The 72,089-nt window shown below is 37.8% G+C and overlaps 2 protein-coding genes, 1 long non-coding RNA gene and 1 other non-coding gene across 4 annotated transcripts in view; 3 read left to right on the forward strand and 1 right to left on the reverse strand.

Annotated features, from left to right (window-relative positions):
- Nucleotides 1-35,855: 35,855 nt before the first annotated feature.
- Nucleotides 35,856-41,815, reverse strand: LOC145042929 (tRNase Z TRZ3, mitochondrial-like). Its single transcript, XM_078991448.1, has 11 exons — nt 41,290-41,815; nt 41,126-41,215; nt 40,930-40,974; nt 40,784-40,838; nt 40,252-40,685; nt 39,900-40,156; nt 39,680-39,821; nt 38,801-38,842; nt 38,327-38,697; nt 36,948-37,527; nt 35,856-36,420 (listed from the first exon to the last, which is right to left on the reverse strand). The coding sequence occupies exons 1-11, from the start codon at nt 41,752-41,754 to the stop codon at nt 36,103-36,105; spliced, it is 2,799 nt and encodes a 932-aa protein (XP_078847574.1). The 5' UTR covers nt 41,755-41,815; the 3' UTR covers nt 35,856-36,102.
- Nucleotides 41,816-41,901: 86 nt separating this feature from the next.
- TRNAN-GUU (transfer RNA asparagine (anticodon GUU)) lies at nt 41,902-41,975 on the forward strand. Its single transcript has one exon. It is a non-coding gene; the product is annotated as a tRNA-Asn (tRNA).
- A 24,325-nt stretch (nt 41,976-66,300) lies between these two features.
- On the forward strand, nt 66,301-67,549 carry PNSB3 (NDH-dependent cyclic electron flow 1). The gene is made up of 6 exons (XM_078991449.1): nt 66,301-66,670; nt 66,753-66,863; nt 66,956-67,012; nt 67,085-67,147; nt 67,227-67,289; nt 67,363-67,549. The coding sequence occupies exons 1-6, from the start codon at nt 66,458-66,460 to the stop codon at nt 67,435-67,437; spliced, it is 582 nt and encodes a 193-aa protein (XP_078847575.1). The 5' UTR covers nt 66,301-66,457; the 3' UTR covers nt 67,438-67,549.
- A 3,863-nt stretch (nt 67,550-71,412) lies between these two features.
- The window catches only part of LOC145038870 (uncharacterized), a 2,936-nt gene continuing 2,259 nt past the window's right edge, over nt 71,413-72,089 (forward strand). The window contains exon 1 of the long non-coding RNA XR_013679607.1: nt 71,413-71,532. This is a non-coding gene — a long non-coding RNA (uncharacterized LOC145038870). The remainder of the gene's footprint in view (nt 71,533-72,089) is intronic.

Raw genomic sequence — 72,089 nt, forward strand, 5'->3', positions numbered from 1 at the left:
ACGTAGCCTTCTCTGGATGGAGCCACGATGATCATGCATGACGTGCATAGATATTTGTGACGCCCGCACCCAAATTCTATGCCTATAAATAGAATGTTAGGCAGAACCCATTCTGTATACTATCTGTTCTCTCACTCTCCCTCTCCTCAAAGTAGCTGCCCTTGGAGCGGTCGTCGGAGTCTTGAGCTAGTTTCAAACCTACATCAAAGGTCTCATGCGACTAGGGTGAGCTCACAGACCCTTTTTCACTATTTGAATTTATCCGGCGGGGGGGGGGGGGGGGGGGGGTAGTACATTCTTATAGAACTATTTTATCAAAGTATTTATACATATAAATATCAAACATTTTATAAAGCTAGAAACCTTAGTATAATGTAGCTATAGATATTATGCCTAGTTGTAAGTTATGATATTATTCCTCAGAATTATGATATCTGATAGTCTAAAAAGAGATATTATCTAGATTTTATAAAGGTCAGTTTTCTATGGTAACATAGTACCTAGAAGTAATGCTGGTCAAATATAGGGATATGCACTGATGCACTGTATCTGATCATTAATCTTCCAAAATATCCTATCACTCAAAATAATCATAACTAGGCTATATATGACAAAATAATATATATATATATATATATATATATATATATATATATATATATATATATATACTAGAAAAGTTTGAGTCTCGTGCTAAGCACGGCCCACGGAAGGCTATTTAGGTAATTTTTTTAGTGTAATCTAATGTCACACAATGAAGCTATGGTGATATAGGTAAAAAGCCTTGTTATGTTTAAGACAAATATGAAATAAGCGTAAACAAATTCATTAACATAACATACACTTCAAGTAGTACACTGTAAAGGTATAGAGAAACATATCATTAACATATTCAGTAACTTAATATACATACATTAAGCTACATTGGCAGGTGTTTATTGCTTGACCATCAGGTAATACAAAGAAGGAATGAAATTTATAACATGTGAACATCCCTTAGAAATAACTTGGACCCTGCAAATGAATTACAAATTAGAATTAAAATTAATATGAAAACAAAATATAGTTGCAATTAATGTAGATTGTATGCCAAATTCGATTTCAAGTACAAATAGACTTTGTGCCTGAAGTTGAATATTCACCAAAAGAAGTTACTAACTTACTTTAATATATTCTAAATTAAAACACATGATGAGGGTATTGCGTAATATTTGACTAAGTTTCCTATGCGTCTGACATGGTTTTCAACACCGGACTGTACTGGACTAGTCGGTGAAACGACCCATTGTACGACCTAAAAATATTTTTGTTTTAATATTTCTAAAAATCAAATCATCGAGTATCATACATAATAAAAATCATGGAATGAGTAACTCAAATGTCATAGTAACTGTGTCAAAACAAAGTTGTATCAATCATCAAAATATCCAAAATAAACTCCTAGGATGAACTCAAGTTGTAATGTGTGCGATGTCATCATCCTGAGCTCTTCCCTTTGCTAGCGGAAGTACCTGAAACCAAAACTGAAACTGTAAGCATGAAGCTTAGTGAGCTCCCCTAAACTACCACATACCATATAATAACACATAAACAACTACTAGGCCTTGCCCACTGCATCGAATTGAAGTCCGGAAACTGCATCGGACCGAAGTCCGGAACTAACCAGGGCATTGCCCTCTGCATTGGACCGTAGTCCGGAAACTGCATCGGACCGAATTTCAGAACCGACTGGGACCTTGTCCCCTGCATCGGACCGAAGTCTGGAAACTGACTGAGCATAACATAGCATAGCATAAACATATCAACTAGCATAAGCATATATACTACATACTGCATCGGACCGAAGTCCAGAACACATAACACAAAACATGCTTGAATCACAAAGACATCAAGCAATCTAACTATTGCATCAGACCGAGGCCCGGAACTACTACTAACTAAATGGGTCGGCATTGTGGCTGTTGAGATGCTAACTCTAACACTGGCTGACTGCTGCTCCGGAACTGTCCTACAAATTCCAAAAACACTAGGCCAGGTACTCATAAATGCCCTCAGGATAAAATGATTATTTTACCCCTGGTCAAAGTCAACTTTCAGTTTACCGGACTCACCGAGTTGGGTCGTCAACTTGTCGAGTCCCTATTATCCATTCTAGTCCTCTACCCGCTTCTAATCGTCGAGTTTGGCAAAGACTAGACGAGTTCTTCTTCGATGCTAACATCGAGTCTAACTTCATCCGACTCACCGAGTTGTATGAACAACTCGTCGAGTTCTCCTTCAACATATGAACACATCCAGTCTGTGACTCGCCGAGTCGGATGAACAACTCGTCGAGTTTGAAGAACAACTCGCCAAGTTGAAGAATAACTCACCGAGTCCTAAGCATGCTATTACTACACAATCGATTCTGATCGATTTCAGTGCTTCCAAATAATAGATCTGAGCTTCTAGGACTGGTTTTACACGTAAAGTTTCCAACTTTACGTGCATGCACAAGAGTATGAAGCTAAATACCCAAAATCAACAAATACTAAGCACTTAGGGTTTGAAACAAGGCCAAGATTGCATAAAGGTGGCTATAATGAGCTTCTGGGGTTCAATAACGTCTAGATCTAAGGTTTCCATCCAAGGAGAGTCCATAACTCAAGTTTTGAATCATAAAAGGATCCAAAGAAGACATAACAAGCATAAAAGAGGTCTTAATGGAGGAATACACAAGGTCACAACTTCATTACCTGAATGAGAAACAGATGGAAGCTAACTCCTGGATCTCCTTCCTCTTCTAAGGACCTTCTTTCCTTCCTTCTCTTCCAAAGCTTCCAAGCTAGCACAAACACACTCAAACTCAACAATGGGGCTAGGGTTTTACAGGGGAAATGCTCTAAAGGTGCTGGAGGCTGAGGTGGGAGGCTATAATGATGTTTAAATAGGGTACAAACCCTTGAAATTAGGGTTTCATCCAGTAGAATACCCTTCTGGTTGACGAGGTGACCAAGGAACTACACCTCGCGCAACCAGAACTCGCACTTGGAGAACTTTGCAAAAAGTCTCTCCCTCCTCAGCGTCTCTAGCACCTCTCTCAAGTGCTCCTCATGTTGCTCCTGAGTCTTGGAGTAAACCAAGATGACATCGATGAATACTATCACAGACCGATCCAACATCAGCCTGCATACGCGGTTCATGAGATCCATGAACGCGGCTGGAGCGTTGGTGAGCCCAAACGGCATCATCACAAACTCAGCGAGTTGATGGCCCAACATCGGCCTGCATACGCGGTTCATGAGATCCATGAACTCACCGAGTTGGGCCATCAACTCGCTGAGTCCCTATTATCCATTCTAGTCCTCTACCCGCTTCTACTCGTCAATTTTGGCAAAGACTCGATGAGTTCTTCTTCGATGCTAACATCGAGTCTAACTTTATCCGACTCGCCGAGTTGTATGAACAACTCGTCGAGTTCTCCTTCAACATATGAACACATCCAGTCTGTGACTCGCCGAGTTGGATGAACAACTCGTCAAGTCTGAATAACAACTCGCCCAGTCTGAAGAACAACTCGTCGAGTTCTAAGCACGCTATTACTACACAGTCGATTCCAATCTATTTCAGTGCTTCCAAATCATAGATCTGAGCTTCTAGGACTAGTTTTACACGTAAAGTTTCCAACTTTACGTGCATGCAGAAGAGTATAAAGCTAAAATACCCAAAATCAACAAATACTAAGCACTTAGGGTTTGGAACAAGGCCATGATTGCATAAAGGTGGCTATAATGAGCTTATGGGGTTCAATAATGTCCAGATCTAAGGTTTCCATCCAAGGAGAGTCCATAACTCAAGTTTTGAATAATAAAAGGCTCCAAAGAAGACATAACAAGCATTAAAGAGGTCTTAATGGAGGAATACACAAAGTCATAACTTCATTACCTGAATGAGAAACAGATGGAAGCTAACTCCTGGATCTCCTTCCTCTTCTAAGAACCTTCTTTCCTTCCTTCTATTCTAAAGCTTCCAAGCTAGCACAAACACACTCAAACTCAACAATGGGGGCTAGGGTTTACAGGAGAAATGCTCTAAAGGTGCTGGAGGCTGGGGTGGGAGGCTATAATGACGTTTAAATAGGGTACATACCCTTGAAATTACGGTTTCATCCAGACAACCGGAGTCACCGAGTCCCATCATATGAACTCGTCGAGTAGCCAGCTCTATTTGCTTGATCATCCCGTCTCTACTTGACGAGTCGGGCTACAGACTCGTCGAGTACCCCTTAAGAAATGGAAATACTTTATTTAAATTACATAACAGAAATGGGGCGTTACAGTCGGTTCGACCAATTCACCCAGCAACCTATCAGATTACTTGTTTTAACACATAAAAACTATTTGCAGGCCAACCACCGAACACCGTCGATCGGTTCATTAAAAAACCGAACCTTAACCAGTATGATAAACCCATAAAAAAGTATAAAAATTTTATTTATTTTAATTTGAAAAGTTAGAAAGTTTATATATGTATCCCAAAATAGAGGGGACACTTTTTTTTAGGAATATGTTGTAAGGAACGGATGTTGGGACACTTTGTTTTAGGTATATGTTGTAAAGAAAGGAGTTAGAAGATTCGAAAGCGGGGTAAACTGAATCCGAGGTACATAGCACCATTCGAAATTTGCATAAAGATTTATTTAACCCCAAGAGCTAAATAACATGTATGATGTCTTCGATGTGTCTAATCTTAAAAAAAATGTCTTTTCGATGATACACTATCATTCCGCTTAGTGAAATTCAGATTAATCCTGAACTGCACTTCTCCGTAGAGCCATTCGAAATCATGGATAGAGAGGTCAAGCGACTCAAGCAGAGTCGGATTCATATAGTCAAAGTACGATTTAACTCTAAGCGAGGACCAGAGTACACATGGAAACGAGAGGAGGAAATGAAGTACAAGTACCCTCACTTGTTCAAAGGAATCCGGACAATAAGGTAAAATTTTGGGATACAAATTTCCTAAACAGGGGGAGACTGTGATCACTAAGAGGATTTTGTCACTAATTAATCACCATCTGGAACGTGTAGGAAAATAGATGCAATAGCTTAATATTGTAATATTTGATTTTTGAGATAATAAAGATCAAATGTGTCGTTATATTTGTTGTCAAATGATGGTTAAGGCTAAAAATTAAGTGTCCGAAAAGTTGTATCGTCTTCTAAGTTGGTTAACATACTTGGAAAGTACTCGTTAACTTGATCTCAAGGATATAAGATTTATAAAAATCCGACTCGAAAGGAAGGAGTTATGGATTTTATAAAAATAAAAATCAACCGCGTAATTACAATTAATTACGTCAAAACCATACTGAAACATCCCAAAAGTATAACCCAAAATTTTCGTGTGATAAATATTATAAAAACTATAATCATCCATAATCCATAAGAAAACCAAGTGTCATGTGTCCCAACATATCATATAAAACATTGTATCAAAACAAATGATAAAATATCAGAGTCTCAAATAAATCCCAGGCTGAATACTATGGTGTGTGTCATGCGATCACCCCGAGCTCTTCCCCTTGCTACCAGAAGTATCTGAAACCAAAACTGAAAATTGTAAGAACTAAGATTAGTGAGCTACCCTAAACTACCACATTCCATATACATATAACATGCAACTAGGAGATACGGGTCCCACCTACACTCATGGAGATACGGGCCCCGCCCACACTCCGCTAACAAGGAGATATGGGCCCACCTACACTCCTGCTAACTCTGAGATATGAGCCCCACCCACACATAGCTACTTCAAGATACAGGCCCCGCCCACACTCGGCTGCTATGGAGATACGGAGCCCGCCCACACTTAGTTTTGACGAGATACATGCCCCGCCCACTCTCAGCTACTAGACAGACAACAAGTATAACTAAATCTATCATTCAGGCATATATCCTAATCAAACTCGGCTATGAGATACGGGCCCCGCCCACACTCGACTAACTAGGAGATACGGGCCCCACCCACACTCAACTACTAACATAACATGCTACGGACCGGCCTTAGTGCCTTAGGTCCTACTGAAGGGAAACTCACCTCGTATGACTTTCGGCTGAAAACTATAGTGAGGAATCCCTATCTGCTGCTCCGGTAACTCTCCGGCTATAACTTCCATAATGACACTTTGTCAAAAACTGATAACTATTCTTAGGGTAAAATGATCATTTTACCCCTGGTCAAAGTCAACATCCTGGTCAAAGTCAACCTTCCAGGTTGACCAAATTCGCCGAGTCAGCCTTGTGACTAGCCGAGTCCTAAAATTCATAACCCTGAAATCGCGACTCGACTCGCCGAGACACCCCATGACTCATCGAGTTCCCAAGCTAATTTTCATCACAATTTGTCGAACTAATTCGTCGAGTCATCATCAGACTCGGCGAGTCCTGGCATAAATAGAAAAGGGTGAAGATCCTCCTACTTGTTGAGTTTCTTAATCAACTCGCCAAGTCCTATAAGCATCATCGGGGTTTCTTCATCGGACTCACCGAGTTCCCTTATGAACTCATTCAGTCCCTTGCAGATCTAACCTCGTTAACTGGTTTCACACTTTTACAGCTCCCTAATACAGATCTAGGTTGTTTCCATGGTTCATTTCCATAAAGTTGGAGACTTAATGGCTTTGCACACCTCAAATGGACCCAAACTCAAGTTATAGCAACCTATTTCTATGAATATGACTATGGCTTGGATAATAATGGGTTCAAGACACTATTTATGGCTTTAGAGGCTCAAAATCACAGGAAAGGGGGATTGTTTGCATACAATCGATGAGAACAACTTTTCCTAATAAAAAGGGTCAAAAATACCCATGAATCATCATACAAAGAGATCTAAGCTATAGTTCATCAAGCTAAGAGCTTTTTACCTCAGAAAGTTGCCTAAGATGAGTGTGCCCCTGGATATTGTTCTCCTTCGCCATGCTTGTTAGCTCCAAGCTCTTGTAACTATCTTCAATGGCACAAAAACGCACTCAAAAACTCAAGGGTGAAGCTCTCAAACGAATTAGGGTTTCTGGAGGACATGGAGGCTGATAAGGGAGGCCCAAAGGGGGTTTAAGAAGTATAAATAGGGTGCAAAACCCTAAAAATAGGGTTTCCTTGGTAGGCCTACTCGTCGAGTCCAGTTCTAACTTTGATGGGGTGAATGTTAAGGTGCAAAGTCACTCTTGGATGTAGTTTTTTAGGCTTACCCTCTTGTATGTGTAAATGGGTTGATTCTTTCCTATAAATAGGAAGTGAGTGACTCCCATTATGTAAGGAACCATTTGGAGTGTTACACTAGAGAGAGAAATTGTGTACAAACCCATTTGTATATCCTTTCTAGATCTAATATGAGCTTACACAGATTTATTTACTCCTTGTATTCTTGATTTTACATGATGATTCACTAGATCTTTCTAATTTCGCACATGTCATCATAATCAACACCACTACAATTTGTATTAGAGCGGGTGTTCTTGATTTGATCAAGAATTGATCCTTGATGGCTTTCATGATTTGGTGATTCATTGTTTGATCTTTGATCTGTTTTAGAGAGCTTTTGGATTCTAGAAATCGAATTCATCTTTGATTCTATTCAAAATTCAATTTTCTTCACTAGCATTCAAGTGATTTTTACATTCTCTCTCTACAAAACCCATTCAAAATCACTTTCTCTCTCTAGAAATCTTCAATTTTTTGTGATCATGGTGTGTTTCGAGTATGATTCTTGGGTTGTGATCGTTAAAGATGTGAAATACAAATTCAACGAATATCAATTCTATGGATTGGTGTTAAGTTGGTTGATTTCACATGAAACTTTGATTTCTTATGGAGGTTTGAAGGGCGATCATGGAAGATTGATATTTCAACCACTTTTAAAGATTGAATGTTTGTATGGTCTTTTCATCCTCAAGTTAGTTGCAAGTGATAATCGAAAAGAAGGAGAAGAAAGAGATTTGTATAACAAAAGATACATTTCTCTTGTTGAAAATCCAAGTGATCTTCAAGCTCCTATGGTTGTTGAAGATGTTCTTGAAGTTCAAGAAAAAGGAGTTCAAGTTGAATCTCAAGATGAAAAAGTTTTTTGCTCGATTAGAGTTCAAACCGATGATATTTTGTGTTCTTGTGATTCGTTTGAAGGAATGATTCCTTATCGAAAGCCGGTGATCCAAGAAATCCACAAGTTTCAAACTCCAAAAGATTTGATTCAAACTCACAAAGTTCAAGTTGTGGAAAGTGGGTTTGTTCATGGAGTCAAGTCTTCAAAATACAAAAAGATGAGAAAGAAAAAGAAGAAAAAGATTAAAATGAAGAATAAGCGGGTTTATTGACAAAAATCATCAAATTTTGTTGTGAAATTGAAATCCGTGAAGAAAATTTGGGTTCCAAAGAAACAATCTCCAAAGGTTCCATTGAATTTGAAGTTAAAACCCAAAAGTGTTGGTAGTTCATTTGAAGATGTTCTTAGATCGTTGAAGAACACGAAGAACGAGTTGTACATCAAGCATAATGGGTGGTACAATGTTCAAATTGGAGATTTTCTTGTTCCAACAAAAGAACCAAGATCTTCTAAGTTTGATTCGTTCGTTGCAAACGGGTCTCGATTCGTTGAAAGGTATCTCAAATTTTCAAATGGATTCCAAAACGTCCATGATTTTGATTTGTATTTTTCATTTTTTTTAGCCCAAATTATTGGTTACTATTCGAATTCAGAGACATGAGAACGAATAAAAGTCAAAATCTGACTTTGATGGTTAACTTGGGAAAGGTCGACTTCAATAACTTGATGTCGATGAGGATTGATCAAAGAACAAAGTATTGCAAATTGAAAGTGAAGACTGACAAGATGTAATTTCGAAGGGATGTTGTCAGTATCGACTTATAGAAGTTGATTTCTGTAAATCGAAATCAGATGGGATAGAACGATTTGGAGTCGATCGCTTTGGAATCAAAATCGACTTTGATGATAGTTGATTAGAATCGAATTGAAAGGATCGAACGATGTTCCTCAGAGTGAAACGATTTTTAGAATGCTTTTGATCATTAGCAATATTTGATTTTGGAGTCATAGAGGATTGATATCGATATAAAGAAGGCTTCGTTATTGATCGATTTTGTCAGAAAACGAAGGATGAAAGAAGAATAATTTTTCAAATCAAAGATATTTGTAAAAAACGATAGTTTGGAATCGTGGTTCAATTGATGAACAGATTTGAGGGTTGAACTAGAATCGAATGACTTGATGTGTGTATCAAGTCATTTGATTTCTTGAGAACAGATTATTAATGCAATGTCAAGTTTCAATTGGAATCGATAATTGGATGATTGACTTTCGAAAGTCAAAGAACGTTTGAGAACGAACTCAGATTGTTTTGATCTCGTTTTTTATCGAGGATAGAGAATAGAAGACGTTGAGTTGTTGCTTGGTATCAACTACAAAAAAACATGATGTTAATATTTAATGGTTGTTTTGTAAATGGGAAGACTTGGATTTGATGTCGAATTCGATTGAAGAACAAGTTAAATTGAAGGTCTGTTAACGAAGGCTTGGATGCCTAATTGAATGAAAATTGACTGGGGAATGAATTGGTCGACTGATTTTGTTGAAAATTGTCGAAGAGTATGTGATCAACAGTATTGGGAACGATTGGTAATGAAGCGATGGTAATTGATTTGGTTTGAAATCTAAAAATAAAACCTTGTTGGGTTGATGTGCAAATGGTTTCTGAATTTTCGAGGAGTTTGGTTTTTGGTGTGTGATGAAGGGTTAAACTAACGAAGGTTATGGTGCTGCTAAATTTCGAAAGTCTGGTATGAGAATCGGGAATCAATTAACCAAGACTTATTGTTAAGTAACGAAGGGTTGCTTTGAATCTAACGAAGGGGAGAGAAAAAGAATTCGTACGAAGGGTGCTCTGATTGAACGAATAGGAGAGAGAAAATGGGTTGTGGATTTGGGATTAAAACTAACGAAGGGGAAGGAAAAATCTTTCGTTAATATGGTTTCTGGTCCACGCAGTTTTTGCGAATTAACATTTTCTACCCAGTTTCGCAAATGGGGGAAAATTTCGCATATTAGGTTGGTTTTCGCGCAATGGGTCCCTGCAAGTTTCAAAAATTGATGATTTTTACCCGGATTTTGGAAAATCTTGCAACTTTCATGTAACATCCCAAAAAACGAGGCCAAAATTTTCATTTTAAAGTAAGTAATTCATAACATAATTTACCAAACATTGCCAATGTCAAATCAATTTATAAAAACCATAACAGTGTGTCTGAAAACCATATCATCGAAAGTAATAAAGTCAAAGTACAATCCCAGAAAAATCCATGCGGAAATCATGTGTGTGATGCGCTGCTAGGGATGAGCATAGGCGGGTACCCGCCTCATTTAGCGAGAACTGGAACCGGAACCAGAACCGACGGTTCCTAGAAAGTTAGAACCGGAACCGGAACCGCTCTAGGCGGTTCATAAATTTTTGGAACAAGTCCCGGAACCAGAAGTTATGGTTCTGGGAGCGGGTAACCCAGTTACATTAACTTTGTTAATTTCGTTGATAAAACCACAACTTAGTTCGATCCAAATCGAATCAATTCGGACCAAAGAGGGATAGAATCGGACCAATATATTCTTAATCGGCATAACTAACACACACATATTTATGTGATATATATATATATATATATATATATATATATATATATATATATATATATATATATATATATATATATAAACCGGTTTCGGTGGATATCCAGCGGGTAGCAGTTCCGAAAAAATGAGAATTGGAACTGGAACCGCTTAAGGCGGTTCCATAGCTTTAAGAACCAGAACTGGAACCAGAACCGCTTAAGGTAGTTCTAGTTCCAGAACCGGAAGTTCCGAGGCGATTTCGGTTCCAAAAGTGGATACCCGGTTCTGATGCTCATCCTTATGCGCTGCTACACCGCCGGCTCCTTCCCCTTTGACGAAGAGGTACTTGAAACCACAACCAAAATTTGTAAGAACAACGCTTAGTGAGTTCCCCCATCATATCGCATACCATATAATATCGTCAGTATCTTACAACCGGTAACTACCATCGGTATCTTTCAACCGGTAACTATCATCGGTATCTTTCAACCAGTATCCGCCATCGGTATCTTTCAACCGGTAATTGTCATCGGTATCTTTCAACCGGTAACTGGGGACTATTTCACCCCTACCACTAGCATACAATAGCCAGATATAAACATACAGGCAGGCATATCGGGTACTGCCTACCCATTGGTCCTAACAACCTATGCCAGGGAAAAACTATTCCCTGCCACTACCACTATCATAGCATTCATATTACGCAATCATATCTTATGACCAAGTCATGTAACCAAACCAAGATAATTATCATAAAGACAATTACCTACTAAATATCCCTGTTGCTGGGTCGGCATTGTGGCCGTAGACCCACCCCTACTGGAAGGTAACTCACCTCGATGTTGTATAGTGTCTGAACTGCCCCCAGCGTGAAGGTCGACTTCCCTTGACTCCTCAATCCCTACACGACAATCCTCAATTCATCAAACAGAACATATGACCCTATTAGGGTCAATACCATAACCATACAAGGTCAACCTTGGTCAAAGTCAACATCCAGTTGACTTGACTCGCTGAGTTGGCCCACCAAGTCCACACTCCACTAATCCGATACAATCTCAACTCCGCTCGTCGAGTCTAGCAAGAACTCGACGGGCTCTTCTTCCTAAAAACTATCATGAATATCTTCTTCCGACTCGCCGAGTTCTTCCTTCAACTCGGCAAGTTCATCTCCTTCATAAGAACATGTCCAGACTATGACTCGTCGAGCTGTAGAACAACTCGTCGACTCCATCTTCAAAGGTTGGGATATTGCCTTGGACTCGCCGAGTCTGTTCATACACTCGTTGAGTCCCATGATTCTCAGGTCCTTTTCACGTCTAAACATCTACAGGACTTTCCTCCCTAACAACTGGTCCATTCGCAGAAAGGATTAGGTGGTCATTACGCATCGGCTCGCCGAGTCCAAAGAACAACTCGTCGATTCCATCCTTGACCATTACTATGCAGTCAATTTAAATGGGTCTTAACACACCAAAACCATGGATCTGGCCCCCTAATGTCCATTTTATACATAAAGTTCCAAACTTGGTGCACACGCATGGGGTTTTTAGCTCAAAAATCCATAAAAGGTGCTCTACAATGTGCATGGGGCTGTCATGGCCATGGAGTTGGCACCTTTATGCCATGATACCCCTCCAATAACTCAGATCTAAAAGTAGAACTCCATGAATCACTACACAAATCCATAAATGGCTTAGAAAGCCCTAAATGCACCCAAAAGCTAAGCCCTAAAGATGAACAACCAAAAGAAAGACCAAAACAGGGGCATTTACCTTGATTGAGCTGAAGATGGAATAAGATCTTTCGATCTACAAGCCCCAACTCAAATTCCCAAGCTTCCCCCTTCCTTCCAACCTTCACAACCACCCAAAAGCACCAAAAATGGCCTTAGATCACTCAAAGCGGCTAGGGTTTCGATAAGAGGTGTTCTAGGAGCATAAGGGACAATAGAGGCTACAATAAGTCGTTTAAATAGGGTGCAAACCCTAGGATTTAGGGTTTCTCTCAAACAGCACCTACTCGCCGAGTCGGTCTCCCGACTCATCGAGTAGGTCACTTAAAATGCCCGTGGATCACGACCTTACTAGGTGGAAGGCGATGCTAAAATGCAGTCGACTACCCAACTCATCATGAAACTTCTTCCAAAACCTGGAAGTGAACTGTATGTCCCTATTTGAAATCACCGAAACTGGCACCCCGTGTCGCGCCACTACCTCCCGGGTGTAGATGTCGGCCAACCTTTCGGCCGAAATACTTTCCTGAATCAGAATAAAATGGGCGCTCTTGGTCAATCGATCAACGATGACCCAAATAGAATCCACCCCTCGCGTGGTCCTAGGAAGCTTCGTAATGAAATCCATAGTAATATCCTCCCACTTCCATAGCGGGATATCCAACGACTGGACCTTGTCGTGAGGTCTCTGGTGCTCAGCCTTGACCTTCCTGCAGGTCAAGCACCTCTCCACAAACGAAGTTATGTCCCTCTTCATGCAGGGCCACCAATAATCGAGTTGAAGATCCCTATACATCTTCGCGCCCCATGATGGATGGAGAACCTGGATTTGCGTGCCTTTGCCATCAGTACCTGGCGCACACCTCCATGATAAGGGACCCACACTCTATAGTGAAGAGTCAACAATCCCCGTCTATCATAGTCGAAGGAGAAAACCTGGCCCACAATTCACTCGCTCTTCCGATGTTCCTCCTTTATGGCCTCCTGATGGGCCTCCCGGATCTCCTCCAACAACAGAGTCACATCTGTCATCCTCAAGCAGATATCCCTGATCGGTGCCACCTTGCGGCCAAACGCATCGGCCACGACATTGGCCTTCCCCAGGTGGTAGAGGATCTCGCAATTATAATCCTTTACCACGTCAAGCCACCAACGTTGCCTCATATTCAGATTTGGCTGGTCCATGAGATACCTCAGGCTTTTGTGGTCCGTGTAAATGGTAGAACGAACCCCATAGAGGTAATGATGCCAAATCTTTAGGGCAAAAAAAACAGACCCCAACTCTAAATCATGTGTCGGGTAATTCGCCTCGTGAGGCTTCAACTGCCTGGAAGCGTAAGCTATAACATGCCCTCTCTACATCAATACCGTGCCCAAACCATAGATGGACGCATCGTAGTATACCAAGTTGTGCTCCATGCCCTCTAGCAGGGCTAAGATTAGCGCCTCGCACAATCTCTGTCTCAATGTCTCAAATGCAGCTTGCTGCTCAAGCACCCAGCAAAAAACCATGGCTTTCCTCGTCAACCGGGTCAGGGGCACGGCTATCTTGGAGAAGTACTGAATGAACCTCCGATAGTAGCCTACAAGTCCCAGAAAGCTCCGAATCTCAGATGGAGACCTCGGAACCTCCCACCTCATCACGGCCTCCACCTTGGTCGGGTCAATCGAAATCCCGTTCTGGTTGACAAGGTGCCCAAGAAACTGCACCTCGCGCAACCAGAACTCACACTTGGAGAACTTAGCATATAAGCTCTCCCTCCTCAATGTATCCAGAACCTCCTGCAAGTGCTCCTCATGCTGCTCTCGCATCTTGGAATAAACTAAGATGTCATCAATGAAAACTATCATAGACCGAACCAACATCGGTCTGCACACACGGTTCATGAGATCTATGAACGCGGCAGGAGCATTGGTGAGCCCGAAAGGCATCACCACGAACTCATAGTGGCCATAGCACGTCCGGAACGTAGTCTTCTGACATCCTCCTCTCTGACCCTCATCTGATCATATCCTGAATGCAGATCAATCTGGGAGAACCAAGATGCTCCTTGTAGCTGGTTAAAGAGGTCATCAATCCTCAGGAGCGGGTAACAGTTCTTCACTGTTACCTTATTCAGCTCCCGATAGTCTATATACATCCGATGCGACCCTTCCTTCTTCTACATAAACAGAATCGAGGCTCCCCAGGGTGAACTGCTCGGTCTAATAAATCCCTTGTCTAACAACTCATGCAGCTGTGTAGACAACTCCTGCGTCTCAGGAGGAACCAACTGATATGGTCCCTTCGTTAGCGGAGCCACACCAGGGACTAGGTCGATCCTAAACTCTACCTGCCTCTTCGTAGGTATCCCAGGCAACTCCTCAGGGAATACATCTGCAAACTCTCGCACCACGGGCATATCTGTCACACACCGCTAAAGTAGAAACACGAAGCATGACAGCGATAACGGTTTCATAGCAAAAGTTAAAGATACATCACCATCATAAAAACATTTATAGTTTACAATACATATTTAAAGAAAACACATCCAAGACAAGTCTCAAAATAAACATCATTGTTCAAAAACGAAAAACACAAAAGCATTTTCCCACTTGATGCAGCATACTAATGATAATGAATCTTTCGACCACTTACTAATTATTTCCTGAAAAAGCATGTAAAACGAGCGTCAACTATAGAAATAGTTGGTGATTTCACAGGTTTACAAAAATAATGGTTTCATAAATCATAATCAAAGTTTTTATGGAAGTTTCCATAAATAAAAGTACATTGCTAAAATTAGTAAATAAGTTCGTTGCCATCATAAGAAATAAAGTTTGTTGCTAAAACAAGATACAAGATTTGTATGTGCACAATGATTATACCATGAGTTCACAACCCAAGCCTAATGACCGAGGGTTCCCTCTTCTATGTCTATCGCTAACATAGGGAAATATGGCAAAATGCACTCAAGCGAATCGTGCGAGTGAGGAGTTGTCTACCTCCTAATAGCGCTATCCACAATAACCATAGGCTCAAATGAGTTAATGAGTTGTGTGAAATGATTCTAGGGAATTAAACGCGATAAGGCCTCATGAATTAACAATAACATACACATACATAGCAACATATAACAACCAAGTTTGATACAAGTCAAATTTAATACAACGAACATAAATATTTTACGACATGCTTTTCCACCCCAAAACATAAAAAATGAAAATAAGGGAGTGCGTGAATACTCACAATGTTTCAAGTAGTTACAAGTGGTGCCTCGGAATACACCAACGCCTTACTACCGGGATCCTACAACATCAAACACACACTAGTGAGTTTCTATGTTGAAATCTAATGCTAATATACTAAACTCTACATATAGAGAAATGCCAAAAAAAAATTGTTCTAATATTGGTTTTATATTAATTGGTTACTATTTTTCTAAAATTATAAAATTTTATAACTCATGTGGTTAAGACAATTTTGGATATTAATTTTCAATATTTTTTTGTAATATTAATTGAGGGTATTTCAACAGATTTTAAGGTGTTTTAAACTCCTAAAAATGTAAAATATTATCAAATAGTTTCCAAAAATTGTCAAATCTTGTATTTTCGTTCTAAATACAGTAGATGTTTTCCAAAAATTTCCCTTGAATTTTTGATGTGATTAACTATTTTTCCAAGTTTTTAAGCCTTCATAACAATATAAATTCATGAAAAATATCATCAAAGGGATAAAAAATCCCCAAATTTTTATAACACTTACACTAGATATACTTAAGTTGGGAAAAATATAAAAATGGATTTCTAAACTGTTTAACTCGATTTTATGATTTTTGTGCATTTATTTTAATAAAATTTGAAATACAGAGCAAACAGATTCCAAAATTACCCAAACTTTTTATATTACTTTTATTAAATATTATTAAGCTGAGAAAAATATAAAAATGGATTTCTAAACTGTTTAACCAGATTTTATTATTTTTGTGCATCTATTATAATAAAAAAATAAAATAAATAGCAAACAGTTTTCAAAATTACCCAAACTTTTTATGTTACTGTTACTAAACATTATTAAGCTAGGAAAAATATAAAAATGGATTTCTAAACTGTTTAACCCGATTTTATGATTTTTGTGCATTTATTATAATAAGAAATGGGTTTAAGTGTATTTGATGTTGGGAAAATAGGAAAAAAATAGCATACAGTATCGAAAAATCATAAAACTTTTTATGTAGCATCCTAATGTATTATAAGGTGTTTTGGTAAATGTTCGTGAATTTTAGATAAGTAGAATGTTTTAATTTGTTTTTGGTTCATTATCAATACAAAAATCGGGGAAAATAGGAATGCTTGATGAAAACTTCTTAAAATATTTTTCTGGGTCTTTTAGTTTTAGTAGGAGCTGCAAAAATTATCATATATCATTTTCACATTCCCTAAAGTGGCTTTATGATTTATTGGGGATATACAAAAAGAAAATCAAAAGTCATACTAAACAGCAACAAAAATCGATGAAACTTCATGAGGTGCCATCATTTAGTTCAGGGGTCATCCATGAATTTATCTAGGATTTATAGACCTCATAAAGTATTTTATATGATTTAAGCCCTTGTTTTCTTGTAACAATTTTAATAAATCAAGGAAATGATAAAAACCCTTGGAATTTTCCAGATATTCACATCATCTTACTGGGAATCTGGAAAAATTTTATTTCGAACTAAAAAGGAGTTTTAGATTTTTATATAAATAAAATCATTTACATGCACTATTAACAATGTACTTTGATCATCAAACTCTTTAGCTTGGTGTTCATCACATGCATCACATTTTGAAGACCATGCATGGACATATGTTGGTCATAGTGATGTTTTCAAAGGAAATACATGAATGCATAAGGTATATGAGCCTTTAAAACTTGTAAAAATCCGTATTTTAGGGTTTGACATAGGTTTTGGTCCTTGGATTTTACCATTAAACAACATGCATGTTGTTCTTGGGTGAAACCCTACCACCATCATCATCAAACTCGTGGATATGGTATGTGGTTCAAATTCTTTTCATAGAATGGAGTAGAAGCAGAAAGAAATGCATAAAATAGTGAAATTTTAAGTAGAAATAAAGGAATGATGCTTGGGTTTTGTGATTACCTTAAGAAGAACACTTAAAGAAGATGATTTTTGGTGTTAGAAGAACTTCTAGGCTGCTAAATTTTGTGGTTTAGAGAGGGAGAATGAGAGTGTTGAGTGGTTGAAGTGATAGAAAATAAGAGAGAGTGAGAAAGAAGTTAGAGTGTAAATGTGGTGAAAATGGTTAGGTGTTGGGAAGGGGAAGAGTGTATTGGGAGAGGGGAGGCCGAATTTTTTGAGTGTATTAGAGATTCTCCCTCTCACTTATTTCTTATAATTATAATCTCTTCTATTTTTATAAATTTTTCCATATTTTTATAACTATGCATTAACCTATTTTTCTTTTCATAAAATCTTGACATTTAACATGTAGATTAGGGTTAAATGTTAATAATTAAATTTTCTTTCCATAATTATATTTACTAATTTTTTTTAACTTAAATTGATCTTATGAGTTTAGGTGTTAAATTTCATAAAATTTAGGTTTTTAGGGCTTTTTAAGGCTTTGTGATTTTGTTAGATATTTAACAATATAATGAAGTGAAATTAGAATATTTTAATTTATTTTAGGGTTTTATACCCTTCAATTATATCAATGTTTGTATTTTGTTCTAATTTGAGTATTGGCATTCTCTACAGTAGTTTAACAATTCACTTGAATTGTAAGAGTCAAGTATTTTAGTCCTAAATTTTAGTTGGATCCAAGTTTCTACAAGATTATGACCTAATATCTATTACTAGGCCATGGCATGTTGTATATATATGGTTAATGAAAAGATGCATAAGTCCGAGAATGACTTGAATTTGATAGTTGTCATAGTATCCCCCACTCAAAAAGAATTCCGTCCCAAAATTCATTCTATGTCATCATTTGTCATCGTACGGAAAAAGTTGTGGATACTTTTCCTTCATGAAGTCCTCACGCTCCCAGGTGTACTCCAGCCCGCGTTTTGAGTTCCATCGAAATTTTACAATTGGAATCTTACTCCGCTTAAGTTGTTTCACCTCTCTGTCAAGGATTTCTATCGGCTCCTCAATAAAATTCAGCTTATCATTGATCTTGATTTCCTCCAGAGGTATTACCAATCCTTCATCGGCTAAACATTTCTTAAGATTAGAGACGTGGAATGTGTCGTGAATGGCGCTTAACTCTTGGGGTAATTAAAGTTTATATGCCACCGGATCGATCCTTTCAATGATCTCAAAGGGTCCAACATATCTTGGGATTAGTTTTCCTTTCTTACCAAATCGTACAAGCCCTTTCCAAGGCGGCACCTTTAGAAGTACCTTGTCTCCGACTTGGAATTCTAAAGGTTTCCGACGAATTTCTGCATAACTTTTCTAACGATCTCTGGCAGCTTTAAGCCTATTCTTAATGATGGAAATCTTGTCCGTTGTTTCCTGAATAAGGTCGAGTCTAGACAATTGTCTATCTCTAATTTCTGTCCAACACAAAGGAGAACGACACTTGCATCCATACAATGCTTCATACGGAGCACATTGGATACTTGTGTGGTAACTGTTATTGTAGGAAAACTCGATTAGAGGCAAATGAGTATCCTAATTTCCTTTGAATTCAATCACAGACGCCTGTAGCATGTCTTCCAATGTTTGTATTGTTCTCTCCGTCTGCCCATCTGTCTGAGGGTGGTAAGTTGTGCTCAAATATATCTGGGTTCCTAGTGCCTTCTGTAACATGCACCAAAATCGTGATGTAAAACGACTATCTCTATCAGAAATGATAGAAAGGGATACAACATGCATAGAAACAATTTTATCGATGTAGATTTAGGCCAATTTTTCCATCTTGAAGTCTTCCCGAATAAGGAGAAAGTGAGCAGATTTCGTCAGTCGATCCACTATGACCCAAATTGAATCGTGGCCTTTAGAAGTTCTAGGAAGTTTAGTAATGAAATCCATGGATATCTTCTCCCATTTCCATTGTGGAATTTCAGGTTGTTGCAACAAGCCGGATGGTTTCTGATGTTCTGCTTTGACTATTGATCATGTCAAACACTTCCCAACATACAAGGCAATATCCTTTTTTATTCTAGGCCACCAATAGTACTCTTTAAGATCCTTGTACATCTTATCCGCTCCAGGGTGGATTGAGTATTTAGATCGATGAGACTCCTCTAGTACTATGTCTCTCAGATTGTTAACCCTTGGAATCCAAACTCTGTCCTTGAAGTAACGTACTCCGTCGGGTTTGGTTTCAAATATCTCTTCTAAACCATGTAAAGTTTCACCTGGAAGATTTTCCTTGATCAAGGCTTTCTCCTGGGCATCAATGATTTGAGATTTCAAGCTTTTCTGAATTACCATCCCCAAAGCTCTCACGCGGGAAGGTTTTACTCTTTCTTTTCTGCTAAGAGCGTCGGCTACTACGTTAGCCTTGCCTGGGTGATATCGTATCTCATAGTCATAATCACTAAGCAACTCTACCCATCTCCTTTGCCACATGTTTAGCATTTTTTGATCTAGGATATGCTGAAGGCTTTTGTGATCGGTTTACATGACGCACTTGGTTCCGTCAAATAATGCATCCATATCTTAAGAGCGAAAACTATTGCTCCTAGTTCTAGATCTTGGGTTGTATAATTTTTCTCATGCGGTTTGAGTTGTCTGGAAGCGTAATCAATAACCTTTTATTTTGCATTAACACACATCCTAAACCTTGATGAGATGCATCACAGTACACTACAAAGTTCTCTGATCCATCCGGTAAGGCCAAAATTGGTGCATTGCACAGTTTATTTTTCTAGATTTCGAAAGCTTCTTCGTGTTTCTCTTCCCAGAGAATTTTTCTATCCTTTTGGGTCAGATATGTTAGTGGTTTAGCAATCCATGAGAAATTCTCAATGGAGCGTCTGTAGTACCCAGCTAATCCTAGAAACTATCGTATTTATGTTGGGGTTTTGGGGGCTTCCCACTTCTTGATTGCCTCAATCTTAGCAGGATCTACATGAATTCCTCTTTCACCGATCACATGACCAAGGAAATATACTTCTTGAATCCAAAATTCACACATAATGAACTTGGCATACAATTTTTGCTCCTACAATAGCTCCAACATTAGCTTCAGATGTCTCTCATGATCTTCCTTTTTTCGCGAGTAAACAAGTATGTCATCGATGAATACGATTACAAACTTGTCTAGGTATGGTCTATAGACCCTGTTCATCAAATCCATGAAAGCAACTGGCGCGTTCGTTAGTCCAAAAGGCATGACTAAGAACTCATAATGTCCATAACGGGTTCTAAATGTTGTTTTATGAATATCTCCTTCATGAACTCTTAGTTGATGATATCCTGATCGGAGGTCGATCTTCGAGAAGTATGAAGCACCTTGCAACTGATCAAACAAGTCATCAATTCGAGGAAGAGGATATTGATTCTTGATTGTCAACTTGTTCGGTTCTCTGTAATCAATGCACATTCGGAATGACCTGTCTTTCTTTTTGACGAATAACACGGGGGCTCCCCAAGGTGAAGAACTTGGTCGTATAAACCCCTTGTTTAGAAGTTCTTGAAGTTGTTTGGACAATTCTTGCATCTCGGATGGCGCAAGGCGATATGGTGCTTTTGCTACAGGTGTCGCTCTGGGGATTAGGTCAATCCGAAACTCGACTTGTCTGTGTGGGGGTAGTCCATGTAATTCCTCCGGAAACACTTCAGGATAGTCTTGCACCACTGGGATTTCTTTGATTTTCTTTGCTTCATGTTCTCTTTCTACCACATGCGCCATGAATGCAACACAATCTACCTTTAGGTACTTGTGAATCTTCATGCTTGACACAATGTTTAAACTTCTTCCCGACTTCTCACCATATATGATAAGGGTTTCATTATTGGGGACAGGTATTCTAATGACTTTCTCATAACAACCAATATCCGCCCTATTCATGGATAACCAATCCATTACTACTATTACATCAAAAATACCTAGCTCTATAGGAATTAGGTCAATGCTAAAGAGTTTATTAGTTAAGTTCAAAGTACAACCTGGAATTATTTCATTAGCCCTAATTTCATACCCATCAGCAAGTTCAATAGCATAAGTATTCCTCATCTTTCTCGATTTTAAGTCAATTAATGGTCTAAATTCTAAAGACACGAAACTCCTATATGCTCCCGCATCGAATATTACTGATGCAAAGTGATTATTCAGGAGAAACATACATGTAATCACTTCAGGGTTTTGACGAGCTTCTTCTGCACCAATCACAAAGGCTACACCCCTAGCCTGCCCACCTTGATTCCTCTGGTTGACTTGCCTTCCCAGGTTCTGACCATCGTTACCAGGCCTCCTGTTCAATTTTGGACAAATATTTTTGAGGTGGTTTGTACTCCCACACTCATAGCACGCCCTTTTCTCACCCTTATTCAAACTACAATACTTGGTGAAATGGCCTGTGCGATTACACTTCTGGCACAATCGACAGGCTCCCATATGATGGAAACCACACCTATCACACTTTGGATGCAGTCCAGCATACTGGAGTCGTTCCTTAGTCTTCACTGGTTCTTGTTCTTGTGTTTTCACCATGAAATTCCTTGTGGTTTTTTGCTTCCTCCCTGAACCACCATCCTTTTTCATTTCTCCTTGATTTTCTAACTTTCTCTTTTCACCTAAACTTCCCTTTATTGAATTCTTAGTTCGAATCATGTCGTTAGTCAATCGATTTTCCAAAGTCATTGCACTCTGAATGGTGGTTGAGTTTGATGAAGTAACCATTCCTCGAATCTCTGGTGCCAAACCCCAGATGTAGCGATCAATTCGTTCCTATTCAGAAGTGACCATGTGAAGCACCAACTTTGCAAGTTCATGGAATCGGACTATGTACTTCTCTATCTGTGTTCCAACCATGGTATGATTCCAGAATTCAGGTGCAAGCTTCTGAATTTCATCTTTGGGACAATACTCCTCCATCAACATCTTCTTCTATTCCTCCCATGCTATTTGATACGCCATTGCAAGACCTCGGGTTTGCACTTGGGTATTACACCATGTCAATGTCCTATCCTGGAGTAGACAAGTTGCATATTCCACTTTGTTGCGTTCGAGACATTTGCTAATGTGAAGGACCGACTCCATACTATCAATCCACTTCAGCAACCCAATTGTGCCTTCTTTTCCATGAAACTCCTTTGGATTACATGCCATAAAGGACTTGTAGTTTCACTCTCTTTCATTGTTACCCTGATTTCCACTCGGATTTCCTTGAGTAGCGTTTAGACCCGCTGTGACTTGAGTGACGATGTTTGGGATTGCCGCCATGAGCTGTTGTGCTACCAGTTGAGCAACATCAGGTGTTTCGTTCTGTGGGCGTCCACGAGTTAGCCTTCCTTAAGGCATGGTTCTAAGACACAATAATAAAATACATATAAGTAATTATTTTTAAAATAGTGTAAAGTTTTTCGGTACTACATTATTTTCCAAATCATTGCACAAAGTCAAACCATATTCTGCACCACTATTGTGCATACAATTTTATTGTTTATGCAAAATCTTTTATCTGACAATAAACATTTATCATAAATTTCATAATTAAACTTCACATTTCAAACTTTTGACAAGCATAATATTAGTTTTTCAACAAAATATTTAAAATAGTTTAAACATTCCAAAACATTACATCATTATGAAACAAGGTTTTCACTTTTCTTCCAAAAGAAATTTCAAAAGACATCCCACATGGGTATTCAAAACATAATGAAGTAAAGTACAAACATCAGAACCAAACATGGATCACTATCCCAACGAAAAACATCAACACCATAATCAGTAGCAGTCCTCGAAACATATAACATGTGGTCACCAAATGATCCACAACTCTCTCTGCATTCCTGGAAGTCTGGATAGCTTCTGTCGCATACTGATGTAGGGTATCCATTCCTACCATCATCTCATCCAATATCTGTTGATGCTCATCAACCACTACACGATCCTGACGTAAACCTGCTGCCATCCACTGAATCCTCCTCGACTCCTCCGGGGATAGACCTGTATTCCAAACAAGAATATCGATGTCTCGTTGTGGTGGGGGTACTCCCGATCCTGCTATGCTAGGTCCTACCATGCTAGGTCCTGCTCCGTCAGATGTCATCCCCATAGTTCTAGGGACGCTCTTCCTTGTCGTCCGTCGAACACAAAGACCGTAGAGTGGCGGCTGTGGTATCATCGATGCAGGTGAAGCTTCACCTTTCTGACTCGAGGAGTCATCGCTACTAGTGCCATGTGAGTCTCCTATGTCTCTCGTGTCTTTGGATGGATCTTCCTCCACAGAGGCGGGCGGGTCACATCTTGGAAATGTCGTAACATAACTGGACTCGTCGGCCGAAAAGGTAGTGTGGGATGAAGATGATTTTGACATAGTGTACTGAGACATAAGTATAATGAGCTATAAAATACATAATAATGAATGCCTATAGTATGCAATGCTTACACAAAAAAAAAAATCATTTTAATTTTTGAAATAAAGTTTTCATGAAAATTTAGTTGAACATATTCCCATTGTAATTATCTCAAGTCTTGTAAAATCTTTTCTTAATTAAATATAGTTGATTAGGCTATGTTTAACTGAGGTCCAATAATACAATTCCCAACCTAGTTATTTTAAAAATATGTTCGATGTTTCAAAATTCATGTGTATATATATATATATATACATATATATATATATATATATATATATATATATATATATATATATGTTATAGTTTTGGTCTTCTAAAAGAAGACTGATGTTCTCTATAACCTTTGGCTCTGATACCATTTATGTCACACCCCGCTAAAGCAGAAACACGAAGCATGACAGTGATAACGATTTCATAGAAAAAGTTAAAAATACATCACCATCATAAAAACATTTATAGTTTACAATACATATTTAAAGAAAACACATCCAAGACAAGTCTCAAAATAAACATCATTCTTCAAAAACTAAAAACACAAAAAGCATTTTCCCACTTGATGCAGCATACTAATGATGATGAATCTTTCAACCACTTACTAATTATTTCCTGAAAAAGCATGTAAAACGAGTGTCAACTATAGAAATAGTTGTTGAGTTCACAGGTTTACAAAAATAATGGTTTCATAAATCATAATCAAAGTTTTTATGGAAGTTTCCATAAATAAAAGTACATTGCTAAAATTAGTAAATAAGTTCGTTGCCATCATAAGAAATAAAGTTTGTTGCTAAAACGAGATACAAGATTTGTATGTGCATAATGATTATACCATGAGTTCACAACCCAAGCCTAATGACCGAGGGTTCCCTCTTCTATATCTATCGCTAACATAGGGAAATATGGCAAAATGCACTCAAGCGAATCGTGCGAGTGAGGAGTTGTCTACCTCCTAATAGCGCTATCCATAATAACCATAGGCTCAAATGAGTTAATGAGTTGTGTGAACTGATTCTAGGGACTTAAACGCGATAAAGCCTCATGAATTAATAATAACATACACATACATAGCAACATATAACAACCAAAGTTTGATACAAGTCAAATTTAATACAACGAACATAAATATTTTACGACATGCTTTTCCACCCCAAAACATAAAAAAAATGAAAATAGGGGAGTGCATGAATACTCACAATATTTCAAGTAGGTACAAGTGGTGCCTCAGAATACACCAACGCCTTACTACCGGGATCCTACGACAAAAAAACACACACTAGTGAGTTTCTATGTCGAAATCTAATGCTAATATACTAAACTCTACATATAGAGAAATGCCAAAAAAATTTGTTCTAATATTGGTTTTATATTAATTGGTTACTATATTTCTAAAATTATGAAATTTTATAACTCATGTGGTTAAGACAATTTTGGATATTAATTTTCCATTTTTTTTTGTAATATTAATTGAGGGTATTTCAACACATTTTAAGGTGTTTTAAACTCCTAAAAATGTAAAATATTATCAAACAGTTCCAACCATGGTATGATTCCAGAATTCAGACTCAAGCTTCTGAATTTCATCTTTGGGACAATACTCCTCCATCAACATCTTCTTCAAGTCCTCCCATGTTAGTTGATACGCTGTTGCACGACCTCGGGTTTGCACTTGGTTATTCCACCATGTCAATGTCCTATCCTGGAGTAGACAAGTTGCATATTCCACTTTGTTGCGTTCGAGACATTTGCTAATGTGAAGGACCGACTCCATACTATCAATCCACTTCAGCAACCCAACTGTGCCTTCTTTTCCATGAAACTCCTTTGGTTTACATGCCATAAAGGACTTGTAGTTGCACTCTCTTTCATTGTTACCCTGATTTCCACTCGGATTTCCTTGAGTAGCGTTTAGACCCGCTGCTCACACCCCCAAAACCGGAACGGTGGAAACGTTCGGGGGGTGGATGACATCATGTCAAGTATCACGAGATATGTATATGGTAAGCAAGTAATGAACAACCATTTCATTTAGAAAGAAAGTGTTTACAGTGTATGTGTTCACAAACCATAGAAGTCATAAACAAATAACAAAAGAAGACTTGAAGCTATAATGCTCCATCTTCTGAATCTCCAGCACGAGCACCTGTCTAATAGTCTCCTGAGAATACAAGTTATTTGAAAGAGTTGATCAGCAATTAAGCTGGTGAGTTCATAAGATTTTAGTGATGTGAGTAGGCTGTAAAAACGTGGTTGAAAATGTATATGTAAAGTACTGTAAGCTGTAAGGTGTTGTTTTGTAAAGTTTGCCTATTCCTCTAGAAAATCATATATTTCCTACTTAAAATGGGAGTTAAGTAAAATGACACTACAAGCCTTTCTATGCGTAATAAGTGGGTACAATTTATATATACTTGGAGTAAACAAACAATTGATTGTGCGCATATGCCCTCAACCCACAACCCAACGGGGTACAGTAAGTAAGGCGGATAGCACATATTCCATTGGTTGTTAGATCGTTGTCATATATAACCTTGGTGTATTCACTTGTTACTCATGGAGTTATTTGTAATGGTTCCTTTATATCTAATGGAGAGTTCCTTTTAAGAAAACCTATATTTCTTATAGTAAAATATTGACTATGGTGATTACTTTTATAATAGCTTTGTTTACACTGCTATATATAATTTGGTATCAGGTAGATAGTAGATTGGGTGACCTCGGTGTAAACCCACATCTAACGGGAACAGGATGTACAGCGAAGAACACACATCCTATTAGCTGTCGGATATTAGTTTTATATATAAACATGGTGTATAAACTAAGGTGTTATAGAGTTAACTCACTTAAAGTCTTTAAAACTGTACTGGCTTAATAAAATGGATTAAGCCCTTAACCGGGAAATCGCTAGTTTTGTATACCAAAAGTACTGACTTTGAAATGAAAGTTTTGTACTAGAAAAATTGTGCATTGACCCTGTGTCCTATGACCTGACCCGTACCTGGTACCCTTATGATGACTTAATGTATACTAAGAATAAATATATATATAGATTCGGGTAGATAATAGATTGGGTGACCTCGGTGTAAACCCACATCCAACGGGAACAGGACGTACAGCAAAGAACACACATCCTAGTAGCTATTGGAATCTACTTAGCATATATGTATCCTATAGTGTATACATTACGGAATCATAAGGTTAGCATCATGGTCCTAACTTTTTAAAAGTAGCCTTCTACCAAGACTCTACTGTTATGAAAGCAATCTTCTACCAAGACTCTACTGTTCCTTTGTCAACTGAAAAGTACATTCTCCCTAGTTTATAACTAGCTTGACTAGAAAATAGATTAACTTTCAAGTGGTATTGTCATTTTATGAAAGTAATGGGATAAGTAAGTACACAGATGTCGTTTATAATGACATGCGGATGTACTAATAACCTAAAAACATATTTTTCTTATTACGGTCATAATGTGAAAGCTAGAACCCCTACTAAACGCTCTCAATGAAAAGAGATTAAGGGAACCCAATGCGACCCAAGCAAATCCATGCAAGCCGTGTAATCCAAATTAAAGTTATATGATCATGTATACCCAATATAACTATCACTAATGTAGAAGTGATTCATTGGTATAATTAGATCCTGTCTGTGTGTTCTCATGCTATAGCAACTTAATTTGTTATGTTCTATTCTGGTATTGTTCTGTTCTGTTCCGGTGTTATTCTGTTATGTTCTGTTCTGATATTGACTCTTTGTGTGCTTCATTGTACTAGAAGTAATGAATATCATTCTCTTAAACTATACCTATAATAGCTTACTAATGCTCTAACTGGACTGTTACTGAAAAGACTCATTTATCTACAAAGTTATGCTTATACTTTAAAATAGAGTTTTGTATAACTATAAAGTAACATAACCTTTAAAAGAGTTTTGAAATGTTTTAACAACTTATAAATAACATAAGTAACATTTGAAAGATGTTTATAACCAACATTTACACAATTATAATTGTGTTCAACTTGTATCCCCCCCCCCCTTTAAAACAATTAAAATAGTTAAAAGATTCATTACTGGGTATGAACTCACCTGATGTGGGTGATTCAAACGGGTATGCGCGTACGGATGAGAAGTTCCACGAATGAAGTCCAGAGACACAATAAGTCCTAAATTACATATAAGGACACATATTGACATGAATATAGTGTTTATAACAACTATATGAAAGAAAACACCTTCTGGGACTAGGAAACACCTTGACCAGGTGTTGGAATCACATGTGATTCAACATAGGAAGGTATAAAGGCACTTATATGAGTTTACTACCATGAGTTCACGGACCAAGGGAGTTTACGGCCGTAAACTCGTGGTTACTCATGGGTTAGTGCAAGTATGAAAGCTAGGGAATTATTTAGGGACATTAGCTCTACCCTAGGATGAGAAAGACCACTTCTTTTGGCACTTTTGGGGTGTTCACGGCCGAAATGAGTTTACTACCATAAACTCATGGTCAAATATACTTATGGGGGTCCTAAAGGTCATAAATAAGCATTCTAAATTCATGCCTAAGCCCTTAGAAGTGTTTGTGGCATCAAAACACCCCTAACTTGAGTTTTCGGGCCATAGACCATTTGGTCATGTGTTTGCGGCCGTAAACACTTATGCGTGGTGATATTTTGATTGTTTTGGGTCCTAGACACATCATGGTAAAGGGCTATGCTTGTCTCTTGGCTTATGGAAGGCATGAAGAGCATTTTGGCACCCTAAAATGGAGTTCATGGCCCAAGAACTTCCTTGGCCGTGAACTCACTTTTGGTCCTTGATTTTTAATTATTTTGATGCCTAAACATGTCAAGGTTTGTCCCATGTTTCGTTTCCAAGGTTTAGGGGGACATTGGGCACACTTTGGCCCTTAAAATGGAGTTTACTCCCCAAGGTGTTCTTGGGTGGTAAACTCACAGATCTTGGTGTTTTCCTATGATTTCTAGTGTATTAAGCTTATATGAAGCTTTAAAACAACACTAGATAGAAGTACTCACTTTCCGGAATAAAAGTCCAAAGATCTTTGAGAGAGAAATCGAGTTTTCTCTAGTTGGAAATGTCACAAATGAATTCAAAATGGCTAAGTTTTTCTTATATAGTCTCGGGGTTTTTTGATCCAAATACGGTTTTTGGACTGTAATATTCCAAACTCTTGAAGGTTTGGGCACTTATTGAAACATATTAGACCCTAGTGTATCCTCTCTCCTGGTACCCTCTGGAAGCACTAACTTTAAAACACTCAAACTTACTCCAACAAGCTTGAAAGTTAGTAGAAACAGTTTTGACTTCTATTGAAGTGGATGGTTTTACCGAACGGAAATTTTTGGGTTGTCACATGTGACTTGAGTGACGATGTTTGGGATTGCCGCCATGAGCTGCTGTGCTACCAGTTGAGCAACATCAGGTGTTTCGTTCTGTGTGCGTCCACGAGTTGGCCTTCCTGAAGGCATGGTTCTAAGACACAATAATAAAATACATATAATTAATTATTTTTAAAATAGAGTAAAGTTTTTCGGTACTACATTATTTTCCAAATCATTGCACAAAGTCAAAACTTATTCTGAACCACTATTGTGCATACAATTTTAATGTTTATGCAAAATCTTTTATCTGACAATAAACATTTATCATAAATTTCATAATTAAACTTCACATTTCAAACTTTTGACAAGCATAATATAAGTTTTTCAACAAAATATTTAAAATAGTTTAAACATTACATCATTATGAAACAAGACCGCTTTCCTAAATGGGAAGTTGGTTGAGGATGTTTACATGGCTCAGCCAGAGGGTTTTGTTGATCCGAAGCATCCTAATAGAGTGTGCAAGCTTGAGAAATCCATTTATGGACTTAAGCAAGCATCTTGCAGATGGAATCTTTGCTTCGATGAGAAAGTCAAAGATTTTGGATTTGTACGAAGCGAAGATGAATCATGTGTATATGTCAAAGCCAGTGGGAGTATAGTTAGCTTCCTCGTTTTGTATGTCGATGACATACTGATCATAGGAAACGACATCCCGACTCTGCAGGAGGTTAAGTCCTGGCTCGGGAAGTGCTTCGCTATGAAGGACCTCGGAGAGGCTTCCTATATTTCGAGAATAAGGATAGTGAGAGAACGAAGTAAGAGACTAATAGGACTTATTCAGCATACTTACTTAGATAAAGTACTAAAACGTTTTAGTATGGAAAACTTGAAGAAGGGAGAACTACCGATACAAAGTAATGTCAAGTTGAGTAAGACTCAAAGTCCGAGTACCGAAGCTGAGATAGCATAGATGAGCCGAGTACCTTACGCTTCCGCAGTTGGCTCGATCATGTATGTTATGACTTGTACTCGCCCTGATGTGGCCTTTGCTTTGAGCATGGTCAATAGATATCAAGGGAACCCTAGCAGAGCTCATTAGATTGCGGTTAACAATATCCTTAAATGCCTTCGGAGAACCAAGGAATGGTTTCTAGTCCTCGAAGGGAGTGATGACTTAAAGGTGCGAGGGTATAGTGACGCCAGCTTCCAGACTGACACAGACAACTACCGTTCGCAGTCGGGCTGGGTCATTACCCTTAATGGAGGAGCGGTAACTTGGAAAAGTTCCAAGCAAGAAACTGTAGCTGATTCAACGTGCGAATCAGAGTATATTGCAGCGAGCGAAGCGTCAAAGGAGGCGATATGGTTGAATAACTTCATTGGTGACCTTGGAGTTGTGCCTGCCATAAAGGAGCCTATGGAAATTTTCTGTGATAATGAAGGAGCGGTTGCCTTGACCAAGGAACCGAGGAATCATGGTAGATCTCGGCATATCGACAGAAAATATCACTTTATTAGACATCGAGTAGAATAAGTACACCTCGTAGTTAAGAGGATATCATCAGAAGATAACCCAGCAGATCCGCTTACGAAGGCACTGAGTAGGGTTAAGCACTTGTAGCATGCTAGGAGCATTGGGCTGAAGGATGATATTAGTTTAGATTAGATAGTTTTAGAAACATATAATAGATAAATGTAATTGACATTTGATGATTAAATAAAGAAGTGTTATTTATAAGTAAAGTTACTATCTTATGTTAATTGTTTAACTATTGTTTCACTTTGCATGTTTTGACTTCCAGAATAATTGAGTTTGTTAAGAATAATCGAATTATTCGAATAGTCCACAATCGTTCATGTGTTGGAAGTAGATATGAATGAAGATTGTCATGAATTGGTGTGTAGATTGTCTAAATGATGTTAGACATAGAAAAGGTTTCCTACAACGTTCATGAGTGCTTATGAGCAAGTTTTGAGCATTGGAATAAACCCGCGCTTGCTGAAATCACCTTATGGAATGTGACAAAAGTGATTGCAAGACGATAATATCATATGGTCTTAAAACCTAGATATATGGTTTATTATTTACTAATTGGTTGTGCATTGATAATGCGAAACCGCATCAGTAAATTGATGTTATAAAATGCATTGTTGTGTATAGTTGATTGGTGGATAAGTAAATGCATATAAGTCGAGGTTTATCTGTTACTTCTATCCTAAGAGGGTAAAAGCAATATCACGGCCGCTCGATGATTTGATTTGACTTATGTGTTGGGCCCGGTTAGGACTGAATTGATGTGTTCAATTAAGTTCTATGTCAAATAAATCTAAGATCAAGAAACCAACTGCTGGACAATTAGTTCCATGAGATTGTCCACACAATATCTAAACAGAGGACTGTACGATCCCTTATCTAAAGGATAGGTTACTGATGAGATCAGAGTTGACAGCGTCTTTGAGAGCTACAATTTCTAATCGGATTGTGTTTGCTTTTATAATTACTAGACTTATCCAAGTGGGAGACTGTTGGATTAGTGTCTAAGTCCGTAACCATATTTGGTAAAAACTTGACCCGGTTGTGCATGGTCCTTTTGGGTTGCCTTCACCAAAGCAACTTGACTGGAGAAATGAATAGAGAAAGAGGTTATTATGATTTATTAATATGTTATAAGAATAATATATTAAAGGAGAAATCATATTTGTTTAATTAATATTGGTCAACAATTAATTAGGAATTAATTTTGTGATCAAGTGTAATTAATTAAACTAGAGGGGCTGAATTGTAATTATGTGATAGTTGCAAATAAGGCAACGGTTATCCTTGGAGAAGGGTGGACGAATTCAAGGGATTGGATATCCTTGAAATCGTCCATATGGTCCAAGAGATAAGGGTTATCAAGGCTTATCTTGTGGTTGCTTGGTGGGCAAGTAACTAGATAAGGATAAGGACTGAAACCCTAATCATAACCCTATATAAAGACCCCTAAGGCATAAGAAATCATCCAATTGATCCCTAAGGTATCTAGAGCCGATTTCTACCTCCTCCCTTCTCTCTCTATAGCCTCTCCAATTGCTTGTGGTGTTTGTAAGCCATTAGAGGAGTGACAATTGTGACTCTAATCTCCAAGGAAAAAGAAGTTTTTCAAGCAAGTAACTCAAGGTATTCTTCTAGATCTCCTTTCATATGTTATGAATTGTTTGTTTACACTAGATCTATGATTCAAAGTCTTGGATACAAAGCATGTTCAATTAGAGAAACCTAGATCCAAGCATTAGGGTTTGCATGTGCACATAGGAAAGTTCTTATGGCTCAAACCCATCAAAAAGGACTAGTAGCCCAATAAGGCCCAAAACCCTAGTAGTCTAAATATGGCCTAAAACCCAAAAGTCAACAAAAGTCAATGGCAGCTAAGTACGCCCAGACTACACCTTCTTTGGCCAGTATGCGTAGCGTACAAGCTGGTTATGCCCAACGTACTCCGCAGCCAACCCCAAATCACCATTAAGCGCTTAATCAGTTTAGCCATTAAGTCTACTTCTCAGATCTGATCCCAAATAATGTATTAACCCATAAAGTCTCTGACTTTAAGTCTTTGCATGACTAAGGAGGGCTTAAACCTCAAAACTCTAACTTCCACAACACTCAAGGTCACTTAACTCATGCATGGGCCAAATGAAATGATCAAACAACCATTTTTATGGATTAAGGCACCCAAAAACATCTAAAAGGATAGCCAAGAATCTCTAGAGTACCTCATACTCACAAAGGTCCAAACTTTTGGGACAAAAGTTCATAAATACCCATCTAAAGAGATATAGAAAGAACATCAAAAAAGTATGGACTGTATACCTTCAAAAGATGCACAATATGAAGGAGTTTCTGGATCTACAAGCTTCCATGCAACACCACCTTCTTCAAACACCTTCTTCCTCAACAAGAATGCACAAAATCACCAAAAGACTCCAAGATCTTCACTCTCAAGGCTAGGGTTCAATATTATGAATTTAAAGGATGCGGAGGCTAATTATGGGAGGTCCGAAGGTGAGATAATGTGTTTAAATAGGGATGAAACCCTAAAAATAAGGGTTTCACATTAGCTTGTGTATGTCCAGCGTACTCCTAGTACGCCCAGTGTACTAGGTTAGACTCCGTGATCAGGTAGTACACCCCGCATACACCCTGCACGCCCAGCGTACTAGGCTCAACCTAAAAACCCTTTTAACTTCAAACGGCCATAACTTCTTTATTCTAACTCTGATTTCGATGTTCTGTATATCCACAGAAAGGTGACAAAAAGCCCCACAATATTATCTAGATATCTTGGACTAAAAATTCCTCGAACAAAAATCCATATTTCATGCAAGGCCCCGGCTTATAACTTTCCATTTTCCACTCTTCGGCACAAAACATTATTCAAAGGGTTGATCTCCCAACCATCATTACCTCTTTCTCAAGGACTAACTTCGCCTCTTTAAGGCCTTAAAATTTTTACGAAATCGATCTCCGACCCACGACCCTGAATCACAGAATGGCTCGGAACAGGGTGTTACAGATAGACCTATGATGCTACTTGATCCCTATTATTCAAAACATATTAAACATTAGTGGGTTAGAGTATGAATTAAAAATTGTAATTTGGATAATACATACCATACAAAGGAGGTCCGAAGATGCAGATCCCCTTAAAAATTGCAATTCCATGGATATCAATGTCATAATAGATTCATTGAAACCTCAATACATAAAATGATACTTTATGGTCTTAATACTTCTCGAATGAAACTGTATCAGAAGAAATCGAGAGAGTAGAAACAAAGAATTGGGAAAATTAATGCATCAAAGATGGATTAAATCCTCGTACCATTTCTTTCAACAAACAAATGCAAGATTAAATAGGACAAATAATAAAAGAAAGGATATAGAAAAAGCAAATGAGAGAGAGAGTACCCGTAGAGTTTGAATTTAATGAGAATGAATGTATATATGAAGTCGAGATAACATGTATTCAATTTTGAATAAGATTTTATTCCTGGTTTTTTGGTATTGGGTTGAATATATAGATAATTTCAGAGTAAAATTAGGAAACCGAATGAAATTGAAATTAGAAGGCAATAAAATCGGCTTATCAATTGTTTAGGAAGGAAGAAAGAAAACGAGGGCTTAGAATGATGACAGGTGGCAAATACAGGGTCTAGGAAGATGCCTTGTGGCAATTTCAGAGTCTTTTATTAGGAATAGAGATTGTTTGTGTATGCTTACTCGCCTCCTGATGTACCCTTGTTACACGTTTGTGATTCATATGATGGAAGCCATCTAAAGAACAGTCACTTTATCCTTACATAAAGGCAAGGCCGGCTATACATCTACATTCCATTAACTTATTCTGATGAGATTTTGGGTTTTGTTGTACTGTTATTATATATTTGCCCATAGTAATGAGATATTTTTATAGTTTTTTAACAAATAATAGCAATATACAACTTGAACCATGTAAAAAGCTTACAACTTTCATGTTAGATGTTCCTTTATTGTTAAGATTCCATATCCAAATCCAAATATTAATCTTAAGATCTTACGATTTTAAGATCCTACAAACGAAACACGATTTTGATCATATTTGGATTTATCATCTGAAGCAAAATCTATTAGGATCTTAGGTTTCTACTGAGTATGATATGAAGATCTTAACTCGATCCGATCCTACCTCTTTAGTTTTTATTATATAGTGGAGCCTGAAAAAAAATTCTAAAATAATTGTCTATATAACCTTAAAATCAAGCATCACATGTTGCAAGAGGCAAAAAAAAAAAGTCTTATTGAATATTGTCACATAACTCATTCACTTTGAATTAAACAAAACATCATAACACCCATGCTATTCTCTTTATGATTTGTCTTTAGTTGTATACGATCACAATTATCTTGTTTGTTTTTATGTTTTTGATGTTTTCTTCCTATTTTTTGCCGTTTATAGCAACAAAATTTATGATTCATGCTTAAAAGATTATAATTAATTTGATTATCAATGCCTTAACCAATATCAAATTATAATAGGTATTGCACAAACAAGACATTACAAAATACAAACAAATTTAAAGACTAGTTCATTTTCATAGAATCTTTCGTTCCGGATCCACTCTTATTATCATATGATCTTGAAAAGCATAAAACAGTTTTAGATAAAACCTCGATCTTAACAACAATGAAAAAGATATATATATATATATATATATATATATATATATATATATATATATATATATATATATATATATATATATATATATATATATAAGTACTTTGTTGTTATGTAAATATAGGCATTTTTGTTATCATGTGTAGAAAAAAATCAAAGTAGATTGATATTACAGATAAACAAAATTTTACGAATCAGGCGATCATCAATAAAAGTTGTAATCACTAAGCACATCATCACACATTACAAGTAATGACATGTAAGTGCATTGCTATTATTAGTAAAAAAATAAAGTTCATTTTTACAAGTTTCAAGTTATCATTTATATTATATGTAAGCACATGACTACTAAGTGTAAATAAATGTAAGTGTAAGAAATGTAGGTACAATGATAGTATTGGGTAAAAACCAAAATACATTACTCATTGATTAAAAAAAAGAGTATAATATCCTGCTATTTCTAGCAACTTTGCCCTTAAATGAATTAAAGAAGTATAAAAGACGCCCTCCAACTAAGCAACAAGAAGAATTATTTACACCCACTAAAAAAGAAACTCGCCAAATCAGGTCCCTAAACTTTAAGAACAGTTTCCATTCAAGAACATAATCAAGAATCCATAAGAAAAAGTCGAAGACATTTAAATTCATGCAGCAGCAGTGGCAACATTCTCAACATCGTCCGCTTCATCAACAACCATTTCATTCTTAAACAGAAGTTTAAGGTAAGGAAGCACTCTTGGAAGCACATGTAAATCAGCAAAATTTACACTCATCATATCAAAAGCAATGCATGTTTTATGCATATAAGTTTCATCAAAAACGGGTATTTTCGGGTATCTTTGACTAAAATGGGTAAGAATTATCCGATATGCGCCCGCACTGTTCCCCACTCCAATCGCCTCTTCAGTTGTACTATGGTTTCTTGCTATCGCCTCCTCCACCAATGCATCCTCAAAAGTTGCCTAATATTTATTAACATATTGAACTTTTAATATTTCTTCCTACACAAAATTGCAAAAATGGTCCCTGTGCTTTCTCATTTTATGTTGCTAAGGTCCAAACCTTTGAAAAGTTTCAGATTTTGTCCTTTTCAACAAGTTTTGTTGTGGTTTTGGTCCCTCTTCCATTAACTTTTTTAAAATGACAATTTTACCCTTAGGGACCATTTTTGCAACCAAATTACAAGAACCATTTCTGCATATCTTCTTTTTAAATACTTAAGAGTAAATTACACAAATGGTCCCTATGGTTTAGGGTAATTTGTGCGTTTGGTTTGGTCCCTAACTTGTTGAAACGGGACCAAAACCACAACAAAACTTGTTGAAAAGGACCAAATCCGCAACTTTTCAAAGGTTTTGGACCTTAGCCACACAAAATGATAAACCATAGGGACCATTTTTGAAATTTTGTTTTCTTCCTATTATCAGTGTACTTTATAAAACTTCTATGAAGACCTTTGACTTTGAAAAGTCAAACATTGTTACTTTACCTCATGTATAAGAACCGTTGCTCCTTGAGCAGCTTTGATTAATTCAGGACATGGTCGCGTGTCACCCGAATAAACAATCTTCCACCCGTTTATATTTTCACCATTATTTCCAATTTTAACCCTACCTTTCAAAACAACACCAAAAGCTTGAGGGCAATGAACAACAGGGAAACTAATCACATCATCTAAGCCTGCATCATTCAACACTTCCTTCAAGTTGTTAATAATGGGAGACACTAAGGTCATATCCACAGGGCTATTTGGTCTTTTCCACTGACTCTGCATTTGACTTCCTTTTGTAAACAAATTAGAATGTTCATCAAAAGTGTTTTTTGAGTCTGTTGTATGCCTACAATCAAGAAACTGCATGTCTAAATCCTCGAGTCTTTGATATGCATCGAGAAATCTTTTTAATTGTCGAGGGCCAATGACAATTAATGGATCATGTGGGACCCGTTTTAATAAATCGCGTCTCAAAGCAAGGATTCTTGCAAGACCTGTGTGGTGATCTGCGTGGATATGTGAAATCCAAATACATTTTAAACCTTTAACTGCATTATCTGCCCCTTCGATCCCAAATCTGTTGAAATATATTTTTGTTAAAAGTAAAACATCAAAAGTTTGTGAATTTTAATGTAATATCATAAAAGACCGTATATTTTGGATTATTTCTGGATTAAACCTCAGTTTTATTTTTTTTCTTTAAGAGTAAATTACTGAAATTGTCCCTATGGTTTGGTCAAAACTGCACGTTTGGTCCCTAACTTTATGCATGTAAGGGACGAAAAAAACAACAAAATCAAACCACAGGGACGACCCGAATGCAAAAAGAAGAGTTAGGGACCAAACGTGCAATTTTGACCAAACCATAGGGACGATTTCAGTAATTTACTCTTTCTTTAAATAACCTTGTATTTTTTCCATTTTATCGATTTTGCCCTTTTAGCAGGTTTACTGGTAATCTTCAAGTTTTAGACAATTTTTTTCCAGAAAAAACCTCAGCCTTTTTTTTCCAAAAAAGCCTCACATTTGACAATTTTTTTTTGGGGAAAAATATTTTTTAGGGTTTTTTCGGAAAAAAATAAAAAGAAAAGTAAAAACAAAGGGCTGTTCGTGAAAAAAAAAAAAGTAAAAATCAAGGGGCTTTTTCTGAAAAATAAATAAATAAATAAAAATCGGAGGGTTTTTACATAGGAAAAAAAAAAGTTTGATGGTTTTTCTAGAAAAACTGTCTAAAATCGGAAGATTACAGATAAACCTGCTAAAAATGAAAAAATGGAAGGTCTTTTATGGGGGAAAAATAGAGTTGAGGTTTAATTTGGAAAAAAATCCAAAGTACAGGGTCTTTTATGAAATTAACCAAAAGATTTATAATTTACCTTCTTTTTAGTTGTCCAAGAGTTCCTTCACCACAATCTAAAAGCACACTACCTTTAGAGAAAAGATTGATGAAGATAGAACTAACATTTCTATATTTAGAAGGTTGAGAAGAACCAGTTCCTAGAAGGACAATTTCGACATTTTCCCGTGTAATATCCTCCAAACAATTTGGAACGCCACTTTGACTATTCAACCAAGGTTCTTCTTTAATTGTGTTTTGGTCAACTTTCCAAAGTTGACCAACTTGTTGGGATGCATCACATATCTCTGGTATTTCCAAAAGTAGGTCATTGATGATCTCAGTGGGACCCACGGTTTTTGGGACATTGGATCTGTCTAACCCTAGCTGTGCTAATGGGCGTAAATGGAACTGTTGAAATAATAATATAAAAATCTTGATTTGTTTATATAAATGGTTAGAAACTGTAAAAAGGAAACAAATTTGTATTGAAATTTGAAACAAGTAAACACACCTTGAGGAGATTTTCAGCAGATATGGTTTTTAAATCAGTATCCTGCATGATTAAAACAATGTCGATTATGTTTTTGAGGGATATTTACAAAAATGCCCAAAATGGGTGTTCCTATTTAACAAATTGACCACCTTCTTTTATCTTTTTAACAAAATGACCACATATTTAATGGGTCAATTACTAAATTTCGATAAATTGTGAATTACTTTTACATACATAAGGCTGTTAAAAACAAAAAAGCTTTAATTTTAATATTTGCAAAATGATATCATTATTTCACAAAGTAAGACATTTCACAAGATAATATATCGGGTTAATCTCATAAAAGACCTTATATTTTGTGTTTTTTCCGGATTAAGCCTCAAAATTATTTTTTGCATGAAAAAGACTTTGTATTTTTTTCATTTCTTCTGATTTGGCCCTTTTAGTCATTTTTTGCCAAAAAAAATTGTAAAATGTGAGTTTTTTCGAGAAAAACTAAAAAAGTTGACGGTTTATTTGGATGCATTTAAAAGGTTGAGGGTCTTTTTCGGATAAAAAAATACAAAGTTGAGGGCTTTTCGAAAAAAATGAAAAAATACAAGGTCTTTTTAAAGCAAAAAATAAATTTGAGGTCTAATCCAGAAAAAAACATAAAAAATATACGATCTTTTTTGAGATATTATCCAACATATGATTTTTTTTCAAAATCTTTTGCGATGGGGCCCATGCAAAAAGCAACATTGCAAAATCCAAAATGCAAAACTGGAGTTCACTTTGTTAAAACTTAAAAGGATCAAAAAGGTATTAACTTTGTTAAATGGGCCATACCATTTTGATCATTTTGTGATTTTCCATTAAACTACTGTCATTTAAGATGTCATAAAACTCAAAATATACCTCATTTATGACAGGTGGCATTGAACTTTTTAAGCTTTCAAGAGACCAATAACCAGGAGCTGGAAAGAACTGTGGACATAAATAATTAAGCCGAGCTGCAACTCTTGCACTAGATTGCAGAATTGGGATCTCAACATTCTTCCTGATTATTTTTCTCACATTTTAATTCACCTTTCATAAAAATCAACAATTTGGGGATGAAATTAAGACCAAAACTTACATCTGATGTCCTGCAATAATATGCTCTGCTCCATGAAATCTTGACATCCATTTTTGATAATCACTAGAGTTTACAATCAATGCAGGACTTAAATGAATCACACAATTGACCCTTTTGTTAGGTGTTTCACCATAGAAAGTGTCAAGAGCTGATGTTGATGATAATAATATTTCTTGAAAATGAGATAAAGTAGGACAATCTACAAGGAGGACAATTGGCCCAGGGACAGAAGGTCCTAGAACATCATCAGGATGAACCTGAAATTGTCAAATTGAATCAACAAGAAAAAAAAAATTATTATATAAAGTTAAAGAAAATTCAAAAAGTAAAGAAAGAATGAAATACGATATACCATGATGTCTTTTAAATCTGATTTCACAGAAATCCCTTCTTGTAATTCGCGATATTTTGGTCCAGGTCTTAGTCCAAGTGATCTGGCTTTTTCTAGGTCGAATTTACCCCTGATTTCAGGTAACTCACAGATATACAAAACGGAAACATCACTAGACTTTAATGAAAAATCATCTTCTTTATGCCCCTGAGTTTCAGGGCAATTTGGTCTTAACAAAATAGCGGATATTTTGACAACTTCATCATCGATAAGCTTGAGTTGATCATGGAGTTTTTCAGGGTTTTTGTCCAATGAACCAAAACATCTGCTATGAACCATGGCTGCATTTGGAATGAATGACTTCATTGCATCAACTAAATACTTGAAATCTGAAGGTCCCCATACATTTACAGATATACCCTCTTCACCAGTTCCAGCTAATGTCAGTAGAAGACCTGAAATATATTACAGAATTCAAAATTATTGACCTTTTTCAACATTATATAAAGCTAATCTTGAAATATAGAGATAAATTCAAGAACTATAAGCAAACCTGGTAGTCCACCAGCGGTTTCAGAGCAGACACGTGAAAGAAATATGTGATCAATCTGAAGTAGAAGAAGCAAGTAATTCCCATTAACGAGATGAATGTAAATGTAGATGTTTTATGTTTATGTGAATATTTGTGACAAATTTTACCTTTGATAGCTTAATCTTATGTTCTGTACAAAATCGTTGCAACCCCTGATCAAATTATAGAAAAAAAAAAAAAAAAAGGTTCAATGAAGGGGTAAGCTTTTGATTATTGGCACAAAGAGTCGTAGTTGTATTCCATTCTCTAATCAGTTAAACATTTTGACAAAAAGTCGTAAAAAGAGTAGATCAAAATAGTTACTTCTCCAGCATTGAATATAAATCTCTGTTTGTCGAAGAAGAGCAAAACTGAAGGAGATGTGTCTTGAGTATCCATACCGGTTCCTAAAACCTGCGTAATATGTCCCATTTTCATGTACAAAAGCAAATAGCTTGTAACGATAATGTAGGGTTAACAGCGGATACCTGGACATACGAAATTGTATTAACAGGATTAAGTCTTCGAACTTTTAGTTTAAGGTCTTTAGGTCTACTACTTTTATCTCTACCCTCTGCCCTTTTCTTATTAAACCCAGCAGCCATTCCAGCCTTCTTGGGGTCTTCCATTTCAAGCTCCATTTTCTTTGATGATAACCCAATTTCCTCCTTGTTATCACTCTGCTTCAAAGAACTGGTGTTGCCGGTACTGATTCTGCGATTGGGATTGAAGGATTTGGAATTGTATCTCTGCGGTTTCCTTGACGATGAAAGACAGGTGAAGAAAGGGTAAGAAGAAGAAGAAGGGGATTTGTGGAGTTTAGTGGGAAATTTGTTGTTGAATTTGAGGAGGGAATTGGGTTTGAAAGAAGAGAGAAAGAAAGAGGGATTAGGGTGATTGGTAGCAGTGGAGAAAAGGAGGCGAAGGTTTGTAATTTGGGGCATTGTGTTCATTGCCGGAGCCCTAGAAAAGGGGTTTAACCATCATCCTCTAAACCCCCCCACGCCTCTCCATTAAACAATCCATCGGTTACATGAACAGATCTGCACATTTCAGTTGAAATTGATTTAGTAAAAGGAAAACAAGGTATCAAACACCAAGCTGGAATAGCTCAGTTGGTTAGAGCGTGTGGCTGTTAACCACAAGGTCGGAGGTTCGACCCCTCCTTCTAGCGAATTTTTAAACCTTTTTTTGCCTGGATGTTAACAAGTTTATCAATATAATTTTTTGGGTAAATAAACCTTAGTAGGTTGCTATAATAATCACTAGGGATGGAACTTGTGTAATTTAAAAAAATATTAAATATTAAAATGTAAAAAAAAAATAATAATAAATAATTAATGTATAAATTTAAAATAAGAAAAAAAAAGAAAAAAAGATACGTATTTGTTGCAATTTAATATCATATATATATGATATTTAATATTTTACGTATATAACTTTAATTTTAAAAAATAAAACAAACCAAAAATTAACAAGTAGATAATATTTATTTCAAAAATACCACAAAAATTAACAAGTGGATAATATTTATTCCAAAAAATACCACAAAATGACAAGTATTAAAACTTATTAGAGATTGACATGTGCCAAAAAAACATTCATTTATTAAGAAGAATTTGTTAAATTAGAGTTTTATGTTAATGTGGTGGTTGAGTCGGTGAATCTTTGACATGGTAGTTGACCGTTGATATTTTAATAATTCTATTAATACATAACTATTTCTTCTTGGAAACTGCTTCATACACAACAATTTTTTTCCATACACAACAATATGTGTTTTAAAATGTTGTATTGTACAACGCTACGAAGCATAAGTTGTTGTGCATGGAGAAAATTTGTTGTGTACGGATCACTACCCTTTCTCCTTGTACAATAACATGAGCTCCGAGAGTCGTGAGATTTTTAATTCCATATTCCATATGTATCTACGAGCTTATTCTTATATTCTACTTAAATGTCTTTTATTAATATTTTATTTCAAATCTATTTGATGATGTTAATGTGGTAGTTGAGCCCATCAATATTTGTTGATATGTTAAGTTGACTTTTGATATTCTAATAATTTTATAAATCTATCACCATTTGCTCTTTAATAATGACATGATTTGAGATTTTTAATTCCACATTCTACATGGATCTTTGAATATATTACATTTTTTCTTTACAATCCCTTTATCAATATTCAACATTTGTCTTAGTTGTTAGAGAAACATGAGGTTTGGTTGAGTTAGGGTGTGGTGATCATTGGACCATTGTTGATATTTTAAGAGTGCAAAACAATGGCATATTGTTCCACCTTTCGGTGGAAAAGTTGTTTTTAAGGGAATTTCAAGAAGATACTACATGTCATACCAAAGGGAAGTAGATAAGATATTGTTCATGTATCTCTTAGTTCTTAAAATTTTTAGCACACTTGTAAGATAACTAAGTTAACTATCAATATGCAGTTATGAGTAGGTTGTAATCTGAAACACATGCCTGATGTTCAAGGATTGCAAGTGGATATTGAAGATTAGTAATGGTGTCGTATATGAGGATAATAATAGGCAAGCAAATGTTGAAATTCTTAAGCACATATTAATAAAAGATGTTTGTGATCCTCTTAAGGCAATTGTTGATGTTCTATATCCTTCTTTCTTATAAGAATTACAAAGTACTTAAAGTATCATCTTTTTCCAGCAACGTGCTATTTTGGCACCTACAAATAAAGAAGTGGACGAGATAAATGAGTATATGCCTAATCAGATACCCGGTGATTCACAAACATATCTAAGTTCAGCAAATTATGCAATTTTGAGAAATACAATTCTATGACTGAAACATTGTACTCGCCTGTTGTTTTAAACTCCATCAAATTTTCAGGAATACCTAACCATAAATTAAATTTGAAAGTAGGTGCTCTGATAATGTTATAATCTTGATCACTCTTTAGGGCTATATAATGGAACACACATGCGTGTAATCAACCAAGGAACACACATGATGAAGCGGAAATCATTTATGGAAATAATATTGGAACTCAAACATTCATGAATATTTGTTTAAATCCATATAATAAATGAATGACATTCAAATTTATCCATAAACAATTCCCTTAGTGTTGTGTTTTGTAATAACAATCAATAAAAAGTCAAGGTTAATCTCTGTCTGGAGTTGGGTTATTCTAGCAAAACCCTTATTCACACATGGACAATTGTATGTTGCTTTGTGTAAAGTAACAACAAATGAGGGTATAAAGGTGGTAATCATGGATGAAGAAGGGAATATATCAAAGACAGTGGATAATGTTGTTTATAAGGAAGTACTTCAAGGTTTATAAATACCATATTGGTCATCAAGATCGGGTTGATGATGTTTGAGTACACTTCACAATATATGGCGCACACACACACACACACACACACACACATATATATATATATATATATATATATATATATATATATATTGTGTTTGATATGTTTAGTAATTCCTTGATTTTAATTCCATTGATATGTTTGTATGTAGTAGAATTAATTTCAAGATCAATATCATCGACCCTTTGTTCATACGAGCCTATCACCTAGTTGAATTATATAATAGTAAAAAAAACACACAAATTTTATTGGAAAACTACCAGGAAGCTAACCAAACAAATGCATTAAGAAACTGTAACACCTGGTTTTAGTGATGTTCTAATTTCGAGACGTCAAGCTGGAATTTTATCAAGTAATGGTGTTGGGCTTCAAATGAATAGGGTTTAGGCTCTTTTTGGATATTGGCAATGTTGGATTAAGTGATTAAATCCATCAAATTTCGCCTTGTAGTAAAGGGTAAATTTAGGAAGGTGGATATCTCTAGCTTCTTGCATGAATTAAGGATTTTAGTTCGATATGTTTTTAGTCAAAAGTAACTAGATAAGATTGTGGGGCTCGTCAATACCTTTCCGTTCATATAAAGACCATCGTAAACAGAGTTGAAACAAGGAAGTTATGACTATTTGAAGTTGAATTGGAAGATGTAGGCTTTGCATCTACGTAGGGTGTTGGCAAGCTACGCATGACGTAGATACTGAAAGAGGAGCGCATTTTTAAGAAGATACGCGTGGCGTAAATGCATAGCGGCTACTAACCAAAACCCCAATCCTAAGGTTTTGGGCCCTATGTAAGGGCTTTACTTCTTGGAACCCTTCACATTACCATCCTCCATCACCTCAAATCGTTCGTTTAAAACCCTAGTGATAGCTTCATTTTATTTACTTATTTTTATAGTTTATTTTAGTACATTTCATTCGCATTTTAGTTAACTTTCATGCATATTTTCCCTTTTGTTATTTTTATGACCATTTCGGGGTACTTTCTAGTTTCTTGAGCATTATTGCAGATTTTCTTGGAAACTAGCGGGGCGACACTCTTGCGAGGCGATTGGGCTTGAAGGGAATTGGAGATTTCATGTTTGATGGCTATGAAGGTGATTCATGGGGTGGACTTGTCAATTGCTTGAAGGCTTGGAAGAATTGAGCTTTAAATTTGAAAGATGCGGGGGAACATTCAAGCGTATGAAAATTATTAATCGGGCGAGTTCACGAGCTTTGGAGGATTTGGAGAGGATTTGGAGAGGTCAAATTGGGCTTTAAATGAAGAAAAACTTGAAGAAAATGGGCTAGGAGGTGATTGGATTCGATCTGGGCTAGTGGGATATGCTTTAGAGGCCCAAAATCTCAAAGAAGCCCATGTCAGGCACCACCCGCGCAGCAGCACGCGGGTCGCGCAAGGCCCTGCAGGGGTAGTTTCGGAAATTCTTCTTTTGAGCTATTTGAGGAAGGTTGGTTCCCATCTTTTGCATACACTTGCACATCCGATTTTTGGAGATTCTCTCTGGAGTTTTGAAGACTTTTGAAGGCCAATAACCCTTGAAGAACATCATATTTTTACCTCTTGATTCTTGCTTAATGTTTGGTACAATTTTCTCTAACTTTGTTTCTTTGTGTTTAGCCATGCTTGGCTAAACTAATCTTGGTTGACTTTTGGTTAATCCTTTGAACTTTTGTTGAATGTTGAAGAATCCATGAACATGTTCTTGAATCTTTATGGAAATGTTTTGTGTTTTAACATCTTATCATTACTTGTATGTGTTTAGTTCATGAGTTTAAATGTGTTTGTGGTGATTAGTTGGCTAATTTCTTGATTAAGTAAAGGATCCTCAAATTAGCAAGCAACAAATGATTTTTGTGTTGTTTTTGCTTCACACAATCATAAAAACATTTCCTCCAACATGGTGGTGAAAGCATTTGACCCCTCTTGGATTTGGTGACTTTTTGGTTCTTAATGCTAGTTGACTTTCACTAATTACATGCTATTTGGAATTAGTGACTTTGACTAAGGAAATTGTTATGAGCTTCTCTAGCCATTTCAACAATTAAGAAAAGTCTAGGTAATCTCAAGCTCCTTGGATTACTATAGCCAAATTGAGGATTTAAAACAAGTATTGCACCATTGAATTCTAATGATATGTTCATCAAAAGTCAAAGTGAGAAAACTTTAAGTCAACCATCTTTCCCTTATTGAGTTTACATCAAATTCTTATTTTTGTTGCAATTGTCTATTAAAATCATAGTTAATTCTAGTTTGTTTCAAGTATTTCAAAACATCAAAACCCCCATTTTTAATTTATTGTTATATTCCAAGTATTTTACAAAGAGATTTTTCATAGAGTTATCAAATTGAACCAGTCTCCGTGGATTCGATCCCTTTACCACTATATACTATTTTAGTGTGTAATAATTAGGATTATTATTTGTGTTGGCCTCGACAACCACCAAATTTTTGGCGCCGTTGCCGGGGATTGGTTTATTTTTAATCAGTTTGTTTCTCTATGCCCAGATCTCAGCGTACAGGTGACTTGATTTACAATCTAGAAATCGAAAAAGAAGCAAGGCGTTTAGCAAAGGAAAAGCGAATTGAACGTGGTCAAACTTCTAATCCTCACGGGGATCCGGAGGTCGAAACCGCTTCACTAAGTGACATAGAGCCCGATTCTAGTCCCGACCTTCGCCAAGAAATTCCCGAAACACCACCCCTACAACAAAATCCACCCATTATTGAACCAATTGAAATGGCGGACGGAGGAGAAGTTCCCGAAAGAACTTTGAGGCAAATGATGGAGACCGATGTTACACAAACTCCAACCGGTATCAATTACCCGGTTTTGGAAGGAGGCTCGGAGTTGAAGTCAAGTTTAGTCCATCACCTACCGACTTTCCATGGATTGGAGAACGAAGACCCTCATAAGCATTTGAAGATATTCCACATTATTTGCACTAGCATGAAGCCACAAGGGTCAACCGATGACCAAATCAAGCTAAGGGCATTCCCCTTTTCATTGGCCGATAGAGCAAAAGATTGGTTATTCTATCTTCCACCGGGGTCGATCAACTCATGGACCGACATGGCAAGAGCCTTCCTTGACAAGTTTTATCCCGCCTCAAGAGTCTCAAGTCTTCGAAATGAGATTTGTGGAATCCGCCAAGGTCAAAATGAGACTTTCCATGATTATTGGGAGAGGTTCAACAACTTGTGCTATAGTTGCCCACAACACCAAATTCCGGAACAACTCCTCATTCAACACTTCTATGAGGGATTGTTGCCAATGGAGAGAAGACTAGTTGATGCCTCAAGTGGTGGAGATGTCTTTAGTAAAACCCCACAACAAACAAGACAACTTTTCAACACCATAGCCGCAAATTCACAACATTTTGGCCCTCGCCAAGACATGAAGAGAGACACACAACACAAAGTTAATGAAGTGGGAACGTCGAATCTTGAGTCTCAAATAAAAGATCTAACATCCGTCGTCCAAAAGCTAGCCATGGGACAAACTCCACAAGTGATGGTTTGTGGAATATGTGCAACCATGGGACATCCTACGGATATGTGTCCCATCCTTCAAGAAGATGCGGAGCATGTGAATGCCACGGGAGAATTCCAAAACTACCACAACAAACCATCCGGGTACCAAAATGCATATAATTCAAGTTGGAAACCAAATCCCAACGGAAGCTACAACCCAAGACCATTGCCTCACAATGCATTGGTTAGACCGTCCTATCCACCACCACAACCTCAATACCAACATCAACAACCGCACTATCAATCCAAACCGCACCCTCCACATCATCATCAACAATCTCCTCAATCTCAACCAAGTAGCTCCGGAATGTCTCTTGAAGACATTGTCAAATCTCTAGCCACTAGTACCCAACAATTCCAAAAAGAGACAAGGACTAGTATCTCCAACCTTGAAGCACAAATGGGAGATATAGTTACATCTATAAGCAAGTTGGAATCTCGTGGTAAACTCCCTTCTCAAACCGAAAAGAACCCAAATGTCAATGTGGTGACCTTGAGAAGTGGCAAGCAAGCCGGAGAAAGTAGTTCAAAGAAGAAGCCAAGGGAAGAAGAGGAAGAAATAGAGATCATTCCCATTGAAGAACCTACAGTCAAGAACGATGCACAAGCCGGAGTTCCAAAGAAGTTCATCCCTCTAGTAACACCAATAGCCACTCGACCACCGTTCCCCTCTCGACTTGCAACTTCAAAGAAGAATATGGAGGAGAAAGAGATTTTGGACACCTTCCGAAAGGTGGAAGTAAACATCCCTCTACTTGATGCAATCAAGCAAATCCCGAGATATGCAAAGTTCTTGAAAGAACTTTGTACCAACAAGAGGAAGTTGAAGGGAAATGAGAAAATTCTGATGAACGAAAACGCATCCGCGGTTTTACAAAGGAAACTTCCACCCAAATGCAAAGATCCCGGAATGTTCACGGTTCCTTGCAAGATTGGAGATGTCACTTTTAGTAGTGCTATGCTTGATCTTGGTGCTTCTATCAATGTCATGCCTTATTCAGTGTATGAATCATTAAATGTCGGACCCTTAAGTGAAACCGGTGTCATAATCTCTCTTGCGGATAAATCAAGTGTCTTTCCTAGAGGTGTTTTAGAAGATGTCCTAGTGCAAGTGAACCAATTAGTCTTCCCGGCGGATTTCTATGTGATTGATCTAGATGAGCAAGTGTCCTCCAAATCGGCTCTAATCTTGCTTGGGAGACCGTTTTTGAAGACGGCTAGGACAAAAATCGATGTGTATGCGGGAAGCTTGACAATGGAGTTTGATGGTGAAACAATAAGTTTTAATATTTATGATGCCATGAGATATCCTAGTGATGTTTCATCTTTGTACTTTGTTGATGTTGTTGAGCCAATTACTCAAGAATTGTTTGAGTTATCTAACGGTGATATGTTGGAGATGATCTTAAGCAAAGGATTCGATTGTGGGAAGCTAGCCGAGCAATTAAAGTTTTATTCTTTGGATCCGGAAGTTGAGAAGTTGGTAAATAAAATGGAAATGAAAAAATCCACAAGATTAGATGTCAAGCAAATTGAATTGTCCCAAACTCATACAAAATTGTCTCCATCCCTTGTTCAACCACCCGAATTGGAATTAAAGGTCTTACCTCAACACTTGAAGTATGCCTACTTGGGAAAGAATGAAACCCTTCCGGTTATCATCTCAACTCATTTAATCGAATTTGAAGAAGAGCAACTCCTCAAGGTGTTGAAGGAGCATAAAGAAGCTATGGGTTGGACGATTGCGGATATCAAGGGTTTGAGCCCCTCCACTTGTATGCACAAAATCTTAATGGAGGATGAATGCAAGCCAAGTAGAGACGCGCAAAGAAGGCTAAATCCACCAATGATGGAAGTCGTGAAGAAAGAGATATTAAAGCTTCTTGATGCGGGGATGATCTATCCAATCTCGGATAGCAAGTGGGTGAGTCCGGTGCAAGTCGTTCCAAAGAAGACGGGAATCACGGTGGCCGAGAACAACAAAGGTATGATGGTTCCCACCCGTGTGCAAAACGGGTGGAGAGTATGTATTGACTACCGCAAACTCAATGCGAGCACACGAAAAGATCATTTCCCATTGCCTTTCATTGATCAAATGTTAGAAAGGTTAGCCGGGAAATCCCATTATTGTTGTCTAGACGGGTACTCTGGTTTTCACCAAATCCCGGTGGCACCGGAGGACCAAGAAAAGACAACATTTACATGCCCATTTGGTACTTTTGCATACCGGAGAATGCCATTTGGATTGTGTAACGCCCCGGCCACTTTCCAACGTTGTATGGTTAGTATCTTTTCGGATTATGTTGAAAACATAATTGAGGTTTTTATGGATGATTTCACGGTACATGGCAACTCTTTTCAAGAATGTTTGACTAATCTCACAAAAATTTTAAAAAGATGCATTGAAACAAACTTGGTTTTGAATTTTGAGAAATGTCATTTCATGGTGAGTCAAGGTCTCATTTTGGGTCACATTGTGTCTAAAAAAGGAATTGAGGTAGATAAGGCAAAAATTGATGTTATTCAAAGCTTACCTTACCCGACTTGTGTTCGGGAAGTTCGTTCTTTTCTGGGCCATGCAGGTTTCTACCGAAGATTCATCAAGGATTTTTCAAAGATAACAAGACCAATGTGCCAACTCTTGCAAAAGGAGGTCGATTTCAAGTTCAATGAGGCGTGCAAAGAAGCTTTTGACAAGCTCAAAGAGTTGCTTACATCCGCTCCCATCATGCAAGCACCAAATTGGGATCTCCCTTTTGAGATCATGTGTGATGCAAGCAACTATGCGATTGGCGCCGTTTTGGGTCAAAAGAATGGGAGGGCCTCCCATGTGATTTGTTATGCATCAAGGACACTAGACAATGCCCAAAGCAACTACTCTACCACGGAGAAGGAGCTATTGGCCATAGTGTTCGCCTTGGAGAAATTTAGACAATACCTACTTGGTACCAAGGTCATAGTGTATTCGGATCACGCAGCTCTTAAGTACTTGATGATGAAGAAAGATGCAAAGCCGAGACTCATCCGGTGGATCCTACTGTTACAAGAATTTGACTTGGAAATCCGGGATAAGAGCGGATGCGAGAACCTCGTTGCCGATCATCTAAGTCGGATCACTTCAAATGAAACTCCTCTCCCATTGCGGGACGAGTTTCCGGATGAGCATCTCTTTTCCCTTACCCAATCTATTCCTTGGTATGCCGATATCGTTAACTTTTTGGTCACAAAAAGGTATCCCGACACATTCACGCGTTCTCAAAAAGACAAGTTGAAAAGTGATGCAAAATACTATGTGTGGGATGAACCTTATTTGTGGAAGCATTGTCCCGATCAAATCATTAGGCGATGTGTGCCCCAACAAGAGCACCAATCCATTTTGCAATTTTGTCATGAATTTGCTTGTGGGGGACACTTCGGACCTAGCCGGACTTTGAGAAAAGTCCTTGAATGTGGATTATTTTGGCCAACCATGTCACGCGATTGTTATATGTTTTGCAAAAGTTGTGAGCGGTGCCAAAGGACGGGAAACATTTCGCAAAAGAACCAAATGCCCCAAAATCCAATCCTTGTTTGTGAAATTTTTGACGTATGGGGGATTGATTTCATGGGCCCATTTCCCGTGTCATTTGGCAACGTTTATATTTTACTCGCGGTTGACTATGTTTCCAAATGGGTTGAAGCCAAAGCCACAAGATCGGACGATGCCAAAACGGTTATCGAGTTTTTAAAGTCTAATGTTTTTGCGAGATTTGGTGTGCCTAGGGCTTTGATTAGTGATAGAGGGACGCACTTTTGCAACAAAATGATGGAGGCTCTATTGAAGAAGTACCACGTGACTCATCGTATCTCCACTGCCTATCACCCTCAAACGAATGGTCAAGCGGAGGTCTCGAATCGTGAAGTGAAGTCTATTCTAGAGAAAACGGTGAATCCGACAAAGAAGGATTGGAGTTTGAGACTTGACGATGCCTTATGGGCATATCGGACCGCTTATAAGACCCCGATTGGAATGTCGCCCTTCAGATTAGTTTTTGGAAAACCTTGTCATCTTCCCGTCGAGTTAGAGCACCGAGCATTTTGGGCAGTCAAGAAATGCAACTTCGACATTGACGAGGCTGGAAGGCATAGGAAACTTCAACTCCAAGAGCTAGAAGAATTGAGAAACGAATCCTATGAAAACGCAAGGATTTACAAGGAGAAAACGAAGCTCTTCCACGACAAATCCATCACCCGGAAGAATTTTGAACCGGGACATAGGGTCTTACTTTACCATTCACGGTTGAAGTTATTCCCGGGCAAATTAAGATCAAGGTGGATTGGCCCATTTGTTGTAATAAAGACTTTTGACCATGGAGCGGTGGAAATCCAAAGTGAAGAAACGGGACATATTTTCAAAGTTAACGGGCACCGATTAAAGCCATTCTATGAAAGTTTTAATGCGAGTGTTATAGAAGTCATCCACTTGGATGTCCCGGAGTGTTGAACCAAGCTAGAAGGACGTCTCGCCTAAGACGTTAAAGAGAGGCATTTTTGGAAAAGCTTTATGCTTTCGTGTTTCTACGTTCGAATAAAGAAGTTTTGAAAATGTTTTGATACGTCTTTTGAAGTCATTTTTGAAGAAATCAAGAGTTTCTAGATGTTTGGGGCATTTGGGATCAAGAACTAGTGAAGAAACGGAAGAAAACAGAGAAAAATCAAATTCCGGGAGCAGGAGCCTGCGCGACCCGCGCACGGGTGCGCAGCCGGTGTGCGCGGCCGGTCTTCAACATGCAACAAAGATCAAGCTCCAAATTGCAACACATGCGCGACCCGCGCGCCCCCTCTGCGCGGCCCGCGTGCTGCTTTGACGACTATCCCCTATTTTGTTGACCAACTTTGACTTTCGTTGACCAGATGGTTTAATGAGTTGACCAACATTGACCGGGTGTTGACCACACTTGAATATGGATTGAAAACCTCCAGCAACTCTCCTTCTTCATTTCATTCTCTCAAAACCCTCTCATTCTCTCTCAAACTCTCAAGAACACATACACCCACTTTTCACAAAAATTTGATTTCCCGGAGTTCCACCGGTCGGAATACGACGAGACCACCACCATTCTTCACCATTTTCCGTGCTCTACAAACCCCACCTAAAGTTTACTCTGATCCATCGCCAGATCTAAGGGCGCCACCACCACCCAACTCGCGGTTTTCCGGCCATTTTCCGGCCAACTCCCACCACCTCTCGCAATTCCGACACCACCAAAGTGTTTCTTTTTCGGGGATCTTTACGTCTAACCAAACAAAACCTCAAAATCTCACAAAAAAATTTTCCCATAATTTTTGAGCCACCACGAGCCGCCGCCGGATTTTTCACACAAATCAAGTTGAAAATATCCCTTCAATGAACAAGACTTGCATTTAGGCACCCACGAATAACCAAAGCTTGGGGTGCACGGTAGCGGATTCCGGGTTCAAGTTCAATTTTGGAATAAAACGGGTATTCTCTTTCCTTGGTTTTTATTACATTGCATTGTTTCAATTCAGTAATTGCATTCAATTGTGCTTTGGAAATTGCCTAAGATCGTTAGTTGTTGCCCGGTTTATTTGGAAACATTGATATGAGAAAGGTTGAGATTGGTTAATTTGTTTGGAAATTTGTTCAAAAAAAAATTGTTTAAACTTTGGTTGGGATTTTCTCATTTTGTCTCGTATTGCTGTCGAATTTTTGTTGGGATTATCAAATTATCCGAGTGTTGTTGTTGAAACCATTTTACATTGTCAAAAGTCGGGTGTCATTATTTCTTGGATTTTTTTTTGTGTTCGGTCTAAAGATAGTTGCATTGATTTGAGAGTGGTGAGGTGAGGGATTACGTTGGTGAAGTTGTTTTTGATATTATAGGTTTCGAAAATGGGCAAAACCACGGCTCGGACACGCACCCATGGATCATCGATCGATCCTAACCCGCAAAAGGATACCGCCGGTCCATCACGCAAAGCAGCCGGTAAACGAAAAAAAAGAGGAGAAGAGAGAAGCGATCCTTCCCTTACAAATGCTGAGATCAAAACCTATCACTCCAATCTTCGGGGTTGCGCAATCCGGCCGACAAAATTCTACCACAAAAAGTCCATGAAAAAGCTTGGGGTGCATGATGGTGTATACCATTTGTTCATAAAACTCGGTTGGCATGGTTTTCTTCGACTTTGTGACAGAACTTACGAAGAACCCACAATGGAATTTCTTAGCACATATGCACGAGATGATGACACGGAAGTCCTCACGTTCCAGTTGAAAGGGGAGCATCATAGACTCACATACGCAGAGCTTGATTCTATCATGGGTATAGACGATCCGTTCCGCATCAGCCCCCAAAGTCAAGAGTACCAAGATTTTCTGCGTTGCCCTGATGCAAACTTCTGGATGCAAATTTCCGGTCTCCCAACCTTCAACCCAAGCCGACAGCGAGCCAAGCACATCGTTCACCCCTGTTGGCGAATTGCTCACCGAGTCCTTACGACGAGTATCTTCGGGCGTCTCGAGCCCGGTCAAATCAACAGATGTGAGCTATTTTTCCTCCGAAGCATGAGGCATGCACTCTCCCTCAGTTTTTCAGGCTTCTTTTTAGACAAATGTGACTCCATACGCCAACGTTCCTCAGGGGAAATTTTCATCGGGGGACTTATCACGATCATAGGTCGAGCCGTCGGCCTAGACTTCCCGGATCCCGAGTACACACCTGTCGATACCCCACCGAACTTCCTGCTAGATTGTGACACTCTCATCCGGATGGAGATGTTGCTCGATCAGGGAACCCGCACGTACAGTTGGTTAGACGCTGATAAAGCCCCGGTTTACATCCTGCCAAGTTGGATCGGTTCTTCATTCGATACAGGCGACCCCGACACTTGGCTTCCTCCAGATCAATTGACCCAAGCAGGTGTATTCCCAGAATTCGGTGATGATGAGGGTGACGACGCAGAGGAACAAGAGGAAGAAGATGACGAAGAGGACGACGAGATGCCCGAAGCTGAAGACCATTTTGACCAACCCTCGATGCAGCAGCCGATGTTTCAGCATGATCAGTTCCAGGCCCCTCCACATCATTTTGACCAGCCGCATTAGCAGGAGGGACACGAAGTCCCACCATATTTCCCCCCCACGTTCTTTGACCAATTTGCCACAATGTTCTCCACGGTGCAGCGTATCGACGCCCAAACGCAAGAGAATTCGAGAGCCATCCTAGATGTGGCAAGCCGTGTTGATCGATTGGAGCAGTCCTCCTCTCACACTTCCCGCCAGCTCCAGGATATGTGGGACTACCACCATTGCCACGAGCATTTTCCGCCGCCCGACCCCCCGATCTAGGTCCTTTCTGCCCTTTCCTTAAGCATTGAGGACAATGCTTGTTCTTAAGCTTGGGGTGGGGCATTTCCTTTTTTTTCTTTCTCTTTTTCATTCATTTTTAGTTAGGTTGCATAACATATTAGTTTAAGTTAATTTGCATTCATTTTTTTTTTATTTTATTAAATTTTAAGAAGATTTTATTTTCTTCTTTTCTACTTTTTATTTTTGCATAACATTTAGCTTAAGACATTAGCATTCATGCATTTTTGTTGTCTGTTTATTCTCACCTCTCTTGGATGCCATGGAACAGGTTCATAGTTATTGTATCATTATTGGTCCAGGATCTTGTTGCTATCTCACCCATCGAACCGGGACCACTAGCTGCAGTTTGGGATTTCATACTTGGGATCAGATGCTGGTAGCTTAAAGGGGTAAGTGATCATGGACAGCTAGTTTTCATGAAGAATTATGCATACAATACTAACAACTGTAGGATATACTATAGCAATGGGTGTTCTTAGCCTTGCGGTCACTACCGCGGAGAGGATCACACTTGATCATGTTTGAACTGTTAGGATGAAGCATTGGTGCTTGTCCCCGAGTAGAATCCATATCCGGTCTCTTTACATCACCATATCTTTTTGCGATTTTCTTAGAATTTAGAGAGTCTTTTAGTCCACATTTGTACATTTTCATTTTCTTAGAATTTAGAGAGTCTTTTAGTCCACACTACATCTTTATGCTCCACACATGGTCATTTTCACACTTAGGCCATTCGGATTATACCATTACCCTTTCGGTTCCACCTACACACCTTTGGGAACCAAATTTTGATTCAAAGGGTTTTATCATTAAAAAAAACAAAAAAAAACAAAAAAAAAAAACAAAACAAAACAAAAATAAAATGAAGCATGCAAATTTTCAGTTGCAACTATCTTAGATAGGTGGCCGGTTCGATTATTGAACAAATTTCCCAACATCTTGGTCACCCGACATTTGATATTCATTTGTATAGATCTGTTTTATTGTATATAGATCGAGTTGTTATTTTTTTTCTTTCTCACAAATTGGTGATGTTAGAGAGACTGTCGAGTCGGATACTACGGGAGGTTTGGGCCAACACTAAGTGAACTGATTCCTACAACGGTGCCCGAGCGATTAAACCTAGTTACACATGAGAGAAACCAGCAAATGTGAGATCAGAGTGTACCCTTAAAGAAGAGCTCCACCTGAGCCCATCCAGTTGCTTTCTCCCTACTACAGATGTTCTTCATTGTATACATGTTCCATTGAGGCTGCGACTGCTCATCCCTCCTTACTCACCTAAAGGAGTTGTCCTGGCTGTGGTTTATGGTTCCATTGTCATCGGATGAAAAAGTTGTGAGATAGCAGCGAAATCAATTCTGACCATGTTGACTAACGTCAGACAGGTTCCATGGTTCTATCCATTCTTTTTATTTCTAGGGTAGTTCATCCCAAGTTCATTTAGTCTTGTCTTACTTGAGGACAAGTAAGGTTTAAGCTTGGGGTGATTTGATAGCTTCATTTTATTTACTTATTTTTATAGTTTATTTTAGTACATTTCATTCGCATTTTAGTTAACTTTCATGCATATTTTCCCTTTTGTTATTTTTATGACCATTTCGGGGTACTTTCTAGTTTCTTGAGCATTATTGCAGATTTTCTTGGAAACTAGCGGGGCGACACTCTTGCGAGGCGATTGGGCTTGAAGGGAATTGGAGATTTCATGCTTGATGGCTATGAAGGTGATTCATGGGGTGGACTTGTCAATTGCTTGAAGGCTTGGAAGAATTGAGCTTTAAATTTGAAAGATGCGGGGGAACATTCAAGCGTATGAAAATTATTAATCGGGCGAGTTCACGAGCTTTGGAGGATTTGGAGAGGATTTGGAGAGGTCAAATTGGGCTTTAAATGAAGAAAAACTTGAAGAAAATGGGCTAGGAGGTGATTGGATTTGATCTGGGCTAGTGGGATATGCTTTAGAGGCCCAAAATCTCAAAGAAGCCCATGTCAGGCACCACCCGCGCAGCAGCACGCGGGTCGCGCAAGGCCCTGCAGGGGTAGTTTCGGAAATTCTTCTTTTGAGCTATTTGAGGAAGGTTGGTGCCCATCTTTTGCATACACTTGCACATCCGCTTTTTAGAGATTCTCTCTGGAGTTTTGAAGACTTTTGAAGGCCAAGAACCCTTGAAGAACATCATATTTTTACCTCTTGATTCTTGCTTAATGTTTGGTACAATTTTCTCTAACTTTGTTTCTTTGTGTTTAGCCATGCTTGGCTAAACTAATCTTGGTTGACTTTTGGTTAATCCTTTGAACTTTTGTTGAATGTTGAAGAATCCATGAACATGTTCTTGAATCTTTATGGAAATGTTTTGTGTTTTAACATCTTATCATTACTTGTATGTGTTTAGTTCATGAGTTTAAATGTGTTTGTGGTGATTAGTTGGCTAATTTCTTGATTAAGTAAAGGATCCTCAAATTAGCAAGCAACAAATGATTTTTGTGTTGTTTTTGCTTCACACAATCATAAAAACATTTCCTCCAACATGGTGGTGAAAGCATTTGACCCCTCTTGGATTTGGTGACTTTTTGGTTCTTAATGCTAGTTGACTTTCACTAATTACATGCTATTTGGAATTAGTGACTTTGACTAAGGAAATTGTTATGAGCTTCTCTAGCCATTTCAACAATTAAGAAAAGTCTAGGTAATCTCAAGCTCCTTGGATTACTATAGCCAAATTGAGGATTTAAAACAAGTATTGCACCATTGAATTCTAATGATATGTTCATCAAAAGTCAAAGTGAGAAAACTTTAAGTCAACCATCTTTCCCTTATTGAGTTTACATCAAATTTTTATTTTTGTTGCAATTGTCTATTAAAATCATAGTTAATTCTAGTTTGTTTCAAGTATTTCAAAACATCAAAACCCCCATTTTTAATTTATTGTCATATTCCAAGTATTTTACAAAGAGATTTTTCATAGAGTTATCAAATTGAACCAGTCTCCGTGGATTCGATCCCTTTACCACTATACACTATTTTAGTGTGTAATAATTAGGGTTATTATTTGTGTTGGCCTCGACAACCACCACCTAGCCACCAATTATGATTTTTGGAAGCCTTAGTGTGATATTTGGTGCATTCTTAAAGAAGAAGTCCATTGGAGAAGCATATGTGAGCTTCAAGCTTTGTAGATCCAGACTTTGCACTTCATCACCAATATCTAGAAGGTATAAATCTTACATCTTGATGTTCCATTTGTTAGATCTAAAATTGCTCATGGTTTTTATGCTTTTTGTCCCCTAATATTGGTTCCTGTGAGTATGGGTTACTCCAGACCATTTGAGTGACTCATTCTGATGTTTTGTGGATATTGAGTTATAAAAATGAGAGTTTGGACACTCTCATCCATCCATGCATGAGTTCTTGAGCAATATATAACTTTGTGGACCTAGGTTTTGGTATTGTGCTCTTTGTGACCATGTAAATGGATAAAGTTAGAGACTTTATCCATTAAGACATTAATTTAGATCAGATTTGGAAGTTTGAGAGTTTGGTTTTCTATATTAAGTGCTTAATAAAAGTTTTTGGCTTTCTGTCTTAAGAGCTTAATAGAAGTTTTTGCCCAAAGGAGGTCTAATTGTGAGCATAGACCTTTCGTGAGCCATTTATTTCATGGATTTTTAATTATGTTTTTATTGTAGATATCTTTAGCAAGAGGAAGCTTAATATTATCAGCTCGAGTGGGTGGTTTATCTTGTTTTCAGGATTGAGGTGAGTTTTCCTTAATGTACTCGTGGGTCGAAGGCACCACTGTTGGCCCACTAAGTTGTGTTATGTATCTTGGTATATAGGATGTTGTTATTGTTTGATTAGGTGTCTAAGCCCATAACTATTTTTGGTATGTACTTGATTTGATTTTGAGCATGGTCTTTTTGGATTGCCTTCACCATAGCAATTTGATAGGATAAATTACAGAGAAAGAGGTTAATTGTGATTTATTAATATATTATAAGAATAATATATTAATTGAGAAATCATATTATTTAATTAGTATTGATCAAAAATTAATTTGGAATTAATTTAGTGATCAAAGGAGATTGATTAAATTGACGGGGACTGATTATGTAAATCACTAATAGTTGTAGTTTGGGCTCATGGACCCTATTGGTATAGAGTGGACGAAATCTTTATGAGAGTCCATAACTATTTCATCAAAGCATTACCAAATAGGATTCTATATGTTGCTTAGGGCATAAGGAAGGTAATTAGGGTTTCCAAGTTGTAAACCCTAAGAGTCTCAACTATAAACGCAAAATGGTGCGAGAAGTGAAAAAACAAACACTCTAGAAGGGAAGTGACTTGCTTCAAATGTGGAAAGCATGGGCATTACGCCAATGAGTGCGCGTTCGACGAGAAGGTTTGTTTCGGATGTAACGAAGAAGGGCATATTTCTAAGAATTACCCAAGGAAAAATGAAATCGCAAGAGCAATCGTGCCTCCAAAGTTGAAGGAAAGAGCATGTCAGACAATCCTCGATGAAACAAGTGACGATGCGAGGAATCAAGGATGAGGACCTCATAACCTAAGATTAGGATATGAAGTAGTCGTAGTAACATGTGTTGTAGCATGTTAGTGGCATAGTATAGGTTAAACTTGAACGTTGATGTAATTGTTTTAGGAAGTAATATAAAGCTTCGTTTTGTTATCTAACGTGTTAAATGATTATGTGAAATTTTTGAATGGTGACATGGAAAACTGTGAGACAATACTTGGGACGAGTATGAGTAGGTGTAAATGGTAGTAGAGGCCTATAATACCGAAAGCACAAGACTCACACTTGGATCAGGGAAGGTCACAAGGTTACCAAGAAGCTGGTAATTAATTCCGTTTTATTCATATCTGTCATTACCATCGTTTCGGTAATGACTAAAAAGAAGATTGTTACTCCGAACCTAGAGGCCATATCAAATCGAGTCCGACTAAGATGAGTATGTTATGTGGTTCAGAGAACCAAGTTCGATGTAGTATCCCACTCAAAATAGGAGATTGAAGTATCGCAATCATTGTTAAAGTAAGAAGCTTGTAGCTAGAAGTACTACATGATAGAATGTGATATTATCACACTGGAACGTGAAGGAAGGTATATTCCGTTTAGAAACTCGACTCTAAAATACATGAGTCTAAACAGTACATCATACGATGAAAGGTCATTAAAACATGACCCATCGGTCTACTATGGTAATCGAAGGAAAGAACTTATCTTAAGTTTGTTAAGAAGAAGGAGTAGTCTCCAATAAGGATCGAGATTATGACTTGAAGATCACAATTGAAAGTTAAACATGGGATAGGGAGTGGGTGCAAGATTGAGCACCGCCTGCAGAAAAGAATTCCAAAAGTTAGATACTCATTCGAAGGAAACATAATAGTTACGATTATTACCTAGGATGAAGAGATAACGTATGGAGTCATTATACAATCCATGTCTTGTTGGTGTTTCCGAGAACGGAGTTGAAGACTTCGAAATCTGTAGCGATGCATATGGAGTTGGATTGGTTTGTGTTCTAACCCAGAGGAAAAAAAAGTGATAGCATATGCATCGAGAAAACTGAAATAGCACGAAAAAAAAAATACCCCATTCATGATCTGGAGTTGTAAGCGGTAGTATTGGCTCCAAAGATATGGAGACATTATCTTTATGGCACAAAAAGCAAACTTTTCCCTGATCATAAGAGTCTCCAGTATCTGTTAAATCAGAAGGAATTAAATATGAGACAACGACGCTGGCTAGAGTTACTCAAGGATTACGACTATGAGATACCTTACCACCCCGGTAAAGCAAATGTTGTACTTGATGCTCTAAGTCGAAAAGAAAACCTTGAAAGAAAAAGTCCAAGAGCGTTAAGAATAGAAGTTGTCTCAACGATTGTGGAAAGCATTAAGAAAGCTCAAGAAGAAGCTTCAGAGAAGAATGACCGAAAAGAAGAATGTTTAGGCAAAACGTTAGTGTTCGGTACAAATGGTCAAGGATTGAGGATATTCCAAGATAAGATTTGGGTACCTAAGATGGGATGAGTAAGATATCTTCTGATGGAAGAAGCTCACAAGACCATGTACTCGATTCATTTCGATAACACTAAGATGTATAAGGACTTGAAACCCTACTACTGGTGGCCAACAATGAAGCTCGATGCTCCAAAGTATGTGGTCGAGCGTGTAACATGTGCAAGAGATAAGGCACAACATCAAAAACCATATGGGAGTTTATAACCTTTACCTGTACCCATGGGTAAATGGAAAGATATCACCATGAATTTTGTGACTAAACTGCTCAGGACGAAGAACGGTCACGACATGAATTGGGTGGTCGAAGATCGATTCATTAACAGTGCACACTAGTAGCCAATGAGAAATGGTCTATGGATAAGCTTGCAAATGCTTACGTGAAAGAGGTAGTAAGACTTCACGATGTTCCTTTAACGATTGTATCGGATCATGATAGTTGTTTCACATCAAGGTTTTGGAGGAGTTTACAAGAGAAAATGGGTACAAAGTTGTGTTTAAGTATAACTTACCATCCGCCAACTGTTGGTCAGAGTGAAAGAAGGATTCAAACACTAGAAGATACGCTAAGAGCATGTACCCTGGAATTCCAAGGTAATTGCAATGAGAACTTACCTTCAGTAGAGTTTTCCTACAACAATAGTTACCATTCGAGCATGAAGATGACACCTTACCAAGCTATGTATGGACAGAAGTGTTGTACGCCGTCTTGTTGGTTTAAAGCTGGAGAGAAGTAGTTTATGGGCCCTGAGATAGTCCGTCCGACTGTTGAAACATTGAAGATGATTAGAGAAAGGATTTTAGCAGCTCAGGATCATCAAAAGAGCTATGTTGATAAGAAAAGATGACCGATGACATTCAAAGTTGGAGATTCGATTTTGCTTAAAGTCTCACCGTAGAAGGAACTTATAAGATTTGGGAAAAGAGGAAAGTTGGTTCCAAGGTTTATTAGACCATTCAAAGTTCTTCAGAAGATTGGGAACCAAGCTTACAAGGTTGAATTACCAAAAGAACTAAATGGTATTCATAAAAGTTTCCATATGTGTTATTGAGGAAGTTCACGGGAGAAGTTCCCGACATAATTCCAATTTCAGAGTTAAGAATGGATGAGAATAAGAGGTTGATCAAAGAGCCCGAAGTGATTGTTGACCGTAAGACAAAGAAGTTACAACGCAAGATGGTTGACTTAGTGCTTGTGCGATGGAAACATACGAATGGGTCGAACTTCACCTAGGAAAGAGTCACATGATGATTCGCTATCGACATCTATTCGTTGATGCATGATTTCGGGACGGAATCATCCTAAGGGGGGGAGAATTGTAACGCCCGTGTTTCTGGGCTACACATTAGTATAAGAATGAAATAGTCAAGATCAACCATTGTAACTCATTTTGAAGTAATAAGGAGGAATTACCTGAATATTATGTGGATTATGTGATTTTATGTGTTTTACACTTGTTTATAATGATATAATAAATCTAGAATGAAAATAAGTTAAAAAATAAAATGTTAGATAAACCTGATATCTATGAAGAAAGTTGTAGTATTCGTGACATGGATTCCGGACATATAAAAAACGCTAAAATCCGAGTTATAACGAAGAAGTTATGACCTGTCGAAGTTTCGCGACAAAACTAACACGATGTTGCGTGACATAAAAAGTGAGTTTACGATAAAGTGCTTTTCAGCCTTAGTGATCAAAACAAAAATCGTAGTGTTCGCTAAACCGAGAGCGTGCATAAAAAGAATTCCCAAATCTAACTTCGTATGAGGAAGTTATGATTTTTCCAAGTTTCAGATTTATAGTACACAACCAGGAATTGGAATAGTAGATCAGACGGTTTTTGGCCGACACAATCTAAACGAAAATCGAATGTCTTGTTAATAGTATCTCAACGGTAAAAAGACAGACGAAAACGGACGTCAGATGAAGAATTTATTAATTTTTAACAGACTTTTCGTGTCCCGATCTGTTAAAAATATAACTTTAAAAATAGAGTCAAAATTAGCCGACGGTTTCTAAACGAAAGTTGTAGAGTACGGTCCCACCTACACGTGGATATAAAGAACGTTGAAAACAGAGCTCGTATGAAAAATTTATGAAATTTTGAAATCGGGATGACAATTTGCGAGACTGTCTAAGTGGGTACGCCCAACGTATCCTCGGACGCCAAGCGTTCCGGAGTATGCCCTGCGTACGAGAAGTGAACGCCCTGCGGTCTGACTTTTTCTGCGGTTCTGAAACGGCCACGAAGCTCCATCCGCCTATATAAGGGTGCGAGGTACAACCCTATTTTTCACACTTTTACACCTTTCTTTCTCTCTCTACTCTCTCTCTCTCTCTCTAGCCACCTTAAACCACCCCGAAGCCTAGGAAACCTCCCTAGCACTAGAAGAAAGTCTCGGAGCGCCCAAAGGCTCTAAGAAAAAGAGTTTTTCGGTTCGGAAACTCTGCCCTGCAGAGCCCGGTTTTCAAGCAAACCTTCCGTTTTCGTCAAAGAAGATTATTTTAAAAAACGAAGTGATGTCCGAATCACCACCTTATCAAGTGAGTGCATAGTTATTTTCATCTTACACATAGATATGATGTATTTTATATAATTTACGTGATATGTGTGCATATTATCTATTTACTTGAGATTTGTGTTCAATGGAAGATCCAAACTTTTTCTTTCAGATATGAACCTTTTCTTTTTAGATATAAGCTTTCCTTTTCAGATCTAAACCGTATATGTATTTTATACTTGAGATTTATGCTGGATGAAAGATTTAAACTTTTTTGTTTCTTTCAGATCTAGACCTTTTTCTTCAGATCTGAATAGCATGTGTATTTTCTTTCCAGATCTAAACTTTTTCTTCAAATCAGAACCGTATGTGTATTTTCTTTTTAGTTCTAAACTTTTTCTTTAGATCTAAACTATATATGTATTTTATATCTACAAATATGTTGGGTAAAACATGGGTAAATGAAATAGTTGGTGCGTGGTGAAAAAATAAGTTTGCGGATGAGATGAAAAAGTGATTTAGATAATGAGATGAGGGTGAGGGGTGAAAAATGTGAGAAACATTTACCCAAGTGTTGGCCCCGTAATCTAGTAGAGTATGAATGACAACCATGGACTATTCTAGACGGTCCGTGGAACACTATAAAGCTCGCAACGTATTGGTGTTGTGAATGATATGTTCACCCGGTGTACTCTAAAAACCCATTGACATGTATTGCAGGTGGACTCCCGCAAATAATATTGTCGATAAATGAGAGCTATGGACTTAGCACCCGTTGGATGAACCCTGACAACTATGGATTTAGTTTCTATTGTATAAAACATGGCGACAATGGACTTCATGCCTATTCCTTAGGAAAATCCTTAGGAATGAGTGATAGATGATTCTTAGGGTAGATTCTTAAGAAATAAATAAGATAATGGGGATGGGTAATTGGGTTAATTGTTTGATGATAAAACATAATAACTTTATTATTGTAGGTTGAAAACCTTATGTACTCACCAGGTTTCCCACCCTGACCTACTCAGTTTATTTGTATCATAGGTCGATATAAAGCTACACAACACCGAGAGATTAAAGAGATGTAGATCATTAGTGAAAATGAATATAAGTTATGTTTATGTTTATGTTTTTATATTGACGATGACATCCCAAAGTTTTAAAATGAATAAAATACATTTTTTTGGAAATGCTTTGATAACATATTTATCGTGTTTTCTGGGAACAAATTCCGCAACACTTTTCTTTAAAAAGTTACTCTGATTTGAAAATAAATCATAAACAAATCGGTCTTTTATGGTCGAGAAAATGAGTATGTCACATTAATGCCCAAGGAAACCCTATATAGCATTCTAGAATTCGTTCCCCACCTAGGGAGGTTCTAGAATTACTCAATGTTCAACTATTGAACATTGTCACCTTTTGTCCTCCTACAGGGATCTGAGGCTGAGTTATTGGTGGCCCTACATGAAATGGGAGATCGTCTGGTTTTTGGAGCGGTGCTTGACCAATAGGAAGGTCAATACCGAACATCAGCGGCCTCATGAAAAGGTTCAGCCGCTACCCATTCCTATGTGGAAGTAGGAAGAGATCACCATGGACTTCATCACGAAGTTACCAAGAATAACGAGGGGTGTAGATGTCATATGGGTCATCGTGAACAGATTGACGAAGAGTGTCCATTTTATTCCGATCTCCGAGAGTAATTCTGCTGAGAAATTAGCAGATATCTATGTGCGGGAGGTGGTGGTCAGGCACAGAGTGCCAGTATCGGTGGTCTCAAACCGCAATGTTCGATTTACATCCAGGTTTTTGCGGAAGTTTCACGAAGAGTTAGGAACTCAGTTACACTTTAGCACTACATACCACCCCCAGACAGATGACCAAAGCGAGCGAACGATCCGAACGATTCCATGACATTTGGTATAAGCCTTTGGAGGGTTTCCAACGCATCCTAGTATGTTTACATGTTTAGCTCGTATGATATTTATTTGGTTGGTAAAGACCATGTGAAGGTTTCCATGGCAGGTAGTCAAGACCACGTGGGGTTCCCATGGCAGGTAATTAAGACCACATGGGGATTTTAGTGACATTCGGTATAAGACCTTGGAGGGTTTCCATATTTAATTTTATTCATGAGTAACCAGCAGGTAGAGGCTATTGAGACAATTGAAATTATTACATTTTAAAAGATGTCTACATTATCATATAATTCAAAACAAACAATGTTTATACCAACTTATTATAAGATTTATTATATAAAAGCTAACAACAACATCATTGATATATTTAAAAATATATATTTATAATGATTTCAAATACATTGTTGTATTACGCGTAACGCACGGATATTCGTCTGTTAATATAATAACGATATCATCTACTCTTCAACCCATTAAAGCATTGAACAAAAAAAAAAAAAAAAAAAAACTGCCAAGTCTACTTTAGAAAATACAAAATGATATGATTAATAAAAAAAATGATATTTTTTTGAATAAAACAAAAAGATTGCTATTCTCACTAGTCATTTTAATCCTCTTCTAAATTCCCGAATCCCGCTAACTTCTTGTCAATCCGCTAGTTCTTCCCCGTTCCCCCCTTGGCCCCTTTGTGCGTGCGTGCATTTGAAGAAAAGGAAGGGGTAAAAATGGTAAACAAAAAGAGTTGGGGCTTATAAAGGAACAAAATAGTGAAACACCACTGGTTGCAACCCCCATATCAGCAAACGCAGATAAGATCGACCATATCCACACACACATGAACCTAGAATGGTGGGTGTAACACCAATCATAAGTGCTTAATTAGCTAGAAACTATATCAATCAATCATCTGATATTAGCTTCAAAATGGGCACAATTCAGCCCATGAACGCTTATGGCATCTCTTCATTCTCACACTCTCTCTGCTCCAATTTCAAGAACACCATTAACACCAGTTTCGCCATTCAAAGACCCTCCACCAAGTGCCAAAGTTACTCAAGGTCAAAAATCCGAGCCATGGCAACCTCTGAAGATGCATCATCACAAGAACCCCCTTGTGTCAATTTCGCTTTCGTTAGTGTAAGTCATAAACATCAACCACATTGCGTATTACTCGTTCATCATCGAATGAATATCTTTGTGTTTACTTCAAAAATGTCAGTCGGTGTTGCTACCAGATGGAACTCCCGACGTACATTTTAGAAGCGCGACTGGTGGACAGAAACTTAGGGACATCATGCTAGATTCTCATATCGAGTTGTATGGACCATATGTAACTATCTCTACTCTTCAATCCATTATCCTTTTTTTGAATCTTTAACTGTTTTTAAACATATAAGCTGCTTTTTGTTTTTGGTGATTCAGTCTAGACCTTTGCTAAACTGTGCTGGAGGAGGAACATGTGGTACTTGCATGGTGGAGGTAAGTTGATTACCATCTGCATGAAATGAGTTTAAACGTGTTTAATGTGTCGATTTGTGGGTGGATTCTCAGGTTATTGAAGGGAAGGAGTTGCTTACACCACGAACAGACAAAGAGAAGGAGAAGCTTAATCGGGTATGACAAATCAACCCCATTAATCAAGATTAGTTCATGATGGGTTTCATAATCTTAATGATGAAATGATGAATTGTAGAATCCGAAGAACTGGAGGCTCGCTTGTCAAACAACTGTGGGGAAACCGGATTCAACAGGCCTGGTTAGTAATTATTGATGTATTTGGGAGTTTATGATATTAATGGCTGAGGGAAACTTGGTTGATGCAAATGCAGGTTGTGATACAGCAATTACCAGAATGGAAAGGACATGAATGGACACTCGGAAAGGAGCCTCCTCCAGAATCTTGAATTTTGTACCTAGTTTTCTTTACGATGTTGTAAATGATGAGCATGATGATGGTAATAGTGTTGTAATGTTGACACATTCTTGAAAAATATATATATAGAATCAGTTCATTTAGTTCATAGAATTTTGTTGGTTTTTTTCTTTGTTTTTACATGTGAGGGATGCCTTTCCGATTCTTCTCTTCTTGGTTCTTAGACGAGGGTCCAGGGGACGTGGTTAAGGATTCTTGGTTTGTAAATACTAGATGCTTAACGGTATTCTCAAAGATTGAAAGGTTATCCCGGAAGTTGAGAATCCTTAAAAAAAATATAAAAGCTTGGCGTCTAGATATTAACAAAAAGAAGGATGAAGAAGTGAAATCTCTTAAAACCAAAGTAGTGGCTTTGGATGTGTTAGCCGAAGTCATTGACCTTGATGAAGCCTCCATAAAAGAATGATAAGACACTATTTTAAAAAATCATGACATACAAAATAAAAAAGTGCTTGATTTAAGACAAAAGACGAGGTGCAAATGGGTTCTTGAAGGTGATGAAAATTCAAGTTTTTTCCATGGGTTAGTGAATATGAGTATTAAAAGCTCGCGTATAAATGACTTAAATATTAACGGGGTGTGGAACATAAATCCAGGCATTATAAAAAATGAGGTCTTTAATTTCTTCAAAGACAAGTTCAAAGAAAAAGCCACCAGTAGACCTCGATTCATTAGCTCTAAGTTTCGTACCTTAGAGGATCATGACAGGAACTTCCTAGAAGCTCAGTTCACTACGGAGGAGATCAAAGAGGCTGTGTGGGGTTGTGGTAATGACAAATGTCTGGGTCTTGATGGGTTCTTGTTCAAGTTCATCAAGAGGTTTTGGGACATTATTGGGAGGGATGTTGTGGAAATGGTTAAGTACTTTGAGCATCACAAGATCCTTAATCTGGGGAGCAACATCTCCTTCATCTCTCTTGTCCCTAAAACAATTGATCCTCTAAATCTCACTAAATATAGACCAATAAATCTTATTGGGCGCATCACAAAATTCATATCCAAGACGCTTGCTGGTAGACTTTAAAAAGTTATTGGTTCCGTTGTGAGTAGTGAATAATCAACTTATGTTAGTGGTAGGAACATTTTGGATGGTCCTTTGGTGGTCAATGAAATTATCTCATGGGTTAAAAAAAGGAAGAAAAAATCTTTAATTCTTAAGGTTGACTTCGATAAAGCATTCAACTCGATTAGTTGGAGTTACTTGGATGACATCATGGGTCAAATGGGTTTTGGGGTCACATGGAGAACTTGGATAAGGTCCATTCTCTCCTCGTTTAGGGTCTCTATTCTTGTCAACGGATCCCCTACCAAGTAGTTCTTCATGGAAAAAGGTGTGAGACAAGGAGATCCTCTTTCCCAGTTTCTTTACATCATCGCTGCTGAGGGTCTCAAAGTGGCTTTAGATGAGGCTACCAACAATGGTATCTTTGAGGGGATTGCTATGCCTAATTCTGGACCTACTATATCCCTTTTCCAGTATGCCGATGATGCAATCTTCTTGGGAAAATGGTCTAGGAATAATGCTAAAAACCTAAAAAGAATCCTCACTTGTTTCCACTTAGCCTCCGGCCTAAAAGTTAACTTACATAAAAGCAAGTTATTGGGTATTGGTGTCCCGTATAGGGAGGTATCTTCCATGGCAAGGTGGTACAAGTGTCTTGTATGTAAGCTTCCATTCTCTTACCTCAGCTTGCTGGTGGGTGGAAACCCGAGTAGAGTTAACACATAGATCCCTCTTGTGGATAAATTTAACAATAAACTTTCAACGTGGAAAGCTAGAACTCTCTCTATTGGTGGTCGATTGACGCTTGTTAGGTTCGTTCTTGGTAGCCTTGGGTCCTACCTATTCTCCATTTATAAAGTTCCAAAAAGCGTTATTGTTAAACTTGAAAGTATCCGTAATGCATTCCTTAGGGGAAATGCTCCGGGTAACAAGGATATAACGTGGATTGCATGGGGGAAAACGATGAACTCCAAAGATCATGGAGGCTTGGGAATTGGGAGCTTAAGAGCTTTCAATCTTGCACTTCTTTCGAAATGGCAGTGGAGGTTTATAGACAACACAAATTCGATCTGGAAAAATGTTATCACTACCATATATGGGGTTCATGGTGGTCTGGTTGTGTCAATTTCTCGTTCTATCAGGAACACGGTTTGGGGAAGAATTAGCAAAATCAACATCGATTTAGAACAATACAACTTAGATTTAAATAATCCTTTTTATAGGAATGTTGACACAGGAGGTACTACTATCACAAATAATTGGGGATGGAGTCTTAATGAAGGAGGGAAGTATATAGTGTCTACTCTAAGAAAGGAAATCGACATTCAACAACTGAAGAGTACAGACTTGCCAACCATTTGGTCCAAGGTGGTTCCAGGGAAAATAAATATCTTTATATGGCGGGTGAGACTTGGCAGATTGTCCACCAAATTAAACCTTGCACGGAGAGGAGTAAACATTCCTAACACCTTCTGTCCTTTATGCAATGCTTTTGAAGAGAACGAGGTATACATATTCAAGAACTGTTCCAAGACACTGGAGATTCATGGGCATATACACACTTGTTGGAATGATTTTCCTACCTCAACGAACTCTTTAGAAGACGTGTTGGGGGTAAATGCTACTGTAAAAGTGGGAAGTAGGTATTTAGACACCTTAGAAGTGATATCTAGAGCATTTTTATGGATTATATGGAATTATAGGAATGACGTGATCTTCAACACCAATACTAAGGTCAAGAGTCCGTTAGCTTTAGCTCATGATGTCAAGGCTTTGGCCTTTTTACGGATTAGGAGTAGAGCCAAATGGGGTAGGGATTTGATTTGGAACTTTTGGGTTGAAAACCCATTGTATTGTACCATGTAATTCCAACTTTTATTTGTTTTAGTTGAAGTCTAGATGTTAAAAAAAATCCCCAAATACAAGGTTTTCTTCTTTAGGGTTTTGACTGTTAAAGTGCGAAATAATATAAAGCACACACAATGATTTTTCTCGTTCACAAGCTTAAGGTATTTATTCTATGGCCACAAATGAAATAGAAAAGCTTATTAATTTTGTAATAATGTTTACAATTACATCGAGATTTATAGTCAACTATTTGATTTTGACAATAAAACTATCAGGTGCACAATTTGGACTCTAAAATTGGATACACGTTAGGCACAAAAGAAATTACTTCTTTGGCGTTGAATCTGTACTCCACAACCAGGGACAGAGTTAGGATTTAAGAATAAGATGGATGGAATCAAGATTTAAGAATAAGAAGGGTCGAAAGCCTTACATCGTAATAATATATTAAAGTATAATATTATACCCAAATAAAGTAATAGAGGCAAGAAAAATTCTTTTAAATAGAAGTTAGATCGAACATTACAACCTTCCATAAACACATGTTTTAATAACAAAAAAGAAAACAATGTTGTGATAAAAAGAAGAGAAAATTATAAAAATGGTCTCTATGATTTAGCACAACTTGTACGTTTGGTCCTTAATTTTTTTTTAACTCGGAACGTCCTTATAGTTTCTTTTTGTTACAAGTTTGGTCCCTATCTTACCTAAAAAAGCCATTTTGCCTTTGATTTTTAATTTATTTAAATAAACACACACCAACTTCACATCCCTCTCCTTACCTTACATACCCACTATTTCTCCTTAGTTAAATAATTTGTAGCACTTGGTTTCCGGTATGTGAATATTATTTGAGCATTGCCCTAATTTAACCTTGGACTCGGCGAGTCATAGGGTCCGACTCGCCGAGTAGGGACGAGACTCAGGACACGTTTTAAGTAGGCGACTCGGCGAGTCCACATCCTGGACTCGGCGAGTCACCGCTGCTGGATGAAACCCTAAGTTTCAAGGGTTTGCACCCTATTTAAACTCTCATTCCGCCCCAACTCGTCCCCATTCACCCCCAGAACTCCCCCTACATCGTTTTCCCTTGTTTCCTTGAGAGTTTGAGGTGTTCTTGGTGTGTTCTTGAAGGTTTTGAGGAGTAAGAGGAGTAGATCAAGAAGAGGAGAAGGAGATCAGCCATCTTTGTGTTATTTCAACATTTCCTTTGAGGTATAACCCGTTTTCCCCTTGATTCTATGCTTAGAACTTCATTTGGGTCCTTCTTGGTCAATTCCCCAAGTTTGTATGTGCATAATATGTCGTAATAAGGCGTTTGGCCTTTGGATCTATGCAAGATTGAGCTCCAGGAGCTCAGATCTGTTAGCTTTTTGGCCCCATGAGGCTTGTTAGCCCTAGATCTACCCTTTTGAGACATTTTGAGCCCTATAATCCATTTTGGTGAATATCCACATGTAAAGTTGGAAACTTTACGTGTGATTCGTGTCCTAGAAGTCCAGATCTATGAATGGCATGGACTGGAATCGAGCAAATCGGTATATTTAAGGAGTGCATGGCGACGACTCGGCGAGTCGCATAGGTGACTCAGCGAGTCTGGTCGCGAGTCACCGATTTGGTCCCTTCTTCATGTGTCGAGTTGAGCCATGAGTCACAGGGGGTGACTCGGTGAGTTGGGAGCTGAACTCACCCATGTTAGGACTCGGCGAGTCAATGCCCTGACTCGGCGAGTCCAAGGCAATCTTCATAGATCAAGAACAGACTCGGCGAGT

Source organism: Lactuca saligna, chromosome 4 (assembly GCF_052625555.1).
Source record: "Lactuca saligna cultivar CGN05327 chromosome 4, ASM5262555v1, whole genome shotgun sequence".
NCBI classification, from domain to species: domain Eukaryota; kingdom Viridiplantae; phylum Streptophyta; class Magnoliopsida; order Asterales; family Asteraceae; genus Lactuca; species Lactuca saligna.

Coding starts and splice junctions, on each gene's coding strand:
- LOC145042929 (XM_078991448.1), bottom strand. CDS start 41,754: ATGAACACAATGCCCCAAATTACAAACCTTCGCCTCCTTTTCTCCACT. Junction 40,975..41,125: donor TTATATTCAATGCTGGAGAA/GTAACTATTTTG, acceptor TAATTTGATCAG/GGGTTGCAACGATTTTGTAC. Junction 38,843..39,679: donor TGCCACCTGTCATAAATGAG/GTATATTTTGAG, acceptor TTAATCATGCAG/GATACTGATTTAAAAACCAT.
- PNSB3 (XM_078991449.1), top strand. CDS start 66,458: ATGGGCACAATTCAGCCCATGAACGCTTATGGCATCTCTTCATTCTCA. Junction 66,864..66,955: donor TCGAGTTGTATGGACCATAT/GTAACTATCTCT, acceptor TTGGTGATTCAG/TCTAGACCTTTGCTAAACTG. Junction 67,148..67,226: donor AGAAGGAGAAGCTTAATCGG/GTATGACAAATC, acceptor GATGAATTGTAG/AATCCGAAGAACTGGAGGCT.